Source organism: Mytilus edulis, chromosome 10 (assembly GCF_963676685.1).
Source record: "Mytilus edulis chromosome 10, xbMytEdul2.2, whole genome shotgun sequence".
Lineage (NCBI taxonomy): Eukaryota > Metazoa > Mollusca > Bivalvia > Mytilida > Mytilidae > Mytilus > Mytilus edulis.
The window spans coordinates 32,508,869-32,580,957 of record NC_092353.1 but is presented as its reverse complement, the minus strand read 5'-3'; the positions used below and the strand labels follow the sequence as shown (position 1 = coordinate 32,580,957).

General features: G+C 31.6%; 1 protein-coding gene across 1 annotated transcript; it reads right to left on the bottom strand.

Annotated features, from left to right (window-relative positions):
* Positions 1-19,460: 19,460 nt before the first annotated feature.
* On the bottom strand, positions 19,461-67,790 carry LOC139490937 (pyrokinin-1 receptor-like). The gene is made up of 4 exons (XM_071278085.1): positions 67,220-67,790; positions 28,286-28,828; positions 26,196-26,321; positions 19,461-20,096 (listed from the first exon to the last, which is right to left on the bottom strand). Exons 1-4 carry the CDS (start codon positions 67,470-67,472, stop codon positions 19,843-19,845), a joined length of 1,176 nt encoding a protein of 391 aa, XP_071134186.1. The 5' UTR covers positions 67,473-67,790; the 3' UTR covers positions 19,461-19,842.
* Between the last annotated feature and the right edge of the window lie 4,299 nt (positions 67,791-72,089).

Genomic DNA, 72,089 nt, shown 5'->3' with positions numbered 1-72,089 from the left:
TGTCTTATCTTGTTTTGACCCAATGGTACAGGGGAATAGAAATATGTTGTTTTGGGAACAGATCTGCCCGGATTTTTTCCTTTTGAATTGAAAACATTTTGTCATGACGTGAGTTGGAAATTGATCATTCCTTTAAATAAGCACGAAGCATGGTCTGATCTGGGGATCATATCCATTCTCCTCATTCTGCACGTAGTGGTTACGGTAATGAAAATTGTCCAACCTACATTCTTGTTGAAGCTCATACGAAGAAGATATTGTCAGATGGTTGATGTAGTTCTTAAGAAAACAATGTGCCTTGGATATAATTTCTTAATACATGTTCTCCGTTTGGTGATCGATAAACTACTAGTATGTACAGATAATTACATTCTTGTCCTGCTATGTCTGCAATATAGTGAGTTAGTTTTTTTGGCAGCTGGAATACCACATCTTCTATTTTTTGTTAAGGAAATTTGATTGCATTAAAAAAAAAAATTGAAAATATATCGTTGTGTTGCGATAAAGATGTAGAAAAATGTATCTAAATCTTCTGGAGAAAACCACACCATCGCATCTGGTTAAGAATGTAAAGAGAATTACAGAAACTAAAGAACAGATAAACCATGGAATCAAAGCTGCCTAGAACCGTATAGTTTTTTTTTCGTAAACAAAAATATTGTTAGAATTAAGCGACAGAAATTTTCGGATTTACCTAGTTTTACAAAAAGGACAAATCAATTTGAATCAGCAGATAATTCTTAATTAATATAAATTTCCCTCCTCCTCTGATACAGTAGCGTAAAGAAAACATGCAGACGATAATTACTACATTTCTCCCTACATATTGTAATCATAAAAATATTTCTCCCGTTGCGTCTAATTTAAAATTCTATAATGGAGATTATAAGTCATTGAAAGTTGTAAGGGAAACATGCCAAACAATTTCCGACCACTATATTCACTTGTCTGCACTAATCAATATAATTCAGTTACGTAAATTATGAAATAATTTCACTCCTTGGAGTTTATTTATGGATGACGAAACTGCAGGATGTAATCCATTGGATAATTAATGACACAAAATTGAACAGTTGAGACTAATTGTAGACAAACTTTATGAAAATAAAGAGGTAACGGAACCTGAGTAATCGAAGTAAAAGACAAACAAAGTTAACGAAGTTAAAGGCATTGAAACATGCAGCTGACATTCATGAATTTATTATCTGTTGAAATATGTCAGTTAATGCTTAAACATTTAATGTAATATGGAAAGTCTGTTCTGCTGTTCTTTATGAAGCAGAGCTTAACCACGATAACGGTTCGTATCATCAAACATCTAATAACACAGCATAAGTCTGCATTGAGATCTTAATGATTGGTTTAGATCAGGTTTTCTCAAATGATTGTTTATTATTGTGTCATTCCGGATTCTTTGGGAGCTTACTATGCGGTTTGCTGATTGTTGATGGGCGGACGGGGGGCTATAGTTATGACTTTCTCATCATTTGGTCTCTGGTGGGTAATTTTCTCATTGACAGTTTCACTACATCTCCTTTTTGTATAGAGGTTTACAATTAGTATTGTTTACTTAGTAACAGAGATTATGACCTTTGAATATTACATATATGAATGAAATAAAAAAAAACAAAAAAAACATGTGACCTCAATTAAATTATACAAAGCTCCAGCTGCATAACTCCCGAGGAATGATGGGGTTTTATAACACATACAATAATAGTTCCTTATTTGACGAGTTGTCTTATCAAAACGTCTAGACAAGACAATATTGTTATTTCATTTTAATCTGTTTGTAAAAACAATGACTTGTTCTGGGTTTTTTTTATGCTTGAACTTCATTTTGGCGTATTAGTTTTGTGCCGAATTAAGACTCAACAATTATCTATGACGGCATTTTAAATGGAAATGTTGTTTTGGGCATTATTTACTGAGAACCACAAATTTCAAATGCTAAATGTCATATGGCCTAGCACGAAGTTCCGTTCTACGTGTTGCTTATTTTCCAATCAAATTGCTATAAAAATTATATCTGTAGATAGCAACCCTCTTTTTTAGGATGTATCCAACATCGAACAGACCCATTACAATGTTTATTTGTTGGATCACTACTTAATTTATAATTAACGTGAATACAGAAAATTCGACAAGTGTATACTGTTCGTTGAAATCTTGAAAACAGACTTTAAATTTGTAAACAATGATTCGCATTTACGAACTAAATTATAACAATTATGCAGAATAAATTAAGTCTGATATAACTTCACCAGACAAAAACATTTTGCCCGTTTCAAGTGTTTTAGGTGTAAAAATCGTTTATTAATTATGATTATGTAAGTGAAATCCAAAGATAACAGAAAATACAAAACATTCAACACTAATTAAGCACCAACTTTTACTACGGGCCATATTTGTATCAAGTCAACATTATTAGAAAATATTCTGGCAATCCATTGGAAAATGGGTGTAACGTTACATCTCAATCCTTTAAGTAAGAATGATTGTGTAAAGGTATTTTTTCGGGTATTTTAAAATAAATATTTCAGTTCTGTACCAATTAAGCTTCTACATGCATGTCTATAAATTATAACACCTGCATAACCATTGATGAACCGACCGTGCAAGGGCTGTATACCAGTCAAGGTTGTTAAAAACTTCCATCGTCGTCGCCATTAATGATGAAGATATGTTGTTAAAGTTACGTTTATCGTTCAAGTTGGATTGCTGTTTCATTAATGCATAATCCCATATCTCCTTCTATCCAATTCGTTTAAATTTCTTCCAGTCAGCCTTGGATCAACAAAGCAAAGTTGTTGTTTGTTATTAGACACATAATCTATTCAATAAACATGAAGTAAACATAAAATGCATTAACGTTAATAACATTATATCATGGCTTATGTCTGGGACCCAATATATTGTATTTACTACTTTTCCTCATAAATCTATTCTCTATAACGTAGATAAATTTATCTGTATGAACACATTAAGTACTTGTTTACTAAAAAGTTGTGAAAAAATTTCATATTTATAAACCAAGAACGAAGATATGTTGAAAAACTAAAAACGCAATTTGTAATAAAAACAAAACAAACACAAACTGTTTCATCTAGATGTCACCAGTACCATGCATTTTGCTTCCTATTATATTCTGGCATTAAACTGTTTGTTCTTTTTTTTATCGATATTCAAATTTAGTTCTAGAAAACACATGTATTACATATCTGTTTCTAGAAATGAAGAATATAAGAATCCGGGGTCCATTCTCTATTACTGGCTGATAGTTACTCAACGTCAAATTTTACTGATATGAACATCCACTATGAAAGAAGCTATATATTTAAGGTTACGAAACTACACAACAACTATAGTTTTACTTTTAAAAAAAAATGACTCTTGTGTAACTAATCATTTATTGGCTGATTGAATTTTGTTCAGAGGCAAATATTTAATGAACGCAATTCTAGACATTGAATATGTAATTTAAAGATACTTTTAGTACTTGATATTTCAGACTTTAGTTCAACTTTATCCACTTTCAGTACGTAAGTCTTGAGACAAAGACATACTTAACAGGACGATAATGGATTACAATTACGATGAAGAATAGATGACATTATTTACACTGGCTTAATTAAAACCTTCGGAAATTATAAATCTGTACTATGGTTTGTTATGGTGATATGAAATATAATGTGTCCAACAGACACTATTTCGGTCAAGATATGTTGTTACTATATACAAACTGAGCAGAAAGATGTTAATTTCATATTTAGAATTTTAAAATGATCTGATACATACTAATAAAAGATGTTCCAAACTTTTAGTTTTTTGACTAATTTAAAAAAAGCATAAGCAAAACAACATATAATCAGATTTGAAAGGCAGAAAATTTAAATTTCCTATTAAAAAAATGTATTGGTAAAAGACGGATATTAAACCTTGCAGCATCCTGCCGCAGTTCACATCTAAATTAATTCGTTGTTAGGGTTCTGTAATGTTTACTCTCTACCAATACGATGGGTCGGATTTTATGTTTTGACTGGAAGAGTGTACGTTTATCATCTACTCATACAGCCTAATGATCATCCTCTTACTACTGGGTCTTACTTCCGGGCAGTATTCTTCTATGTGACCATTTTATAAAGTAACATTATTTTATAGTCGATAGTTTGGTTTTCGTCTTTTTAGGTTGTTATTTGAATAGCGTATACATCACCTATTATTCTAATATGTCAGGTGGCACAGTGATTTGAACTTTACCTACTCAGAAAAAAAATTTAATCGACAAAAGTAACGGCGTAAACACAATTTATACCGGATAAATGACAGTCAAATGGGCACAAATTCCACACCACTCAACGTGTTTATATTTAGTTACTTATATCGTGTTACATTTCTTCAAGGAAATCCTCAGTAGGTTAAATCAAATCATCAGGGTCACATAATTTTTTTATTTCGTAATTGTGTGGTTTGTTTCTTTGTTTGTTTTTGTTTGTTTGTATTTTTACACAAAAGAAAAATAAATGAAGAACAAAAATAACTAGGAATGAAATAAGAACCACTTCACTCAATCACGCCTTTTAAGATTTTATTTTTCATGGAACAATCTGCACCAGTAGGTCTGGAGCCTCTTTTGATCGTATTCTTTTATATATGTAAAGTTGATGAAGACACAACTGACTTTGTTTGCATATATGTACCTTGTACCACATTGTCATTGTATGATGTATGAACAATAAAGTTGACTATTGTATGCATGTCTTTGTTTAAATCATTTTTCCTTATAGTCTGCAGGGGCAGGGTACCGGATACGCCCTCCGCTAATCATTTAATCTAAATTTGACAAAAGAAAAAAGTGTAAAAATTGAACTAATTAAAGATGATTTAAGGAAAATGTTTTATATGATGAAGACATAATCTTTAATCAGTTTAATTTAGGTGTGGATCTGGCATATCAGAAACTGGATGGTAGTCATTTGTTAAATTATTTCGTTTATATGTGACGCCCATTTTAAATGAAATAGTACACATTTTGTTTTGGAGCGATCTGAATCACGCCCCCGGGTGCGGGATTTTCCCGCTGTGCTGAAGACCCATTGGTTGCTTTTGACAGTTTTTTGGCCTTTGATCGGGTTGTTGTCTATTTCACACTCACATCCCATTCTCAATTCTATATACCAATGTTTATTCACTGAGTTGTCATGTTTTAGAAAACGAACATCCTTTATTTGACATTGGCCACTGAACATAAACAAAAATTCAAAAGCAATATTTTCCTTTCATTCAGTAAAATCTTATTAAAATATTTTGAACATCAAGTTTTTTTTTAACTGTTTGACGACTCAAAGAAGTTTGTTTGACAACTGTTATAACGAGTTAAGAAGTTTCATTTTTCTTTATTATTTAGTGTACAAACAAATTACAAGATAATGGAATTTGATGCGAATGTCATACAAGAGAGGGGTTTAGCAAGCTATAAAACCAGGTTCAATCCATCATTTTCTACATAAGAAAATGCCTCTACCAAGTCAGGAAAATGACAGTTGTTGTCCTCTCGTTTGATGTGTTTGAGCTTTTGATTTTGCCATTTGATTAGGGAATTTCCTTTTTGAATTTTCCTCGAAGTTCAGAATTTTGTGATTTTACTTTTTATAGTTAATATAAAACAACACAAAAGTGAAAAGTGCTGGTTGATGTCCTGGAAGCAGGCAAATTTTATTTTTAATGTATAATACGTGCCTTCCTGTACTCTAATTTTTTAGGCTTTTTTAAGGTAAATTCTCGCCTTTTCACCTTTTAAATGTCAAAGATACCAATGTTTTCGGTTGCCACTTCTTCTTCGTCCACCATTGAAGGTTATGTCTCAGGAAGATACCTTCCAACAAGGCATACATGTAAATTAACGTTATACAAATTCAATATCGCTGCATTGAAGACCTGTTGGTGACCTTCTGCTGTTGTCTGCTCTATGGCCGGGTTGTTGTCTCTTTGACACATTCCCCATTTCCATTCTCAATTTTAGAAATAGAGGAAAATAAAAAAAATGAAAAATGTACAATTAGTTTGATGTAAAATGCACAGTAAAATATTGATGTTTTGAAATTGGAGGCTAGACAGAGTCTACTGAAGTGCAGTGTATGATGTTTTTGTGTAGATTTGTCAAGATAATTTTTTAGCAGTTGGCAAATCAAAATTATTGTCAACTGTTTTGACGAGTAAATAAGTTTCTTTTTTTTAAGTTATTGGTAAGTGTACAAACAAATTACAGTTAATTTAAAACAAGTTCTGGTTATTGTCCCGGAAGCAGACAAATTTAATTTATTTTGAATTTGTTATTCATGCCTTCCTGCACTTTAATATTAGAAAATTCTCACCTTTTTACCTTTAAATGCCAAAGATACCAATGTTATTCTGAAAGCAATTAAGCAATGACAGTCTATAATTTACAAAGCACAGAGTTCAATTGGTACTCGATGCGGTTGATAAACATCGGAATGTCGCTACAAGCTGAGTATATCTAGGACACAATTTTCTTGTTATTTCTCTTTAAACCAGTCACAACACCAGTTGCAACTTATTATGTCACCGTTTTCTGGTGAGTTACACATGCAGCTAGATATTTTCTTGACATCACTAGTTTTGGTAGTCTTCTAAGTTTGTTTTTTTATCTATGCAAAGATGAGGTAATCCTGCAGTCATTTAACTTATCAGTGCAATAACTTGTATCCAAACTATGTCATGTCTGTACAGCTTCCTGGCAATACATGTAGTTGAAAGACTAGTGTCTTAATTTTCCGAATCAGCTGCATTTGCTTACGCTCGTACTTTATCCCGAAGAAATGAATAATCATTCCCTTACATATACTAATTTTTTGTTTACAAATTAAATTTCTAATAGTCTTTAAGGTTTTTACTACGATACTCTATAGCCAGGATTACTGTTTCAAGTAGATTTATGTTTTCGTTTGCCACTTCTTCATCTACCACCATTGAAGGTTATGCCTCAAGAGGATACCTTCCAACAAGGTTTTATGCATACTATTAGATTAATATTATACAAATTAAAAATAGACTGAGGTAAATGAAAAAATGAAAAATGTACGTTTAGTTTGATGTGAATAGCTGAGTTAAATATTAAGGTTATGAGTTTGGAGAGTCTACTCAAGTGCAATAAAATGTTCTGCGAAGTCTAAAAGGACTCTTAGATTACAAACTATATCAGAAAATTGGGTACAACCCGTGCAACCCGGCATAACATAGATTGTTTATTTATAAGAATGCGTCTAATTTCCTTGAATAAAATTAATATAACTGGTTTTGAACGTACGTTAAGCCTACGTGTATATTTTAATTTTTAGTTTATTTTCGTAAGGTAAACACTATTTCAGATACTTAAAAGTCCACAAAACGGATATATAATTGCTTAACTTTATAGGCTCACGAAACAAAAATTAATTTTGCATATCGAAATTGATGCTTCGTGCAACTGCTCTTTTGATGGTGTTAACCGATATACTCCAATGTTTTAAGTCCAACTACTTTGTCATTGGTAGTCAACATAAAAGTTTCTTCATAGAGTTAATGATCACAATCTTGTCTGTTTGTCTGAAGTGCACTGCACAGGTTTTACATACTTGTAGTTTTCACACGAATGTATAATTTTATTTCTTTTTTATGCTTACTTAATTCATACCTTAAACTTTGATGCGGAAAACATGATATTAATGACAGTATATTGAATAAATTCACCGATCGACCTTTGCAAAAATGATACTCAAACAAAGATATAGATGTCTCAAAAGCAAGATAATTGGTGCTCTTAATTTCTAAAACAAATAATAAAAAGATTCCAATTGATAAAGTAATTGCTACTTTCGTTTTGATAGTTTTGTTTTTGTGTCAGGTGTAATCAATACTTTCTCATCTTTGCCCGCAGTTATGATGTTACACGATAGTTAAGTTTCTTTGATCATGGCACTTGGAAGTTATTATCTGAAGAGAAACAACAGAAGAGTCCTACGATGTTTGTATATGTGTGGTGTGGCAATTGAAAATTAAGTATTTAATGTATTTCTGTATCATTAAAGTATATTTTCATCAAAAGAGTAAAATATTTCAAGCAGATATATATCTTAAAGAACAGGAAGTTCTGTAAGTGCAATCGTTATAATTTTGTAGCATTATGCAACATTTTTGCCAAGTTCAGGGTTTGGCAAAAATGCATTTTTGCCAAGTTCAGGGTATTTTTCTGCGTGTCCTTACAAGGAATATACACCTTGTAAGGACACGCAGAAAAATACCCTGAACTTGGCAAAAATGTTGCGTAATGCTACAAAATTATAGTATTTAGGTTTTATGAGTTGTTTTTTTTGTATTGTAATACATGTATATCCATCAAACGGAAAGTAAGATAAATTTATTAAAATTAATATTTAAATTTTAAACGGTCGTGAATAAAAATACTTGAGTGTTTTCAATTCATAAAGCATGATTTTAAACTCACAACAACCGTAAAAATAATTTACAACAATCACAACAAAATTTAATTACAACCATAATTTTGATTATTTTATACTGTTTTAGTAGGGATTTAGAAGTCTTTGCTTATATTTTGTGTAGTAATACATTCACATAGTGGAATGTTAGAATTTAAAAATAGATTCACTCGATAAATAAAATGTCCATCCGTAAATACTTGACGTTCGTGTTTATTGATATTATATAGCTATCGGTTTGCGTTCTCAAAAATTCCGGATAAAATGTGTCAATGAATCCGGAGTCAAAACATTTAATGAAGGCCGTTTGACATTCGAATTCAACTATTAGATTAAGATATGTGCTGACGCAAATGCGTATTCTTTTCCTGAGTATCAGTGAGATGCTTTCTATTTACTATTTCGTGCGCTAAAATACTACTTGCATGCAATACAATTAAATTCACTCGTGAAAGCTTATTTCGTTTTTGTTATCTAAATTCAGGACACGGCAGAAAGAGCTTTACATGTGACTTTCATCATTACTAACGGTATTCTGACCTCGAGTTGTTTCTCTTTTGTTTCTTTTTTGGGTCACTGTCCTATTATAGACTTTGACCTTTTCGAAAAGCTAAGGATTATCTACCCAAGGAATAGATTCCGTAACTTTGTAATTTTTTAGCCTTTTAACTTTTTTTTATTCGAGCGTCACTGATGCTTTTTTGTAGACTTAACTTGTTTCTGGCGTACATCATTTTAATTCTGTTATCTTTTTATATCTACTTACCTTTTAATATAAATTGGTTATTTTAAAAGTGTGAACTTCTGAATTAAGAAATTCTTCGGCAAAACTAAGTTTCCCTGTCGAATGTTTGAATTGATTTAAGTAAAGTTTTTTTAAGATGTTTTATGAGACCAAAATAAGTCTCTTCATAAGAGGTCCCAATCAATTGCATGCCACAGCTTTCACCACATACAACATCTACCATGTGTAAATACAGCTTCAAATACGAGTTAAGAATATAAAGGTATTCATGTAGGAAACAGAATATAAAGTTATGATAGATAAAATAAATGCATCCAGAATTCAAGATTATAAAGCAAACTGAGTGCAAAAAATTTACATTGCGATAGGTTTGTGCAATTTGCATAAGTCATCCGATTAGTAGAAATTTGGATTCGCCAAAGGGTTATAATCGGGAAAAATATGTACATTATCAAGTAATAAATATGATAGTCGAGCTTTAAAATAACTGTTCAAATCGAAGCTGTAAATATATACTTTCAACTGGCTTCTTCTATTCACAGTCAATTATTTCAATTCAAAAGTAAACACAATTTTAGCAACAATCTTTTGGTGACCTGGCCGTCAGGAGTCTTAGGTTCATGTATTGCTTTTTTTTTTTTTTTTAAAGAAAGCAACTTGTTTATGAATGAACTATACGATGTCATTTTACAGGAAAATGCACGATTGTGAAACCGAAAGTGATCAAAACAAGGAAACATAAACAAACGATGATAAAATGGTTTAATCAGGAATCTGATGTTCAGAAGTTTTCGTTTGTGTTTCTCGTTTTTTCTATAGATTAGATCGTTGGTATTCAAATTTGAAAGGTTTAACACTTATCATTGTTGGGGCTTTTTTTACTTGCTGGTTGGTGTTAGTCAAGACTCCGTGCTGAAGACAGTACTTTGACCTATAATGGTTTACTTTTACAAATTGTGACGTCACTTGGATCATTGGCACTCATACCACATCTTCTTATAAATATGTTAGACTCTTAAGTGCGATGGTACTTTAAAGTGCAATGGTCCCACTAACGTGCGATGGTCCACGCTAATGTGCGACGGTGTCAGTCGCTAAAGTAAGATTATTATTAGTTTTTTTTGTATGTGCGATCAAATGACACACTTCAGTGCGATGGTATATGACACGATAAAGTGCGTTGGTTTTACACTCTAAAGTCCGATGGTATAACGGGAATGGTGTTCAGGCAATGTTTTTTATTTTAATTTGTTTGCTCTGTTTATACTAGTTTTCCGTCTATTGTATTGTTTATAAATCATGCGGTTGTCTCTCTCATTTCAATTATATGACACTAGTCGTTCTTGTTCCTATATTACTTGCTATATGTATATGCGAAGTTAACCAAGGCTCATTGTTGAAGGTCATAAAAATAAAATGATGCCAACATGTTGACAATTACACTTTATCGTCTTATTTGGTTTTTTCTTTTTGTTATTGTTTTGTATATAAATTAGTTTGTTATTTTTCTCGTTTGAATTGTTTCGCACTGGAAGTTTTAATACTCTTTGGTCGTCATAGAATAATATTTTCATGGTGAGCCACACGGTAACCTATAGTTGGATAGAGACTTGTCTCATTGGTAGTCATATTGTGATACTTCACCTCTGTTCGCTAGGTTACTGTCTAATTGACGAGTATTTATCTCTTTCACAGACTTGACAAACCATATGGAAACAAATGTTTTTTAAGTTAATTTGCGAACAAACGCACTTTGGCGTATCGTTGCATCAAACTTTAGCTTGTTCTATAAAATAGCTTCGATCATCGCACTTTGGCGTAGGCGTAGGCCATCGCACTTTAGCGTGATCATCGCGTTTTAGCATCCCCATCGCACTTTAGAGTCCTACATATATAAAAGCCAATTTTAATATATAAGTAAAGTTATCATTTAAATTAATCAAAACTTATCTAAATAAGTTATTGTAAATGGGTGAAGCATGTCACTAGTTCAGTTTGCTCCGTTCTTTTACGTCAATATAATATTGTGTTTATTTACGGGAACGGCAACTATTTGCCTTAACCAAGAACGCTTCGATCCAAACAAATTGCCTTAGTTATTTGTCTCATTAGAAAAGAAATAATTCAAGCCCCATGAATTCTTCCCCAAGTAACCTCACGTACATATTTATACAGTTATGGACTTTAAATTATGTGACAGTCAAGCCAGTAACTAACACTGTTATCAAAATATAGCCCTCATATACCTACATATTCTTATTGTTAGGGTAATATTTGTTTAAATGTATCGAGCTCGAGGCGCTCGTCACATAGGTCGCTGCAATTGAAAAACACTTGATACAAGTTGTAAACTAGACAACTGGTTTTGATTTTGAACATATCGCTCGTTTAACCCGATATCTGTAGAGTATGTTTCCCAACCTGTAAAAAAATTGAGAGATTGGTTCCATATTAGGTATATTTTTATTCAAAGAAGTTAGAGTGTTTGTTTTTACAGCATTGCACTGTGTTCGTTGTTGCATTGTGACTGTGAACGTCCGTGCATACTTGATATCCTAATTAAATAGAGCATTTTATCCCACAAGAAATGTTCCTACACATATATCGTATGTATTGTTTTAAAACTTATAGTGTGTATTGTTTTAAATCATAGCTTCTCTTTTATTAATCGTAAAACCACTACAGTTATAACTGAAATCGATAAACATTAAAAAAGCATCATATTAAAAGCGTTAATCTCGGAAAACTGTAAAATAGTTTTTAATCATACGGGAAACCACTATAGGGAAGCCTAATGCGTGCCGCTTTACAAAATGTACAACTAACAAATGACATATAAAGTATTTGATTTACATTTGAACAAATCACATATAACAGTTTAAGATAATGAACGTACTGACTGACCTGTTATTGTAACTAAGACACATTAAAAAAAAATCGAAAAAACAACTAACTAGTACCAACATTTTTTGGTCGGGATTTGAACTCAAGCTACTGTCATCAAATCGCCTTGCACTATGTTCGGTGCGTTAGACAACTCGATTACCTAGGCTCCACTAAAATCAAGCTTTTGGAAACCGGGTGTTAACTTTCCTCGCCAGTTTTTATCTAGCGTCGTAACACAGTACATACTATAAAAGGCATGAAGATCATTATATTAATAACAGATCAGCTGAGCTATCTATCGTGGAGGATGTTATAAATTTGGTGTAAAGCGCGAACATATTCAATTTTGTGTTTTTGACTCTATCGATCAAGTAATTTCTTTTCAAAACTTAACACAATAAGCTATGGGGAAAATCGGGATTCAGAATAATTTGTTTTGTAATCTGCTTGACCACAATATTTTTGTTCATCAAATATCAGAATATGTTTTTTTAATAAACAAAAAAACACACTTATTATTGTTTGGGGGCATTCTTTTGTGAGTTTATTCACAGTTTTAATTTTTATACTAGACACAACATATTTATCTAATTAAAATATCTTTAACATGAGCTCGAGTTCAATGCACTTTCTTCCTTACATGATTACAACAATGCATCTTAAAATTCAATTTGAATAATTGTGTCTTCAGCGTAATCGCCAGCATCACGCATTTATATCATACAATTTTCATCGAACACAGATGAGTTTAAGAGAGGTGAAAATGAAAAGATATTAAAAAAAACAACGAAGCATTTGATTCTTCACAACCTGATTTTGTCAGAGCTTACACCACTCTACACTTATTTACCATTAATATAACTTGTATGATATTCACAATCATTTTACATCTTGTTTCGTGTATCTGTTTATTACTATGTTTATTTCCTGAAAGGTCATAACATTTCAGCTATGTCAGGAAATCTTTAAATAATTGTTTCTCTAGGGGTTTGAATTGACATTAACTCTGTTTACGTCCATTTTGTTTAAGATATTCAATCTGATATGTTCAGAGGTTTTATTCTTATACAATTATTCTCTTCTTAGTTTATTCCAAAACAGCAATTACGTTTAGGCAAACCGATGATCAAAATATAAATAAGACATAAAATGAATGCCTTGAACGATTTCTTCTCCTTGATTGTTATTGTTTTTGTTAGTAGTCAAGGTTTAATTTTACGTTTGCGTCAATTAGTTTTGCGCGTTTGAGTTATTGTCATTGTGACGATTCCGACATTTTATACATGTATTTAACGAACTTTTATACGTCATGACAATATTTATACTTTTATCCGACAGGCCTAGATAAACATCGGTGTTGGTATTAATACAGCCTCGCTCCATACATCGCTGCACGATTGATATTTCATTACTTTCGTTTATGCTCATTATATTTGATCATGTTTTTGGGTATGGTGAACAAATGTAACAACTATATATCTAAGTTTGTGGAAACTTCAGCAAAAAGTATGACCAATACAGCGATAATTCAGTGTATTTTTGTGCTGTATCAGCCATCAGTGACGATTTCGATATCAGTCGCGGTTGCAAATGTTTTGTTATACCAAAATAGAAAACATCAGTTTTAAATATATCATTACGTATTATGAAAACTTCCGCGTTTCTAAAATGACAAGCAAATGTTTAAGTCTGACTTTGTACGAGGATAAGAATATGTTAATGAAATGATTTCAAACAATTGGGATCGGTCATTGTTAATAACTTTTCTAACTATAATATTTAATAACATTAATTGACTAGGGTGATGGCTTCAAATTTGTTATTTCTTTCGTATCATAAACAGCTTCGAAATATCTATTGTAATTAAATAATTCTGACATCAATATGTCATGCTTATTGAACCCTTCTATTTGTTCATTCGACCCACATGTCTAGATATCAACTAAAATGGCAAATTGAATTCTACAAATACAATATGACCCTCCATATTATATAAATAATTTCCACTAACACAATTTCAAGCCGTCCTTTGTGCCTATTTATATGATTGCAATTTATCATATTGTTGCATCATTCTATGAAGTTAATTGTTTCATGGCTTTAATAAATTATAAAGGGTTATTTAATTTGATCTCTTGCATTGAAGCATTGAAGTAGCTTTCTGCAATATACTTAAAAATATTGACAGCCCTGTTCTTTAACAAATCTCAGCTCAGTCAAGCGGGTATAATTATTTGAAAATTGGTCTGATAACTGCATAGTGATTAATCAGTGTCATAGCTCTTTCATTCGCCGATTCATTTGTTCATTCGCAGTTTGTATCTGCATATCTTGTAATAATTTTCTGTGAATTTTACAATAGAACATGAACATCCTATTTAGCTCGTTACATATTTCTTGTTGTATAGGAATGACTTTTTGTGTTAAACCCTCATAAAAATATTTAACAACAAAAAGAACCATTGACTCGATTCCAATGACACCTTATTGTAGTATTAATGTGACGTAATGTAAATGCATCTTATTCGATTCTTATCCGTATGAAGCAGTGGTCCTACTTTGGCCACAAACAACTAAATAAAGGCAACAGTAGTATACCGCTGTTCAAACTCATAAATCCATGGACAAAAACAAAATCGGGGTAACAAACTAAAACCGAGGGAAACGCATAAATATAAGAGGAGAACAACGACACAACACTACAATGTAACTAACACACACAGAAACGGACCAAGCATCAGACAAAATCCCACGAGAACTAAAGCGTATTGTAACCCATAAATAATACGAAAACAGTTAACGAAAATCAAATATGCGAAACATGTTTGTGAGTGCATAGTACACCCTTACAGCAAAGTTACTTTCTTGATACCATATGGATTGTAACATTAGTTTCGCAATTCGGTTTTTATCAATTCATAACTCTTTTCATCAATATTCAAGTTTTGCAGTCGCATTAACAAAATTGTTCATCAATGAAGATTTGATCTAACCGTCAGTGACGAGTCTGTAGACTTTACGCGCTCCTCGATTACAAAGGTATTTGCCTGGTGTCTATTTTTACATTTTTTTACAGCCGCTGAATCAATGACTCTGTGACTGGACGTTTTGTCCTTAAACCTATCACAAGCCAAATTTTCTGCGATTTGGTGATAAGGTGAGATCCAAATGGACATTTGTCTATAAATTTAATATTAACATATTAGTTATTTAAAACACCAAGATTTGTTTATCCCCAGGTTAGAATTGCCCTATCCTTATTTGACATGATATGTTTATCAGAATGTGGCCTTAGTATTCGTCACTTGAGAATTTTCCCTATATATTGTATATAAAACTAATTTTTAAAAACCATATTTTGGGGTCATTTTTGTTTTGATTGTAAGCAACTTGTTACCAATAGAAGCAGCAGAATTGTCACATGTTTATTTGGTTATATTTCTTTTGTGGATCATTTTCATTTTTTCACAAGATAAACACAAATATTATTTTCTGTTCAGAAATTTGCTATATATTCAGCCAAATTAAATTATAAAAATATATTGTACGTGTTCATATCAAGGGAAAACACAAAAATATTACCAAATAAACAAGCATACTTTAGACAATTCTACGCCTTTTAAGGTCTTGTTGATAAAATCCAACCATAAATGATCTCAAAAGAAAAAATGTGTTTTTATATGAAATATATAGCAATAAAATGCAGGTGACGAATATTGTTGGCCAGGTACTGCGTTTGTTTTTAATTGTCTCCTTTTTTTATCATCCTCTGGAGTGTTTCCTTAGAAGCATAGTTGTTTCTGCATTTTCTATCTTTTAATTCAGATATGCAAATTGTAATACGAGCACTTTACTGTAAGCTCACCTCCTATAAACTATATATGAATAAAAAGCAAACACGTGGTCGTGAAGAGAAGATGAAGCGTCATTAATCCGTAAGTTCATTGTACATCGCAGAAGGAAGTAGGAGGGTATACTAAGTATAATGTTGGCACCACAATATAGTATTTTAAATGTAAAAGGTTAGCTTTCTATTCGAAAGTTAAATACTTTTGGTACATACAAATGCATGGGCTGTAATTGACAATACATTGCATATGTATCAGGTAGTACAATTAGTATCATTAATTCATACATAATTACTGATGTCTTCACAATTTTAACATTTGTGCATATTTCGGTCTATTTTGGGGGTCTAAAATAGAAGTGATCGCACTTGTGTTCAGTCTTCATATTGAAATATTAAATGTATTTCATAATAATACATAACATATACAGGTTGAAACTGAACACGAATACGATTATTTCTAAAAAAAACCATCTTTTTCTGGCATCGCTGAAACTATCATTAACCTGAAGTAATTCTTCCAGGTGATTGAATGGTAAATTCGATGATTTATATTGGCCTTTGACTTGTCACTCTATTAGAGTAGTAAAAGACAGACAGAAGATATCAAAAAGGAATATCTAAATTCAGAAGCAAATAAACTGACAATGGTATGGCAAAGCAAAACGTAGCCTGATGCAATATTGGTAAACCGATGAGTGTTGTTGAAATAAATACATAGCATAACTTTAAAATACAATTTCGTAGTTCTAAGTTCTTCTAACTAACGATTACTTGTTTAATTTTGTGTAGTGTCTCTACGTTATTAATGCACATGCTATTCCTCATGGTTTATGTCAAAACTTTATTTTTAATATAGTAGAGACCATGTATTGTTTATCTAGTATGCGTTATTTTTTATTTGTCACCTTTTGAGCTCACCTGGCCCGACGGGCCAAGTGTGATTTTCTCATCACTTTGCGGCCGTCGTCGTTAATTTTTACATTAATCTTCTCCTCTGAAACTACTAGGCCAAACTTAATTAAACTTGGCCACAATTATCATTGGGGTTTTTAGTTTAAAAAATGTGTCCGGTGACCCGGCCATCCAACCAAGATGGCCGACATGGCTAAAAATAGAACATAGGGGTAAAATGTAGATTTTGGCTTATATCTCTGAAGCCAAAGCATTTTGAGCAAATCTGACATGGGGTAAAATTGTTAACCAGGTCAAGATCTATCTGCTCTGAAATTTTCAGATGAATCGGAGAACCTGTTGTTGGGTCGCTGCTCCTAAATCGGTAATTTTAAGGACATTTTGCCGTATTTGGTTATTATCTTGAATATTATTATAATAGATAGAGATAAACTGTGAACAGCAATAATGTTCAGCAAAGTAAAATCTACAAATAAGTCAACATGATCAAAATGGTCAATTGACCCCTTAAGGAGTTATTGCCCGTTATAGTCAATCTTTAACAATGTTTCGTAAATTTTTATACTCTTTTACAAAAATCTTTTCTGAAACTGCTAGGGCAAATCTAACCAAACTTGTCCACAATAATTATTAGGGTATGTAGTTTATAAAATGAGTCCAGTCCGTTGACCCGCCCAGCCAACCAAGATGGCCGCCACGAATAAAAATAGTACATACGGGTAAAATATAGATTTTGGCTTACAACTCTGAAACCAAAGCATTTAGAGAAAATTTGACATGGTTACAATTGTTTATCAAGTCAAGATCTTTCGCCCTCAAAAATTTAGATGAATCGGACAACCGGTTGTTTGGTTGCTACCCCTTAATTGGTAATTTTAAGGAAATTTTGCCTTTTTGGTTATTATCTTGAATATTATTAAAGATAGAGATAATTGAAACAGCAATAATGTTCAGCAAAGTAAGATGATCTACAAATAAGTCAAATGACCAAAATGGTCAGTTGGCCCCTTCAGGAGTTATTGTCCTTTATAGTCAAATTTACCAATTTTTCTTACATTTTTGTAATCTTTTACAAAAATCTTCTCCTCTGAAACTACTACGACAAAATGTAACCAAACTTAAAAGTATCTTGTTTAAAAAAAATGTGTCCGATGACCCTGCCCGCGAACCAAGATGACAGACATGGCTAAAATAGTACATAGGGTAAACAGCAGTTTTTGATTTATATCTCTGAAACTGAAGCATTATGAGAAAAACTGACTGTTGGTAAAAATGTTCACAGATTAATATATATCTGCCCTGACATTTTCAGACAAATCTGACAACCAGTTGTTGGTTTGCTGCCCCTCAGTTAGTAATTTTATGGAAATTTTGCAGTTTTTTGCTATTATCGTCGATATTATTATAATAGTATTTAATGATATCTTATACTATAAATTATGATTTTTACCTTATTTAACATGATTTCCAAACCTCAGTAAATCCAGGAGAGCGACACAGGCTCTTTAGAGCCTCTAGTTTATTTGTTCTCCGGATTGTTTCCTTAAAAGCATAGTTGTTTCTGCCTTTTCTATCTCTATGATTCATATACTAGTATTCAGATTATAATACAAACATAATATAAACATGTTCAGTAGTTGTCGTTTGTTGATGTGGTTCATAAATTCATAAATGTTTCTCCTTTCTCATATAGATTAGACCGTTAGTGTAACACTAGTCATTTCAGGGACCCTTTATAGCTTGCTGTTAGGTTTGAGCCAAGATCCGTGTTGAAGACCGTACAATGACCTATAACGGTTTTTCGTTTACAAATTGTGACTTGGATGGAAAGTTGTCTCATCGGCACGCATATCACAACTCCTTAAGCTTCCAAATTGTTAGCTCGACTCCTCTTAACTATATATGATTGAGAAATGAACCCGTTGACACCGTTAATGTTAACGGGCATTCGGTCTATTTTAGGTTAGTAGAAGTTTTGCGTTCCCTTAAAGGGGTGTTGTTTCAAAATTCACATGCATTATTATCATGTTTCAATCGTTTAGACAAAACATGTGTTACAGAAGATGACTATTTTTGCAGTTGATAATTGAAAGTTATGCCGAACGTTGAGTGATATCAAGGTTCTTTTTATATTAACCTATAAAACAAGACTGAATACATTTTATGCATCTGAGGCACTTTTCGTTATGAATTTATCTTTATCGGGAACACAAAAAAGTGAATATTATACATTTATACATGGTAAATTCGATGATATATATTGGCCTTGACTTGTCACTCTATTAGGGTAGTAAAAGATAGACAGAAGATATCAAAAAGGAATATTCAAATTCAGAAGCAGATAAACTGACAATGGCATGGCACAACAAAATTGAAACCGACGGTCTACAAAATATAGAACACCAAAAGCAACAAGACCTATGCAAAACAACGAAGTGATGTGATGTTTGATGCCCCGAATGATATGCAGATCTAATTTCTATTTTGTTTGGAGGGTAAAGGGGGATAATACGTAACCTGATGCATTGTGGATAAACCGATGAGTGTTGTTGAAATACATACAGAGCAAAACTTTTAAAATACAATTTCGTAAAGTTCTAACTAACGATGACTTGTTTAATTTCACAATTAAATGAACATTCATGTAAAAACTGGTGTATAATGAGGATATTCTCGTTGATTTGGGCTGCTTAGCATCAGTCTCATTGTAGCAAAGTTTCTATTTTTAGCAATGAACACAATAACAATGTCAAGTCTCCAACAAGGTAGTCATGCATCATTCATTTGGAAAAATACGATTTCTGTAAAGAATTAGTGCACCGAAAAAAAACATCGGTATTCAAAACAATAGAATTAACGTAATAGCTCTATTGCGTTTAGTTTACATCTAAGCTACTGAGCACGTGTCTCCGAAACGAATTTTAACTAAACCGTCTCTTTCTATTACTTAATTCCTATACAGACATGTCAGCTAGGGATGCAACCTTAATAGTGGTGGATTGATGAATTATTCCGTGACGTGATATTCTACCGTAGGCGTAATGTGATGAGAAATCTTTATGTGTACCATTTCCAAAGAGATTCACATCCGAACTGCTTTCTTTCTTACAACATTTACATAATGTTCTTTTAAATGCTTGTCTAAATCTCTTTGACATCAGGTTGTACAATATAGGGTTCACTGTTGCACTCACAAAGTACAAAACTCCTAAAAAAGCAATATGTAGAATTATCAAATCGTGTATTAATTGTAAAGTAATTTGCTATATGTTTGCAGATGCCAATACATTTTTCATTAATTTGTAGATAAATAAACAAATTATTTTAAAAATACAACGCATTAACTAACGATTCGTATTTGAATCCACTTTATCATTTTGAAAATGTTGAATTAGATCTACAAGACTAAGAATTCATTCAGAATTGTGAATATAGACTTCAATGCAGATGCGTTCTTATGTAATTTTTTGTTTTTTTTTTTTGTTTTTTTTTTGTTTTTTTTCCTAGCTGGTTTTTAATATTCACAAATCTCTTGTGAAAAATTTCATCGCTAATCTATTTGACCCAGAAGCAATGCTTTTTTTTTTTTTTTTTTTTTTTTTTTTTTAATATTAAACATATTTTATTAACAATCACCTATTGCATCAACCCTCAGTTGCCCAGGGAAGCAACTAAAAGGGCCCCAATTTTTACAGTCTCATTTGTTAGGGAAAAAGCAAATGAGAAAAAAAACTCCCACTATAAATTATTAACATCAACCTTTATAAATATTATCTATCCTTATACATATGTACATGTACCTGCAATCATTATCGATCTATATATCTATACCTCTCACCATATATAATTATTTTAATAAAGTATGTTTTTTATCTTTATTTATTTCACACAAAGGCTACCTGTATTTATTAAGCAGTATAAATTTTATCGTACATCAAGTCTTTTGTTATGTTAATTTCAATTACATTAAATTTCTGGTCGAGTGATTATTTACCACGTGCGCTTTGTTAAAGGGATGTGTAGTTCATTCATAAAAAAAATGGATTAATGATTTTGATTCCCAGTAAGGATTAATTTCAAAGATATGGTGAGTAAATATTTGTTTATATTATGAACCTGTTGATACAACATGTCATGTTACAATTAGATGATATACATGAATACATACACAACAGAAATTACATGTAGGGAGTTGAGAGCAGTGTACATATTATTATTCAATCAGTATCAAAGAGGTCATTGCACTGACCTGACCACACAATATATATTTATATACAAAAAATGTCACACATAATAGAAAAGGCTTCGATTTTCGTATTCGGTTTAAGATATTTGAGCAAAAATTGCATTTCATGTTTTATCATATTTAAATTCACCGATTTACTTATCCCTTTCTTTTGATATTTTGCGATATTTCTAGGTTTCCAGATTACCCATTCGTGATTAAAAGCACCGTATCTAAAATTTGGGTATAAGATGCATCTGCATTAATGACCCCAAAAATTATACTTGTTTCCGATTTTTGTAATTTTTGGATATTTAATTTTGAACAAAATTCCCTTATTTTCCGTTTTTATGTAATAGAGGGACGAAAGATACCAAAGGGACAGTCAAACTCATAATTTGATTCCTTTACTATTATGCATTTTATTTTAGTATATACATATTTTATTTTCCCTATTTCAAATATTCATTATATAAAAACGATATATGTGTTTCTATTCAAATACAAGAGTCTTTCGCGGTAAATCGATCTAATACTTCGTAGAGCTAGGTAGGTATCATAATTGTTCTAAAGATGTTTCTTTCTTCATCCAGATGTGGTTTAGAAACTACACATTCAATGAGTATTTACAAGATTACCGATAACACATACACTGTTACAGATACAGATTGTTGTATGTAAGTCCAATATATCAGAGATGCGTGAATGCAAGGATAACCTGGTAGTTTTGCTCGATTTAAGTTTAATTAAATGGTATATACTACAAATAGTACATATCTGCACTAACGATGAACATGCATTTATTAAACGTTAATAATCATTGTTATCTAGACTGCATCTCAGACATAATAAAACACCCATTATGTTTTCGACTAGTGAGTTTGAATATCTCTTCGGTATCTTTTGCCTCTCTGATTTACAATTTAGTAATACTAGAACACACCCGTGATATCGCGGGTCCGTGACTGAATTAAAGTATATAACTATGCGCAAGCCTTATCTTAGTATTAGTACTGTCATCTGATAAAGTCATGCCGATTATAAGATACACAATTTTCTCTGCTTTCAAATCTTTCTGTTTGAACCTGTCGAACTGGAACTTATCAATTATTGGTAATATCAAATATTTGGAGAACAAAAGGTCCTGGAATGGAGTATTTTTTAATCAACAGCATTGTCCTATATTAGTTATAAATAAAGTTGAATTCTTTGAGTTGCTGTTTTACGTCATGCCCGCTAACAAATTGAAACTTATTTTTAGTCCAGATTTTTAGTATTCGTATTGTTATCTTAGAAAGTCTTACGGATTAAAATACTACAATAGGTAACAATTTGACAATTTAGTAGTGTCAACCCTGTGATTATGACCCGTTTATATAGCATATTAATCCTGAATACACCGTTTGGTGGTGTGCCTGTCAGATGCGGAACGTACAGATAAGGTAATAGGTAACAGGTGATTATACTATTGGTATCGGTATCGGACTCGACCCGGAACTTCCTAATTATAGGCGATATTAATTACATGGAAAACAAAAGGGCCTGGAGTGGTGTAATTTTTAATCTACACCTTTGTACTATATTAGTTGTATATAAAGTTGAATTCTTTGATTCGTCGTTTTTACGTGATGACGGCTGACAAATTGGACCTCGTAATTTTAGTATCATAGATAGATACCGTTAACGTCTTCTGTAATTGAGCTGAACTTGACGGTAATGGCGTTTTTGAAACAAAAATGTATGAATTACTTTTTATTTAATGTACCACATGAATATTGATGTCCTTGGTATTTTGTAACTTACTTGAAAAGGGGAGTAATGATTAAAGGCAACCAAAATAACATTGGTTATTTACAAAAAGAATAAACAGTTCTACAAACACGTTTTCAACGGTATACAATAACGAAAAAAAAATGAGGTGGACTGTTGGAAGGACATCTAGCATTCAGTAAATAAATCATAAAGGGCATCTATTATACAACGTAGATGTATATACATTTATATATTAAATGATTAAATCCCGCTTAAGATCTTGTATTTAAGAGTTGAATGCTTCTTTCTCTAACTTCATTGGGGAGTAAAAGCGTTGACCGAAGTACATTTTGTATGAAGCGCGGAAGCGCTTTATTCTAAAAATATGCGCACGGTCAACGCTTTTACAACCCTATGAAGTTACAAAAAGAAGCATTCAATACTTATAATTAATTTTTTTAGTTAGGATCATGAAAACACGAATTTTATTAATTTGTTATTTAATTTACTTGTGCACTTTATTGTGGGACCTCGTGCTATCATAAATGAAAAGTTTTATTGAGTAATGCAATTGCCAAAGGAATAACACGTGATGTGTTGTTAGTCAATCAGAACAACGTATTGTAGTGAAACATACATCTAATGTAATTATTACAAGATACACTGTCTTATTCCACGATATTAACAAAACATAGTATCGGTTACCTACATTGAAGTTAAAAGAACTTGGCGAAAACCTGACTTCAAGTCAAACTGAATTTGATTGATACATGTTTAACGATCACCAAATAGTTTGTCAACCATATGCAATGCGATAATTTTTTCAAGTTGTATGAATAACCACCATCTTTTGTACTTGATTGACATACTGAATTGAATTTTACGTAACATAACCAAACTTAATTAGATTTTCTCTAGAAGCATTGATCGGACCTTGCTCAAATTCGTCACTGACTAATGTGACAACGTTCGTTGTTTGTTTCTATTTTTTTTAACTTCCAAATGAAACAGCCTTAGCTTAGAACTATACTTACCTGGAACTAAGTTTTCATAAGACAAAATTAGTAAACGTTTACAATTCTAATGACTGCGAGATCATCGTTTAAACAAAAATCTATTCAACTATGGTTGAAGTGAAAAAAATTATAAATCCAAAGTTTAAATCAAATGTTGAAGAGTTCAATCATCAAACGGGGTGAAATGCAAAGACATGCTCGAACAAGAAATAAGAGCTAAGGATAAAAAAATACATTCCATTCTAATTTCGTACAGTTTTAGCCCTGCAAATTGCTAATAATCTGGTTTTTTTTTTACAGTGAGTTGCTTATAGGTGTTACTGTAAAAGTTTACCTATAGCTCAACCTGTTTTTAAAATTGACAATACAATAGGGACATTTAAATTGACTAGTTGGTATTGTTAGATTTAAATCTACCTTGATGCTACCTGTAAAAAATTTTATTCACCTAACCCAAAGTTTCAGCATGCTTTTTTCCTGAACTTTTTCTTACCTAGGATTATTCTATTAAAAAATTGATAGGGAAGAAAATAGTTTTGGTTTTCATTGTTTTAAATCCCTGATATATATAATTTATCTATTTTTTACCTAAAATTCTAAATCAGTAAAAGATTAAATTAAATATGTATTACTATGTTTAAAAATTAAACTGTTTTTACACACTAAATGCTTCTTTAAAATTCTAACCCTTATATATAGTATTGTCCAGCTGCCAGTGAAACAAGAAATAGCTGTTCAGGTGTTTACAGTTTAAATTTTCAGATGGATATGTTGTTCATTTCTTCACATGTCCCTTCAAGATTCTCATTTTGGATTATTATTTGCAATGTTTGAAATCTTTTGGTGTCATTGTGCATACAATATTGGATTTATTTTATTTAAATTCACTTCTTAGTTTTTTATAGCAATTTTGCTTCTTAAAATGTGATGTGTTTTTGTCAAGATTTTATTGTCATGAAGGACATCAAGGAGGAAATAATTCATTAAAACTGTTTTATGGGGCTTACATATGATGTTGTACATGTAAAATTCGAAAATAAGTTTGGAGTATACCTTGCTGTGTTTTTTCTTTGAAATCTATTATAATATTAGTGGGACTTTTGTGCATAAAATGCTGTGTTTGCTCAAGGAAATTCAAATTTTCATACGATGGGATTTAGTTATGTTAAAGATTACAAAATTTCAAAACTGGAATTCAAGTAGGAGATATAGTGTGAGTTCATCCAACAAGTTTCTGTGGCTTTAAATGTGATTTTAAAAACATTCATTATTAATTTGGGATCTATTACAAACTTAAGATGATTTACCATTTAAATGAAATAAAATGTTGAATTAATGCAGTGGATATAGTCTAATCTAGTGATAAAGTGAAAAATGAAAGTAAAATATTCTAAAATATTCCTAACGTGGGGAAATGTTTTAAGTGAATGTGAAATTGGAAATAGTCATTATAAAATTCTGGGTCAAATATTGTTTGATTTGGAAATTTATAATAGGAAATGAAATAAAATGTTTACTGTGGATATAGAAAAATCAAGTGATATATAGTAAAAATATAAATAAAATATTACAAAATATTTTTAAAGTGAGGATAACTATTTGGAATATAGTAATGGAAATGATAATTTTTTTTTACAAGATTCTGAATTATGTATAGATTCTGCACCTGTTAAATTAGGATGTATATCATGGGAAGTTAATCAGTATTTATACTATGGATTTAGAAAAAAATCTAGTGAAGTAGTGAAAAATGAATAAAATTGGGAATTATTTAAAAACTTTGGAATTCTGGATGAGATGTCAAATATCAGTGTAAAACAATAAATGAAATTGTTTATTCAAATATGATTTTGATGTTTCATAAAGTGAGTGAAATATTACGACTGGATTATTTAGGGTATTAAACACTGCTAGTAGTGGCTATGCAAACATTAAGATGAAATGTAGTGCATTTTAGGCCATGCAATTTTAAATAAACTGCAAGAAAATAACATATATGATATAGTCATTCTTGTTTGGCTTGATAACTCCTAATATTTTGAATGACAGTAAAATAAAAATCTCTCAATAGAATAATCCTAGGGAAGAAAAAGTTCAGGAAAAAAGCATGCTGAAACTTTGGGTTAGGTGAATAAATTTTTTTACAGGTAGCATCAAGGTAGATTTAAATCTAACAATACCAACTGGTCAATTTAAATGTCCCTATTGTATTGTCAATTTTAAAAACAGGTTGAGCTATAGGTAAACTTTTACAGTAACACCTATAAGCAACTCACTGTAATGCTATTATATATCTTGTAAAATGGATGTATACCTGAAATGTAGAACAATGTTGTTTGTGTGTTGTGCAATTCTGGTGTCCACAGCTCTACATACAACGTCATAAGTCTTTGTGAATGAAATGGTGCCCAGCACAAGAAAAACGCTATAACCACTGCAACTAAATGAAAGAGAGAAAACATAATTGATAAGCGTCTTCCTTCTACTTATTATCCATTGATAAAATATATAACATATTATAAATGGTATATAAATAAACGCTTAGACAAGAAAAAAATCCTGTAGGATTTTGTCGCCAAATATATTCGGTAAAGGCACCAAATAAAGCAAATCCCACATCCAAATTGTTTTAATAAATCAAAATGAAAATCAGAGGTATTAATTGTTGTATAAATTGTTATTTAGAATGACAAGTGTTATATCAACTTTGACGTCCAAGAGATTTTAATGCAAGGATCGACATTTATTGGTACGTAATCGACAGAAATTGTATAATCGAAAAATCATTATGCTATAAAAAGCTCTGTATTCAAATGTTATCACTTTTTTCTGTAAAACTAGAAGCTGGATTGAAATAAATGGATCTCTCTACGCCGTTGGCAATGCGTTTTATGAATAATAAATGATTAATTATATAATACTTGGATTTTGTTATTTGCTAAAGTTAATTCCGTATGGAATATACAAAAAAAAAAGGAATCGGAGATAATTTGTTTATTAATAACTACACCAGTCGCAGCCAAAACGTAACAGTCGGAAGTCTGAAATTGATAATGAATGTGATCACGATGAGCTTTTCAATCTATTTTTTCTTCTTCAAAACTGTTAAATGTTGTATGTGTACATTTGCAATAATAAAAATTGACCATAATGAGTCAAACATCATTAGTTTCAAAATATAAGGAATTTTTACTGCTTTTGTTCAGTTTTTCTGTTGTTCTGTTGTTTTCCTCTTATAATTGATGTGTTTCCCTCGGTTTAAGTTTGTATCCCGGATTTGCTTTCTTTTATTTGCTATAACGGCGGTCAAATAATGAACACGTGTGAAGCAATATACGCATTAATCTCCTGAGAACATGAAATTACCTCGCATTTTATGTTTGGTTCGTGTTGCTCAGTCTTTATTTTTTTTAACTGTGTTTTGTGTTCTGTTGGTTTTTCTTATTATCCTCATGACATTGAAAGTTTGATTACTTTTTATGAGTTTGAATATTTCCTTTGGTATCTTTCGCCACTCTTAATATTCTTTTTTTTCACACACTTGCATGTACACACATACTCGTTTGTTTGTTGCAAGTGGGGACTTCTAGAACGTATCACAAGTATTATCAATTAATTGATTTTTACTTGTTTGGCATGATTTTAAATTTGTTAGCAAAAATATTGTTAAAAACTCCCATAGAAGTATAATTTTAAAGAATTGCATTCAAAGTACAATTGGGGACTTCATTTAAGCCAATGGGGACCCGGAAATTTGATATTGGGACGTCTGTGTTTTTTAAATGGGGACCCGGAAGTATGCAACTGCGGGACTGCTAAATAAGAAACACCAGTTTTTATAGTGGGGACTTCTGCCAATGTAAGTGCATTATGTTGTATTGGGGACTTCTGCCAATGTGAATGACTTATGTGTTAAGGGGGAATTAAGCCATGTATTGTAATGAGTCTTTTTTTTTAACTGTGTTTTGTGTTCTGTTGCTTGTCGTTTTGTTTTCTTCTAATTATCCCCATGGCATTGAAAGTTTGATGACTTTTTATCAGCTTGAATATTCCTTTGGTATCTTTCGCCACTATAATACTCTTTTTTTCACACACTTACGTTTACACGTTTGCATCAACTTTTATTCCTTTTATACAGTTCACAGCATATAAGTGTAAGTGATGGAAGATATGACTCAACTTTGTTTTACAACATCTATATCTTAAATATTATGTTGCAACCCTCTTACAAAGTGAAACATCTAAAATTAAGAAAGTTTAATTTTGATTGTTCCCGTCGTCAATTAATTGATGTCTATAAATTATTATTCCTACATGCATTTTCAAACATAAGAAGAAACTTAATATAACGCATATTACAAACGCAATATCAAACATTAGATAAAAGAACAATATTAAACATACCTAACATTTTCAAAACAGATTTTCTAGATTTTACTGGGTCTGCAGCTGTTGATGACTTTGCTATACTTTTATTATCTAGAACCATGTCTGAGCGACAAAGAGTGATTCCGATCAGGAGATACATCACAAGTATGATTGTCATCGGCAACAAAAAGAAAACAAACGCCGACACTTGAAACATATATCTCATTTTATCATGTAATTCATACGGAATGTTACAGACCAACGAATTTTCCAAAAGTTGGCCAGTGTTAGGATCAATCACTGCATAGAAAACCTTTCCATAAAGAGCATATGGTAATGAGCAGCAGAAAGCAACAATCCAAACAGTAATGATGACCTTGATTGACCTCGACAAGTTTGAAAAACTCTGAAATCTCATTGGATGACAGATTGCAGCATATCTCTCCATTGTGAAAGCAGTGATAGTGAGAACGGAGGCATATGCAGTAATTTCCTGGATATATGATTTCAAGACACAAAATTCTTTACCGAACCTCCATGGATAGGCTTCCCAAATGCTGTACAGTTCTGATGGCCATGCTGAAAGAAAAAAAGTTCATTATTATGCTATCTCTTGTAAAATGTGAAAACTAACTAATTAATCAATCATATACTGTAATATATGTTGAATGTTTTTGTCTTGAGTGTTCATATCTTGCAGTTTGTACAGGGAATGTAAAATAATATAACAACGACAATGAGTTAACAAATTTATGCTGCCAGTCAAAATACTGCACTGAAAAATGCACGCTGATTCTAAAAGTAAAAAGGGATCTCTTCAAATTGTTGAAAATTACATAAAAGCCACTTCAAATAAAAAAACAGCCCATTGAAAAAACATGTAAGCATCGTCATTAAAATTTGAAAAAGATAATTTCGACACATGCATCGGTATACTGTGTAATTAAAATGTCATAACGTTAAAAACACATCTAGCTATTAATCATTATTACAGCAATTAAAACGTATCACAAAAACACCGAACTCAAAGCTAGGTAAATGAAAAAAAGGAAGTCCATGGAACACGATTTATTAATAAATCTATTATAACCGACATAAGTATAGAGTTCGTTAAAATAGTTTTGTTGTGTACTAGGTCCGTGTAAAAACTGGGGTTAACGTTTTTACTTTAAACATTCATTTACACATCACTATACCGCATTAAGGGAAGGAAATAAATTGAAAATATGAAATTTTTATGCGATGCCAAGATTATGCATATGTAAAGTGATGGTTTAGAATTTCACTTGTAAATCACAAGAAAGCTTGTATTTTCTTCATTCTTTGATAGATTATTCATAATTACTCTTTCTAATTATTTTCTAAAAATCACTACATCATATTGAACAGTAGTCATTAAATTGTACTTTTTAAGATCAAAACTGACACATAGCGCTCTCTGGTCGATTATAGACATAATCTGGCTTTATGTCAAAATGAAACTTATTAGGAAGAAACATTGACCTAATTAACGTACTTTCAAACAATCCTAGCTTTTTATGTAAACATTTGACTGGTTGACGTAAAAGGAAGAAATCTTATTTTAAATATCAATTTCATATGTACGTGAAAAATGTTCAATTTGTGAACGTTTCTGGCTTATGATGTGGTATATATACAAACTGACATTCAAATGGAAATTAAGGTCGATGTAATACAAAACTTTTACTAGTGAGTTCAATTTCTACATTTTTTATATGTGAAATGTTGCAAAACTCAATGTTGCTAAACTAAATGTCAAAATATTAACTATACGATGACACAATTGATGAGAGTTTTAACAATGTATGTTCAGTTAACGTTTTCAATCTGTAAAATACACAGCAGTCAGGCGTGTGGCAACCAGAAACAGAATTGTATGCTCATGTTGATAATACATTCTCCCATACATTTGACAAAAAAGCTTGTCCATGTTAGTTCTATTTAGAAAAAAATATAGCAAGGTTCAATATTGGAATGATCTACATGATAGGCTTGTTTTAGAATTGCTACCCTTGTTTGTATAGATTCATTGTTTTTCGCCAAACGTCAAGTGCAAAATATTTCATTCATATTTGGACGAACATTGCAGTTCTATAAAACGACATGTACAATTCAAGTCCGGTGGACAATTGCCAAATCGTATATCAAATATCAAGTTATCATTGTATAATAATGTCCCAGGTTAGAAAGATTGTTGACGCGTTTCATCTGTTTAACTCTACCACATCATATAAGTGCCTTTCCAAAGTCAAAAACCTGTATTTAAGTGGTTGACATTGGTTCATGTCTGTCATATTTTGATCATAAAATTGTTTTGTAATACATTATGCTGTTAGTTTATTTGATAGAGTTGTTTACAGTTGTTATCCATTCGGTTTTTTTTATGTGCTTTGTTATTTGGTTTTGCCATGTGATTAGGGACTTTCCAATTTGATTTTCCACTGAGTTCAGTATTTTTGTGATTTTACTTTTTAATATCTTTCATGTTAGAGGAATTTATAGCCGACTATACGGTATGGGTATTTTCATATTTGAATGCCTTACGGTTTCTTTTTATTGCTTACAACCACTTAATTTGAACTTGATAGCAAATTGTCTCAAAGACACTTCGGCAACGATTTCTTATTTATATACTTGTCAAATGCATTTTTAAAAATGAACAATCGCTGTAACAAATTACTTTGCTTTTATTCAAATTATTTTTTAATCGTAACAATTATCAAAAGTTGTAGTGCACGCTAAGATCTTTATGGCGTTATATTCATCAGGGCATGCTCTGTCTAGGAGAACCGTTCCGCATATTTGAAAATTCAGCAATAAACTAACATATTGAATTATTAAAATAATTACAGCAATGAATTATGATTTGGCCTCCCGATTTTAGAATTAAAATTGTATTCTTTAATTATAAATTATGTTAACGTTAAGATTTATCGTATTATTGGCGATGTTCACCGTATTATTGGCGATGTTCACCGTATTATTGGCGATGTTCACCGAAAAAAAGAGTGCGTATCACCTATGCAGCTGATTTGCATATCAGTCTTCTGACCTCACAAAAACAATACGTACGACTACTTGATGGATACATGAACATTACAACAAATGAAAAACCACAACGATAAGTATTTATAAAATGAAACAATAAAACATAATAAAGTCAATTTCGCATGAAATAACGATGTCTCAGTTGGATCTAAATCAATTTAGTAATCCCTGCATGATTAATGACTTATGTATCCTCTCTAATATTTGATGCACGTCTAGTATGGTACAAAAAGGTAGTGCTGCTATCAGTTCATCAGTTATCTTAAGGGGGTAGACCTGGTATATTGGAGACAACTCTTACACATGTATTGAAAGTCATTAGTGCGTTTTAACATAGCAGTAAATTAAACAGTGATCAAGCATTTATGTTGTTTATATTTGGCTGTGAAAATGTTGCAGACAGATCCAGTAACCGGTACATGTTTGACACCACCAAACATTAAACTAAAGAGCATCCTCTTTTAATGATATGAATGAAAAGGTAGAAAATAACCATTCATACATGAACCGTTTAAAAAACACCAATGAACTGAGTCTGAGGAGTTCTGAAGCAACTCTACTGACTAAAGGACCTTGTAGCATCATTTAGAAAAAAGTAATGGAAGTTTTGGGATATTTGATTTGAACATATAAATTAAATAATGAAGTAATATGGTTTAAGTGCTAAGTCATTGATACAGAGTTTGCTTTTTTCAATATAAAAGGTACTATTCTAGAAGATGTGATCTGAACATCAATCCTAGCTTATGCTAATAGATAATCTACATTAACACAAAGATAGTACTTAGATAGTGACAGACTGTCAAAAACGATGAATTATCATAGCGTCTGCTATTGGTGACAGGGGCATTTTGTAGTCTATGGGAGAGAAACCAAAAAAGAGTTGTAATAAAAAATTATCTCAACTCGTCCCGAGGATACTCGTCCCATACTAAATATTACTGTTTTTCCTTATAAAATTAATTAGAATTATTATTGGGACAGTACTTCTTTGGCTATTACACATTAGAATAATGCAAAGACAGTCTGTAGGAGTATTTGTAAGGAAAAATGAATTTTCTCCCAAAATTCCACTTTTTTCGTGTGCCTTGTTAGCCAACTTGTTGAAAAATTTTGTTTGAAAATTTCAAACTGTTAAATTTGATAAAAATTTGGTGATTTTAAAGATTAATAACCAATAAATGTTTAAACATTTTTTTGCAGGAATTAAACGACAAAATTTTATTCTGTCTAAATTTGTTATCTGAGCTGGCCAGACTTTTCGCCGTATCAATTATAAAAAAACCGTGTTTTTTTACATTCAGGCTATTTTTATTATCATGATGTTTCAGATTTACTTTAAAATAAGTTTCTTTTATGCAATTTAACAGTCAGGGGGTATTTCTAATGACAACATATTATTAGTGTTTTCGACCGTTTTCTAGGGTACCCCAAAACTCGTCATATTCAATATACCATACACATACAATGAAACGGTGAATCTCCAGACTTTAGCAGATGATGCATGGACCCCTACCTTTTCAATGATATAAATACATAAGAAAAAATAAACAAGAGGAACATTTTGGTGTTTCCAAGGCCTACCCACTTAATTCACTGTCAGTTATAACTTCTTGAAACTTTAGAAGTAGCACAGTAGTTATAACTATAAAAGGGGGAAGAAAGATACCAGAGGGACAGCCAAACTCATAAATCGAAAATAAACTGACAACGCCATGGCTAATAATGAGAATGACAAACAGACAATCAAATGGTTCACATGACACAACATAGAAAACAGACAATCAAATGGTACACATGACACAACATAGAAAACTTAATTATACGCAACACGAACCCCACCAAAAACTGGGGGTGATCTAAGGTGCTCCGGAAGGTAAGCAGATCCTGCTCCACATGTGAGACCAGTCGTGTTGCTAATGTTATAAAAAATCCGGCAAATAGTCTTATTCAGTAGGTCACATTCATGAAAGGGAAGGGGATTATAGTTACGACGTAAGGAACATATTCGATATCATCTGTGAAACGGTTATTCCATAACGGTCAATCAACTCGTGATGGCGTCCGTAAAATTTACGAAGGGATGATTTCAACTTTTTGAACTGTTGGTTTAATAGCTTTCTTGTGAGCATCAATCCTCTATCAAGAAAATCATGATAGGAAATACAAGCACGTATCAATTGAGAGATGTATACGCCGTATGCAGCTGCTGCTGGAATGTTGCTACTTAGAAATGGCAAGTTCACAATTGGAAAGCTGAAATCATCTCTTTTGTTGTAAAGTTTTGTTTTCAACCGACCCTCTTTGTCAATTTTTAGATGTAATTCAGGATATGAGGCAGAATTAACTGTATCTGTTGTATCCTGTATCTCTAGTACGATTGGATAGATGCATTCAACATAGTCCCCAAATTTTGAATTATTAAGTGAGAGAACATCAACTATATAGCGGAAAGTAAAGTTAAAGGATATTGCTAACTTCTTATCTTTCTTCCTAAGAAGTTCCCGTATACGGTCAGCCTCATAAAAATAAAGAAACAAGTCGACAAGAAGAGGGGCACAATTGGTTCCTATTGGAATGCCGACAGTCTGTTGAAAAACACGTCCCCCCAAACGTAACAAATATGTTTTCAATCAAAAAATCAAATATCTTGATAATGTCAGATTCAGAGAAGTAATTGGAGGGGAATATTTTCCTTTGTGTTAAAAAACTACCTTTCAAATGATTAATGTTACCGTCCCGTCCAGACTTAAGAAGTAAACACATTACTGTCAGTTGTCTTAATTTTCCACATGCTGGTGAATGAAACCACAGAAACCTGTTTTAGTCAAAATGTGTACACAGCTTCTCTTTGAAAATAATATCACAATGCTTCGATTTGTTTTATGTAAACACGGTCTATACAGTAATCTAAACATCTTTACACAAAATCTGCTCTTCTATTACTTTACACTTTGCATGTTAGAGAACATTAGTTGCTGTTCTTCCAGGAAGTATTACGACCAACATGTGAGCCTTTGAATACATTATTATATCAGAAGATTTAGAACGCCGAGATTCAAACTTGCAAAATATTCATGGACATGATCTAAATAACAAATCTCTACCGTTACTTTTTTTATACGTTTTGTGAATTATTCGGTGATCGTATCAAAGCTGTTGTACTTTTATTGCCTAGCCGTAGGCGATACAAATATGACAATTTTCCAAGAGTACATACATTGTATTGCAAGGTTGTTCTTTCGTTGATTTAAACCCAACATGTTATCTTTTTCAAAACATTAATACCAGTTATGTCTCGCTCAAGTATCCATATTTTTTTCAAAATTATTTTACGTAACAAAACAGGAAGTAGCTCGTCGACTTTAGCATATGACATCTTTATGATTTACATTGTGTCTTTGAATGAGGGTAATTATGAAAAACTGTGAAATTGCTAAAATATTCATCCTTTTCCCATTAGGCCGATATTTACTGCTGGAATTTAAAATTTGAATTAAAATGATGCTCAAATAATGTAAATTAAAGTCTTTAACACTGCTTCATAAGACACCGCACTTTGTAGTAAATTACTATTATAGCGACATCCGGACACGGAAAATCAAAGCAAATGTTATTTGTATGAGTTTGCTTGTACTGTACTTTTAGTTAAACGCGGTAATTAAAACGATTGATCACTTCAAAGTACAAGACATGGAAATCTGCTTGTGAAGACTTCAAACGTCTCTGACAAGTAGCGTTTAAACCTGTTTGCTTTAGAGATTATCTGTCCAGCACTGTAACCGTGTTAGAATCCTTTTGAAACTTATCTTCCTCGAAGAATATTTTAATACTGATATAATTAGATCGCAAACACAAAACGGTACTGTCTTTCTGTCCGTCGACTTTGATTTTGGAAAGTACTTTATTCGTATATTCACTACCGGTATTCAAGTTTGTTATTTTAAATATTATAGTATATACATTTTATTTCCGTGCCTGAGGAAGATATGAAGATTTGTGTACCAAAGAAAAATCATATTTCTCGAGGGCATCGCCCGAGGGAAACGATACTTCTCGAAGGTAAACAAATCTTAATATCTACCTAAGCCTAGGGAAATGAATGTTTTATTCCACTGCCTATACTTTTTTTACTTCTGATATTAGTTCAAATAATTGTTTCTTATCCGTTTGTTATTTTATTACTAGACAGAACATACACAATGATAATTAGTAACGATCAAAAGCTAATCATTCATTTATTTCTGTTTGTTTTTAGATCTGAAATAATTTTTAAAAACAAAATTACTATAGGCACTATACTGTCTTTAAAATAAAAGCGATCAAAAAGTTATAAATTAAACATTAAACGTCGCACAAGGCAATCCCGACGTTCAGAGGGGAATATGATACTCCTATCGTTATCATACGTTTTAGTTCCATCATATTAATGTAATCTATTTAGGTTAATAGAGACACACGGACACACTCTTCAGGTCTCTTTTTTTAATGCTGATTTATTTTTTTTACATTGAAAACGTTGGTAAATATGATTTTTTTTTTCATACTGTTAATTTTAAAGTGAAACATATGAACCATATCAAACTACGGCAGGATTTTTTTTGCCACAATTTAGAATTCAGAAACGATATATTTTCGAAAAGTTTATTGAGAAGATTGGAGATGCTTTGCTTACTTGCGTATTTAAGTTGATAATGTTGTCAACTATGGCTGTTTATGAAGACCTACATGTATGAAATATGTGGTATAGGCCATGAACTTTGTGCTGTCCAGTTAAATTAATTAAAGGTATAATAGAGATGTCAATGGATGTATGGATATTTTGTGTAACCTTTCAATACTTGTTTGGCTCAATGATTGAAGCATCAAATATAGTCAGATCTAGAGATAGTAGATCATAAATTGGATTTGGGTTGGTATCTTTGACAAACAGCCGAGTAAATCTATAAAGAAAATTAATTAACCCGTCACCTAGACAAAAACCTTATTTGAACGTGTCTAAAATGTAAATAAACTGTCAAAATCGATCGAAATCAACGATCTGCTGCCTTAAAAGTGGGTGTAATAAACAGAGATCTAAAATAAGTAAATTTGACAAGCAATTGCCATTTATCTAAGATTTTGTCTTCGCAGATTGAGTGAAAGCTGTTGGCGACGACAACATATATAATATGAACTTCTCTTGTATGATTTTTAATTTTAGTTTCTTGTGTATAATTTAAGAAATAATTCTATCCTGTATCCTGCCATGCTCTATGCTCATTTTAACATGGGTAGGCATTATATTTGTTAATATCTTAATACCGAGCGTTAGCGAGGTATTAAATGTTTACAAATATAATGCCTACCCATGTTAAAATGAGCATAGAGCATGGCAGGATAGAATTATTTCGATTCTAATAGGAATATTTGAACTTTTTCACTTCGAAGCGGACCTATAGTAGACGCTCGAAATGTCGCCATTTTGATTTCATGAACCAAAAACGTTATAGAAAATCAGCAGTTTATCAATAAAAAAAAAGAGCAGAAACATTTAAACTTACTTTTAGAATGTTTTTATTTAATTTTCTAGCGAGCAACACCAACAAAAATGTCCATTTTGATCTCTGGCGTTGTTCAAAATTCATCTGACGTTGCAATTTCAATTGTGACGTCAATCACGTGCAGCCCATGTTCTATTTGAATTAGAACATGGCTTTGTACCCAAAGCTTAAGAAGAACGTCATATTAGAATTCGGAGTTTAGTATGACGTCCATTATCACTGTACTAGTATACATATTTTTTAAGGGGCCAGCTGAAGGACGCCTCCGGGTGCGGAAGTTTCTCGCTACATTGAAGACCCATTGGTAGTCTTCGGCTGTTGTCTGCTCTATGGTAGTGTTGTTGTCGCTTTGACACATTCCCCATTTCCTTTTTCAATTTTATTGTATTTTTGTTCATTTAATAAAACATATTGACTGCTTTAGTCATATTTAACACAGCGTTTACTTAAAATAAAAGCTTGTTATTCATATATAACGCGTAGTTCAACCATGAACAAGAAAATCAAAAACACATTTGGTTTCAACTCCCTCAGGCAAAGTTGGCTTTAGATGAATTTGGCTATTTATTTTAGGTATTTTTAACATATAGCTCTTCAACGATTTTCGGTACTTATACATCTTCGGATTTCAAATGTTTGGTTTTGAGCGTTCCTGATGAAGGTAAATCCAGAAAAGCGCTTCGGACGCAATAAATTATTAAACGTGTTGTTTTATATTTTTTGGCTATAACATTGTTAATTCAAGGCTCTATCCAAGACAAGAGACAATGAATTGCACTGACCCTATATGAATTGGAAACCAATTCTGGCTCGACTTTTAATTGCGAACTGTTAGACAAAAATGTTTTGATTTAAAGGAAAACATTGCTTCCATATCATTATTCATGTCAGAAAACACAAAGAGGTAGGACCAATTTGCCGGGAAATTCACAGAAGGGCCAATTTCAAAGAGCGCAGACAGAATAAAATTTACTATAAAAACAAAAAATAAAAATGCTTTTTAAACATTATCTCGATTTACATACATTATGATATGTGTGATCAATAGTTAATTTAACTCTCAAAAAGAATGAAAGTCCAATATGCGGAATTTCGGGTGTTTTTAGGTGGGAAAAACAGGAAATCCCCCCAGAAGGACATTTCAAACCAATAGAAAATAATGTTTTTTATGACTGTTGTAATTTATACTACTTTTCCCCTCAAAAATGAAATTGGTTTAGTGTGTCCTTATAACATAAAAAAACAACCTTTTAAAGAAAAAATTGTAACATCGCTAAATTGTACCGATATAGCTCCTTAATAAGAAACATTGATAAGTATCGCCGTGGCTCCATCAGTAGATCACAGGACTACTAATGAATGATGGTTTTGAAAAAAGGGTTCGAATCTCCCTCAGAACATTTGCATTTTTTGTGTTGTTATATTAAATTTTAATGTTTCTATTAAATTTTTTCGGGTGTTTGCTTAATTCATAGAGTCATTCTGGTTCACTTTGACTATATAATTTACAAGTATATTAGTTTACATGTATTAAAGAAAAAAATAATGGACCGCTTATTGTGTGCATTCCTATGACTGTCCATACTCTTGACTTGCTATCTATTCATGTGTTTACATTTATTACATATATTCAAGGACCAACTGCCGTCAAACTGATGTAGGTGCCTGTACATAACCATAACAAGAGAATTGATTCTATAGCAATGAAGCCCAAATGTTGCGGGTGTAATATACACATAACTTAAAATAAGGCCATTGTATACAAGTTTCAAAACAACACAAACAATTTTTCGAAATCTTTTTTGAACATGGTATTAAATGTAACAAATTTAAAAGTCAACAGCAATTTTGTCGCCAATTCACACACTGTGTAAATACTAGTACTGAAATTTTTAACACCGTCCCTACACCGGTACCTAAGTCATCAGAAAATAAAACACAACAGAACAAATCAATTACACTACAAACCGTGATTGTAGGTAAAACATCGAGAAGCTGTTGCATCTGTATCACAACGAAGGGCCGATTTGTTAAAATGCCAGAAAAGGCAATATAACATGTGTAAGTAACACAGGGTGATCTATGACCAACTGATGTAAGATGGTCTTCGGTTATATACATGTATTATCTTATCTTATCTTATAGACGATAAAACCTTAAAAGTCTAGGACAAATACAAATATACATATATTCAGAATGAAAAACAAGATTTGAATTTGTTCGACATTATTTAGCTCCTTGAAAAGTTACGTGGTATGGTACCTTGCATAAAGGATGTTAATAATAAAATAAAATCAATATTAAAAAATCATTGTCTTGGCCTTTTTTTTTGTAGGAATACTTGTTCAAGGTATGAAAATAGATGATGTGACGTATTTTCATGTACTATAATTAGCATCCATCGGGCTATTTAAAACATGATTTACCTATCTTATCGAATGAAAAAAAATCCCGGCAAATTGGTCCTACCTCTTTCACTTGCTTCCTTAATATGTTGTGGAGGCAAAATCTATATAAACATTAGAAGATTAAATACGGTTGTCAATGAGACAGCTATCGACTAAATATGTAAAGACAAAGATGTGTGTTTATATAAGGTTTGATAGAACCCTGACCATTGCCTTACCGGGTACAGTGGTATGTACAAAACATATGTCGAAGATACAAAGGGAAACCAAGGAAACGAAAACTGACAACATCAATGTAAAACATAAAAGACCACAAAATCCACAAAACAAAACGTAGAAAACTAAAGATTGATCATCACTAACCACACCAAAAACAGAGATGAAATAGATACTTCTGAAAGATATGCGATGTCTGCATTACCTGTGTGGCACATGTTGTATTCTCCTACAATTCGAATCTGGTGATAAGTTTCATTCGGTGATGTTATAATATAGGAAAAGAGAACGGAAATCTGTTTACTACAATTAGAAGATATCAGTGGTCATCTGCGACACTGAACATTCATAACGGCCAACCAATTCGTGTTGGCGTCCACAAGCAGAGTGTAAAAATCAGTTAAGAGGTTTTGACTCATCGGATTGACACGAAAGGGGTTCACACAGTTACTGTAAGATGTTTCGACGTCAATTTATGAATTGAACATGTTTACCACGGTTGATATATCAGTCAGTCCACATCCAACGGATTTAGTTTAAAGATGCTATACAAAGTCTGCGAAATATATAACGTGTGAATGTTGATAAAACGGCGACCTGCTATCAAATAGACACATAACGGTCGCCACGTAGTTTTCACTGATAAGCGATTAAACCGTGTGATAAAACATGGTCATTTGAACATATGCACAAGTTTGATTACGTAAACCTTACATTTAGAATTACGTTTGGCATAACTAATGCACAGCATATGTGTGTCATCATTGCAACACATCCTGCACTATGTTTAGCGCCCTACATCACTCAACCGTCTATATAAACATATGGCTTTCGTTGGTCGAATAATGCCTTTTAACGTCGGCTTACTATAGGGTTATAACAGAGTTCGTGATGTATAATGGCAACATGAGCTATATTTTTGTGTTGAAAAGGAATATAATGCAGGTACCAGGTCGTCACATCAACTTATAGTTGTGTAATACTAGTACACATCTTAACATGTGACAACTTTACAAGTGACAACTTTACAAGTGACAACTTTACAACAGACTTTCAATACATTTAAATCGTTCGCCAGGAATGAAGTCTTACCTTACATTGCGAAGACTACGTTTTGTGTAATTACTTTAATATTCCAATGACGTCTTTTCGTGTATTTTACTTTATCTATTACTGCTTTTAAAAATAATTCGAAACCTAAATTTGGAGACAGAATTTTTAAATGTACATTTGTGGTCTTTTTGACACATTCCCCATTCCCATTCTCAATTTTTTCGTACAAAGGAACAATGCCAGATTTTTTTGTAATCTTATTTAAAAAAGCGGGAAGTTTGGCTAGCCACAAAACCAGGTTCAACCCACCATAATTTTCTTTAAATGTCCTGTATCAAGGTAGGAAAATGACAATTGTCATCTCATAGTTCGTTACTGTGTGTGATGAGTCTTTTGTTGACGAAACGCGCGTCTGGCGTATATACAAAATTTAGTCCTGGTATCTATGATGAGTTTATTTGCATTGTGTTTAGTTTTTGTTGCACTTTAGTGTTTCTTGTGTTTCGATGTTGCCCTTTTTTATTTGATGTGTTTCCCTCAGTTTTAGTTTGTAGCCCGTTTTTTTTTCTCTCAATCAATTAATGAGGTTCGAACAGCGGTATACTACTATTGCCTTTATTTAATACCATTTCTGTAAAATTTTATGTACTTGTAAAAAGTGCATTTTATAAGTGCTCTTTTTTTTATTAATTTCAATGTTAATCTTACTGTTTCATGTATAAAAATGAGATTTTCAGTAATTTTAATTGGCACTGACGAATAAGACCACCTCCTTCATTTAATGTAGACATACAACAACCGTACTGTTCAAACTCCCATCAAGAAAACAAACTCCACTTCAACATTTTACTGATATTTGAGTTTAATGGGGCGAAATTAATTATATATTTAAAGTGGTTTAAGAGTTAATTTACCGGTAATACTATTATTTAAGTATTTAAGAGATACTTTGTTGAAATGGTTGTTGTTTTTAGAAAGTTTAGTGGTTTAAAAAGCATCAATGCAATTGTTTTTTTACAAACTGTTTCTGACTTCCATGCACTCTTTTGTTAAAAGACGACAATTTTGAAATATTGAGAGGAAAACCAGTTCGATAAATGTCATAATTATGTTATTCTCTAACATGCATTTACGAGGGATAACTTCAAATAATTCATATTGAGAATAGTAATTTTGCATGTAAACATACCACTTTTGTCCTGGTATATAACGTATAACTGAAATCCAATTTACAAACGATTTCAGACATCTGTTCATCAAATTGATTCCTTGATAACGTTAAAAACTTAAACAAGAAAAAGACATTTCAACAGAGTGATTGCTAGTCTTTCACTGTTTTTTTTTTCTAAAAAATCCCCAACATCAATGAATTATTATATAGCAATAACTGAAATTTAGGAATAAAGTATTTATAAATAATATTTATTGAAGTATTTAGATGGCGTATTCAAACTGTTTATTGGATTACTAATTTTTTTCTTTTTCTTTTTTTATAACAATTTATGTGCTTGTCCAACTTAAGGAATCTCGTCAGCCTTTTAGTAAATATAGCTTAATACTTTTGTTGTTTACAACAAGGTGTTTATTGGCAAACATTTAATGGCCTTTTTATTTTAATATTCATAACTTTCTTGTGTTTGATGTCTTACTTGTCTTATAGATATACACATGTGATCAAAATCTCCTTTGATGCATGTATGTATGTAGTAAAACTGTGAAGTCTAAACCATATGAGGTACTGCAAAGAAATCATGACAGTAAATTAAAATATAAAATAATGATATGGTAGGGGCTAAAACAAAAAGTAAAATCAAAAGCTTAAGCAAATGGCAAAATCAAAAGCTTTAACACATCAAACGAGATGAAAACGACTTTCTTACTCCTAATAAACGCATCATAGATACCAGGATTAAAATTTTGTACCTGCGCCAGACGCACGTTTCGTCTACAAAAGACTCATTGTGACAATCAAATCAAAGTAAATGAACTAGAAAGTTCAAAAGTATTGAGGACCAAACATTTCTAAAAATTTGGCAAATACAGCTAAGGTAATCTATTTCTAAATTGATGCATGGATTAAACCAAGTATTGTAGTTAGCTAAACCTCTAACTTGTATAACAGTAGCGTAAAGTTCTATTATAATGACAATAGTGTGTGAACAAAATAAAAAGACACGATAGGTAAAAATATAATAAAAATGTCAATGATGCCTTCTCACACTCCCAAATCGGTTGTTATATTGCGGAACAATTTGTTTAAGCTAATTTGTCAGCAGTTTGTTTCCAAAAGTCAAGAAATGACCTATGTATTGTCAAGCTACGATTGACCTCAAATAAAACTGTTTTAATAGTTGGCCTTCAGCTTAAAATGCACAAATCATTTTTCATCTACTAGACTAGAATTGAAATCTGAACACAAATTCGCCAAATAATTTGTGATAATATACTTGACTGTAACTGCTCCTGTTTTCGATTACCAACCAGATCAAACCTAACGTTAAATTATGTATTTGCTGATTTTTCACAAATCACTCGATATTTAGAGAAGGAGAAAATAAATTCTCACTGGGAAATAAGGCCATATATCATCATCAGAGTATACCAAATCAAACAAATAAAACAAGGTGATGCTCAAACTGGTAATTAAAGAAAGTAAATTTAAGGTTTAAAAACAATGATAATGAGGAAATCATTATTACTAGAATTAAAACGCTGTTTTTTAAATAGTGTTGTGTTGCTGGTAAAGAAATGAGACACTGATGACAATAACTGATTGTGAAAAAAAGAATGGAAAGCGAGAATGGCATTTCCATTCCCCTTGTGGTTGCATAAAATGATTAGAAACATGTACATAATATATACATTCGTCCGTCAAACGTTCGTTTCGAATTTACAAAACTCACAAGAGCAGCTCGATTCAGAACAGTTGGAAAACCAAATTAATGGAAACTCATTCGAGATCAAAATTATGCAATTCCTTAAATTCCCTTGATTGAGAAAAGAAGGATAATTTAGCTACTTAATTTCAAATAACAAAATCAAACTTGTGTATGTGGGTTTATTCATTTTAGAGGTATATTTGATCCGTTTCATCATAAGTGAAAACACCGCAGATTTATACACAAATAACCCCAGTTTAATAACCCAGACTAATAAAATCTGTTGAGATCAAAAGTGTCGATACAAGTTTTATACACAATGTAAAATTCATCAATATCATTTTGCTTATGGTAAACGAAAAATGTAATCTTTGTAAATACCGTAAAGCTTTCTGCATTTCTAACTTTTGTAAGATATTCTTAGATAGTGGATTATAAGGATTGTCGTTTTCTGATTCTTGATAATAAAGTGATATACAGGATCAAAAACAAATACACCCTAGACAAATTTACGAATTTTTGACATAGAAGAAGAAAACTGGAGCAAAGTAATCTTGTACGAGTAAATACATTTTGTTCTTTTCCAATAAAATATATAACATTACATCATTGAATAATTAGATAAAAGGTACAAAATTCCGTCAGAACTTAGCAATCAGCTACTGCTGTTTACACAATTAGTTCAATGGAAGTGATATATCACTTAACTAACAACTGCAGAGTACGCCAAATGCAATTTATTTTATTTTCTGGAACATTTAGCATTTATGTGTTATTTTATTTAATAAAGAGTCACTTGTTTGCACTTGGTATCTTAAAGTTCAACCACTAAGAACAAAGAAATATAGGATAAACTAAATTCAAATACTTTTATTTGAATATCTAAACAATCGTAATTGATTACAGAGAGAACAAATCTAAAAATGATCTGCAGACAATTTTCTAAAATTGCAAAGTAAAGTTTCGTAACCATTCATGACAATAAAGGAACAAATCTGCGTGCGGTAAGAGGAGCACATCAAGTTCCAATCAGAATACAAATCAGCTTACGCTAACTTTATCTCCAAAACCATTATGTCGCTCTTTTTGGAGTTTGTGTGATTCCCTCGTTGTTTTTTTAACCTCGACTTGTACCTTCAAAATGGATTTATTTAGATTTGAACATTGATAAACTACTGCTGTCTCTATTTTACCACATAAGCTAAAGAAGTGTCTAATGGTCATTAAAGAAGCGACCGGTAGTGTTGTTGAAATGTTCCTCTTAGTAAGGATTATCTTACTTAACAAGATTTTCCAAATTAGATCTACGTGACTAAGGCCATCTTGATTATTATCATTTTACGTATTTTTCTATTATGATATGGATTCCAGTACTGCTGATATGATTCTAGTGATGTGACAAATGCCAAAAATATCTTTTATAAAACGTGGCAATGATATTTACACAGAGCTATTATAATATAATCTCAAGACAACAAATTTAATGTCGACATTATGTTGATACAGAAATTATCATATTGTGCAAGTTTTGTAAATTATTATGTTATTACGGCGCCAGTGCCTAATTAACTTGATAGCACATTACATCATAAGATTTGAAAATAAAATAATGTTATACGAAGTGTTTTTTATTCTAAATGAACTAGTTGATGAGGATTTTCGAAATATTTCTAACTTAGTTGGCAATCTGATATCCAATAAAGCCTGTACTGTTGGAATATTAATTGGTTTTTTAATTGTGGCCAATAAACCTATCTTACTATGAAGACCTACAGGAACAATGCCGACTTTTTTGAGTCCTCTGTTTACAATTGTGGCTATCCAAAACTAAGGTCACGAGTGTATTTTACCAATTTTATTCAACAAACACGTGCGTTGTGCACTGTTATCAGTGTCTAATGGTTTTAATTAAGACACGCATTATGAAATATAATCTATTTGATGTCGTACATAGCTACAAAAACAATGTTGTCAAAACTTCTATAGTACAAATGTCCGCAGTCTCGTTTTGAGAAAAAGAGTTTTATACAGAATTATAAGGTCATTAAAATATAAAAAGGAGGAACGCACAAAAACCTGGTATAATCAAACGATCGACTATCTCTGAATGGTAATATCTTATTTTTTTTAAAACCTAAAACGTTCAAGCCTTTGCATGCTTGTACATTAGAATTTCTTTCGTTTTTCTAGGAACCTATGAACATTGGAAATCATGAATTTACGGAAACCATGACCTGTTTGTTACGTATTCATTGGATGGTTTGTTTCTTTATTCGATTTATTATTATATTTTCATCTTTCTGCAAATTAACAATATGAAACAATAATCTACTAAAGTGGTTTTCTACATTTCATTTACAGGACATAAAAACTAAACAAACAAAAAATGAAGTTGAGTACCCCCTGTTAACGTTGAGGTAACCATATATGAAAGACGCGTGTTTTCATTTAAATTTCTAGTATGCACTATGTAAGACCTCAAACGGCCTGGATTACTGATAATTGTAAGTTGATAACACTATATTTTCTGCATGCATATACATCTATTCAGTGTGTTTACGGGAATATCTTATTTATTAGATTTCACTGTATAATTTATGTGGAATTAATTTTAAAAATAAAAAAAAAATGCTGAGTAGTCAATGGTGTGGTACTGACATGCTTAACCACATATATTTCTAATATTATACATTGGTCAATTTAGAAATGATAAGAAAACTGAGGTTCAGACTTCCTCTAACATTGTTGACCTTTGATGTATTTGGATTTTCTTTTAATACCCATTTATGGATCATAAAGCTCCTCATGGACTAAGTAAACGTAAACAATATGTTACATACATTTTATGCGTCCGAATCGCTTTTCTGGATTTTTCTGAAATAGAAACGCTCAAAGCCAAGGATTTATAAGAACAAAAACAATTGAAGAGCTATTTGACCAAAATAGGTTTATTATTAAAAAAACATTTTTTGTATAAGGGTAAGGTTGTGTTTTAAAATTCAAAGCGAAGATAAAATTAGAAAAGAATGTGCTATATATTGGATATATGAAACCGTTCATTCACATACAAATAGATCATAGTGTTGACTGTCAAGAATTAATGGTTTAAAAAAAAATGAGTACTCGATTTCGACATATTAGAAATAGACAAACATATTAAAGTGAGTAAACGTCTAAATCCTGAAGGCGCCATAAAGCACACACACTCAAGATTAGGCGCAGTTATTATGAAAACATATCGAGAACGAAATTGGCAGATTATTTAAAGATCGATTTCCTGTTCATGCCAGTCTTTAATATGAGCTGTATTTTGATGTAAATGGACATTAACCAAGAAATATATAATGAAAATTACGTATCCTATTACTTCATATTCGAAAATAAGATTTCATTATTCCGTTGTTATAAAGCTGGTTTTCTAGAGATTTATTGACACGATTTTAATAAAACAAATCAGAAATTTACCATTATTCTTACTTGTGGAAAGAAAATTGTGATGAACCTATTAGACTTATCTGATATTAATTCATGCAAAGGATATGTTTTCTTTATATATGTTAACTAGTCTTTTTCCCATTAAGTGGTCGTTTACCTACGGCAACATGAATTCGGTTTATAAGAAACTTTGTAACCATTTGGAGATATTTTTCTTTCATGGCTGCAAAATGATGATAGCACTTTACAACAAATAAATGCTTTGTAATTGCTCTAATGGACCATAAAGGAATTGAAAATAAGAACGCGAATCTTATTATGTTGTTATAAATCATCTTTTACAATTTGGATATTCCTTTTAGGTCTTGTTTGGTCATATAACTTCTAAAGTGGTTATATATTTTCATATCTTTGGCTTTTGAATGTTTCGGTTTTTGATTAAGATAATAACACAAAGTTGACTGCTGTACTCCTTATTTTTGACATTAATACCTTAAATGTCGGTTTGGTTTTTTTCATACATAGTTTTCAAAATAATGATATTTTATACGGCTGCCATGCAAATGAGAGGTTTATCTAGCTATAAATAGTTATTAAAAGTACCAGGAATATAATTTAGTACGCCAGACGCGCGTTTCGTCTACATAAGACTCATCAGTGTCGCTCAGATCAAAAACGTATATAGTATATAAAACCAGGTTTTATCCACCATTTTCTACATAAGAAAATGTCGACAAAGTCAGGAATATGACAGTTGTTATCCATTCGTTTGATGTGTTTGAGCTTTCAATTTAGCCATTTGATTAGGCACTTTCTGATTTGAATTTTCCTCGGAGTTGAGTATTTTTGTTATTTTACTTTTTAGTTCATGATTTCTTTATAGTTGGTGTATTGATTCAAAGAACTCGATTAAATGCATATCAAATGGTTAGTAGTTTAGCGATGATATTCTTACTATAGCTTTTGGTTTTAGCATAAATGTTGGTTTATGTGCTTTTCAAAGACCGAATTAGATATTAAATCTGAAATACACTGATATGTACCAACAGTACAAAAAAAGAAGAAAAAAGAGACATATTTTGCCAATTATGGTTGTAGTAGGAAATAATTATATAAACTCGTTTTGAAATACGGACATGGGTACCGGTTGTCCTTTAAAGAGTTCAGCATAAATTAGTTTATATTTGTTAATGAACGTTCGTAATACTTAATTCAATAATTGGTATAGTAGGTTGACACATACCATCTGCTTTCTATGGCTGCAAGCTGTGTTTTATATCACAAGGTACCAAAGTTCATATAGTTTCAAGTGTTCTCACCGTTGGTATGCATAGAGAGTACTTGGAATATGAATTTCGGATGTTTGAAAGTACAATATGTTGTTTATAGTAATTTTTATAATTAAAATACTTATAACGTAGTCCACTTTTTTCATCTGAAGATAGCATGATGCTTCATTTGACGTTTAAAACAGGATTTTATGCAATTACTTTTGCTTTTCATTAAAAAAATATACACTTTCGAATAAATTGACATGACAAGATAAATCAAAGATGGGCTATTTTTTCACAGAAAAATACTTGTGCCGAAATGTGAATATGTTCTAAAAAATAGAGTTGATTATTTCTGAAACATAATGGAACATTTCAATTTTGATGGCATACATCGTGAACATAGAGTCCTTTCGTGTAATCATACCATTAATTTTCAAAACTTCCTTAAAGCTTCTTGACGATGTCTGGTAATTTGCATGTTCTAATACACATGATCCAAGGATCCGCGTTGAAAGCCGTATTTTTACCTATAATTGTTTACTTTTGATATATTGTGATTTGAATGGGAGTTGTCTCATTAGCACTCTTATTTATATCTAAAAGTATATTTCATAAACATTACGAGATGTATATTCGTACACAAAGGTTAAAATAAAACAAAACTAACTGATTCAGTCAAATACTACTTCCCCCAATTTCCTGTTCTTGTGATAGCTGTTGACATCAGAATCAGTTTGCTAGTACGTGGATGGACAAAAGAGATAGTCAGAAATCAAAAATCGCACAAGGTCAAATATTAAAACACAAACATATTGGCAAAAAGACAAAGTGGTATTTATACAGTCATGTATTTATGCAAAAATAACCAACAATACCAAATGATGTATGATCATTTTGGATTAGAATGCAATATAAATTGGATAAAAAAACATTACTACTAAGAAAAATTCAAAGCTTTGTGAATATTTAATTTTTAATTATATGTATGAACAAATCAATATTAATGTATATTAAAACTTAAGTGCTGACTTCTTGGCCGGTGATACATTAGCTTTACATTTATTTTCTAGAAATATTCGATCGCAATTAAGATTTTTTTCAAAATAATATTTAATATGATAATTAAAATTACATTTTGAAATATAACTGAAAAGCAAACAAAATCAGACGAAAGAATTTTAAATAAATTGAATATTCTGTACAAATAACGGTTCCCTCATTATACATACTTTAAAACGAATGAAGGTAAAAATAAATAAAAAAATGCTGTTTTAGATACCATGCTATGTTTTGTTGCTCAAATGTCAAGCTTTGGTGTTCTTCAGTCAATGGCATAAGTAAGTAAGTAAGTAAATTGAGTATCACAGTGAGATACATGTATGTAAATCAACATCAACATAAATATATCAATAAAGGCAACAGTAGTATAACGCTGTTCAAACTCATAAATCCATGGACAAAAAACAAAATCGGGGTAACAAACTAAAACTGACTATAAATTTGTTCAAAATATAATTGTATCATACACCGGCCTAATGAACCAATAAGTCACCTTTCACTTATAATTCAATACAAATTTTCCAATATAAGAAATACTAAGAAAAAAATACGAATAATATATTTTTTAGAACCAACATAAAAACAAGTGTCAATCGGAAAAATGATTCTGCATCTCTCCTTTTTTCCCACAGCAACTCTCAAGTAAATATATCAGATAATGAGAACAAAGATTATATTTATTTAATTTTAGATCGAAATTGGAACATGCAACTTTGAATCCAAAGAGAGAAAACTTACCATATTACAACAAAATTATATTACTTACAATCTCATAAAAGTGCAAGCTCAAAGGTTCAACCTTCTGTATTATTTAAAAGATGCATGTATTCTGAGACTAGAAAACCATGACGACCTTGTTGTTTAGAGTATTATTTGATAATATGAGTTTATTTGATGTTGCTTCACCGATTGAATTAAGATATTAGTCTGTTTTAGTCCGATGAATTCCCCTGAGATGAATACATATGAGCCAAAACTAAAAATACCATATACAGTTGGGAGTAATAAACTATTTAAATGATTTAGAACACGTAAGGAAACTTTAAGGCTTTGGTTTGTTTTCCCTAGGAGGCACTGTTTATTAATTTTCAACAGAAAATAGACATGTTCTAATGTATCAAAGACATCTGTCTTTTTTGTATAAAATGGGTTTTACATTATACTTCTGAATCAACTAGATAATGATTCATACCTGCATGTCTTGATTTACACATTAAAATTATTATATAATATATAACGCTAAAGTTATTGAAAATCTTCAAAAGAAAAACTTTATTGAAGTGTAGATGCAACAACGCTTACATGTACAAAAAATAACATTCTAAAATTATATTTCATTATCTGGTCTAATAACTTTTATTAATGATGCAATTATATACTTCCGAGTGTCTGATTGCATTTGTAGTCATGTTAACCCGTGTTATGCGAATACACATTAAATGTAATAGTTTTATTTGACATCTACATGGTTTATATTATTGTTTTAACATTGATTGATATTTCAAAGACTATTGCTATTAAACTATGATACCTTCCAAAAATTGTTTTGTAGTTGAAAGCTTGATAACATTGTTTTGAACAGCGTTAAACATTTGAATATTTTCGAGACGTATGTGATTATACACAGCATCGGTCGTAAATACTTATCAAAGGTACCAGGATTATAATTTAGTATGCCAGACGCGCGTTTCGTCTACATAAGACTCATCCGTGACCTCATATCAAAATGTTTATAAAGCCAAACAAGTACAAAGTTGAAGTTGTAAGTGCTGACAAGACGAAAATTCTATCCCAGTGGGAAAATACCCGATTTATACACAGAATAGTTTACACCTACTTCATATTTTCTCTGTTTAAAAATAAACAAAAACTTCAGCTTTGTTCCTAAAATATTGGCTTTATGCATTTTAAAACACACTAACAAACTTATATATCCTTATAACGTTAGAATGCAAAAATGTTTACACAAATCAACTGCTGTTACAAATTTTACTTTGCTACTTTAACATATTTACTATAATTGTAACTTTCAAATGTAATGGAAATAAGTAGATTTGGTATGAGCCAATGAGACAACTATTTATCAAAGTCACAATGTGGAAAAAGAAACAATTATAAATCGAAGTACGACCTTCAACTCGGAATCTTGGCTCACACAGAACAGCAACCTATATAGCCCCAAAATGACTAGTGTAAAACAATACAAAACAGAAAAACCAACGATCCATAGATATAAGAATATATGGGATGAGTGCCAATGAGACAACTATGCATACAAGTCACGATTTGTAAAACCATTTAGGTCAAAATACGGTCTTAAATACGGAGACTTGGCTCACACCGAACAGCTAGCAAAATGGGCCCCCTAAACAACTAGATTAGGTGTCAAACCATACGAACGGGAAGACCAACGGTTTAATCTACACAAAAAACTAGAGATGGAAACTCTTATGAACCACATCAACAATCGACAACATCTACAACTATTACTTACTTGTTTTCTAACTTTTAAGCACAATTTTTTTTTCTCAGCGAAAACAATATGTTTTATCTTTCATTTGTCTAAATCTTATTTATAATGTTCATGAACTCAAAAATTGTTTCACTAAATCAATTGTTAGTGTCTCCCTAGCTTTTTTGTGTTTTGTTTTCTGCTATATATAGTTGTAAATGCTTTCGGTTTTATAACAGAGATTTTACCTTGATTGTACCTAAAATAAGTTGATTGCAGATACACGTCTTTGACATTAAATCAAATGTTCGCATATTTATAATTGATTAATGTAGTAATAAAGACACTTAAATTGCTTTTGATAGACATGAAATTATGATTAAAATGATGTTTTATGAATCATTCTTTGATATGTATAATGTATTTAAGCACATAACTGATTTTACAGAAAACATTTAAGATGATAATAAATAAAGGCAACAGTAGTATACCGCTGTTCGAAATTCATAAATCGATTGAGATAAAACCAAATCCGGGTTACAAAAACTGAAGGAAACACATCAAATATAAGAGGAGAAGTACGACACAACAGAAACACAACACTAAAAAGTAACACACACAGAAACGAACTATAATATAACAATAGCCATTTTCCTAACTTAGTTTTATGGCAATTTTAAATATAATTAAAATGACAACATTACATGACAGGACTACAATACAAATAAATAGGAACATATAGGACAGAGAAACACACAAAAAATAGCTTTCAAAAGTTCTTTCTATTTTGAGTTGGCTTTGACAAGAAGCGAATTTAAGTTAAGAAGTACGCAAAAAAGTTTATTATACTTGTAAATACTAGATTTCCCTGTAATGGTGAAGTAGATTTAGAGAATTATAACATGACAATCTGATGTGGCCGAAAATCAATAAAAAGTATTAATGATGATACGTTAATAAAGACTCAGGCTCGGTCATTATAGCCTCTATTAAAAGTGATGGTCAATTTGGATGTTCTTGTTCCATCCGTAGATATATCTTCATCATTAAAAAAGTCCCCAGTGACATTCGAATTAGACGTTCAGTGCAACTTCTCTCAATTCCTTCGAGAATAGATCTTACAACAGTTTTAATTGAATGGGTGGAAATTAATGGCATCTTTCGGACAATGACGGCACACTAATCGTAGGTAAACGGATTTAGTATCCTTATGAATAAGTATTACATTTAAAGCAATTTCCTCCTATAAACTCCTCCCTTTCCATTGGTTATAATTATTTTTCCCGAGAGTGCACGTACAGAAAGAGAGGGTGTGTTATCGAATAGCAGTACCCTTATTGATTTGAAAATACGGAAATATGATATTTATAAGTAGACACAATTTACGCCTATGGAAAATAAAAACAACTTATAACAAATGTATATCTGTGAAATGTATAGCCTGGTAAAAATATCTCATTACCTGACCTTTTCAAGTAAGTTTGACCCTGATGCGTTTCGCAGATTTCTAAATATACCCAGAAATACACAAACTTCTGTTGACCTTTACCGAATCAAAATTGTTGATGAAAAACGTGTCAGCTACATTGTAGCTTGAATTTACGTTTGTTACAAAAAAAAACTTATGAACAAGCGCTGAATGATTACAACTTGTGTAATACTGTACTGCATAATGTGGAACTTCACCAACTTGTCTAAACGTTAAATCATGAAATTCTGAACTCCGAGGAAAATTCAAAACTGAAGTCCCTAATCAAATGGCAAAATCAAAAGCTCAAACACCTTAAAAGGTATGAATAACAACTGTCATTTTCCTGACTTGGTATAGGCATTTTCTTATGTAGATAATTATGGATAAAACCTAGTTTTATAGCTAGCTAAACTTCTCACTGGTATAACATTCGCATTAAATTCCATTATATTGACAACGATGTGTGAACTAAACAAACAGACATAATAGGTAAAAATGTCACAAATAGGGGTAAAGCAGTCAAAATTGTGATCTACCTTTAATCACTATAAACACAAACACATATTTAACAAAGAGGCATATAGACAAAGTACGTCATCAAAAATGAAAGACAAGTATACAATTAAAGGCAAAAATTCTTCAATAATTGCCCGATGTGGTCACTTTCCAGAATCTAGACTAAAAAAATCATCCTCTCGTCAAATATGTCTCACTAGAAAGCCCGAACAACTTTGCGTAACAAGGGTATGCAACAGCAACCCAAGAGACATGTTTATAGTTTATTAACCTTTTTTTCCTTCAAATTGATAATTACCCCATTTTTAGGAAAATATGCCTTTATTTTCGAAGTATTGATTATAAATAAAGAAGTTATATTATTGCATTGAGATGCGCGTAAAACAGAAAAACAACGAAATTCAATTTGAAATATAATTTTAACTCAGACTTCGATCATTTTGCATCTTATTTTATCATATATTTTTTTTTATTAAAATCCTCACAGAATCACTAAGTTGTCGATGATATTTATCAAACAATTACTGTATAAAAAATCAAATTAAAAGAAATGGTTTGCAGACTGTTAACACAACAGAGCCAATTCATCAAAACCCCATTTTCAACCGTTAACGTTACAGGTATACAAGCCTTCAGTTTGTGTGTTTCTGTCTGGAATAAAGATATTTTGCTCAATCGGCAATAAATAAATGAACCAACCACAATGAAAGACTCAGATTTGGTATTTCCCATATTAATTTCTTTAGCAAGTTCAACAATCTTGCCAGATGATATAAACAATTATTGAAAAGAAAGGTATCTTTTCAATATGCATTTAACACAATATCTCAAAGTTTAAAACAAGTTTGTAAATTAGATATTTAAAATTTCAAAATTAATGTAAGCCTATAATGTCTTATATCCACTTCATTTAAAATTTGGTGGATAGTTGTCTCATTTCAATCGTACTACATCTCCTTATTTTTATAATGAAGAAGTTTGGTTAATATAACTTCTTTGTTTCATTATGTGCTTAGAGAATTGATGGATACTCGTGTAGTTGTGCACTTTGTAATTCATGTCAAAATAAATGAGTACTTGCGAACCTGTACTTTAACAGAGGATATTGGTCTTATATTAACCTGTTGAATTAGGGCATTTGATTTTCCATTAAAAACTGTCATCCAATACTAAGTTCTTAAAAGAACTTTTAATACGATTGATTTTGACAAACTTTTTTTTATCAAGGAGGTGAATTGCACTTCAGGAAAAGGGTAGCGTTATATATATTATGCCACGTCAAATTGTCAATAGAAAAATAACGAAATGGACTCATACCAGTTAACGTATTTACACAGACAGTAGAAAAATCTGATCTTCCCTAAAGACCAGAATAGTAAGTGTGCCATTGATATAAAATAGGATTCAGACGCAATAATTCCAAGGAAATGCAGATTAGCTAAGTAAGTCGTTTTGAAGGGGATATTTGAGTATTATAATGATGCTTACACTTAATAAGAAAACTACACTGAATATAGTTAAAAACAAACTTTTTGCTACGGCACTTTCGAAATTACATCACTTAAGTCTAAATAGAAAATCCTTAGGTTACACGAGATAAAAACAAGGGATTGATTTTGCTTTTCCTGTAGAAATTTCTTTTCTACATTAGATGGACATAGCTTATAACTATATTAATGATTAAAATAGTTTAAGTGACAAGTACGTTTTGTCATATATGTCGACACGAAAGTTCCATCTTTTTAGGAAAAGTTCATGGGAAGGGTAAGGTTAGTTACTGTGCAAGTGTACAACAACCGAAATGTTAATAGTGTATACAAAAAAGCGTATAAAATTGATGTATAAAAAAAAAGGAATATAATTGTTGAAAATTAATCGTTTATGGTATGCTAAAAGCTTTTTTGTAATTTCCTGAGGAGAAAAAAATCCGCGCTGATCACGAAGACGCATAAGTAATCAATATATAATTAAACTGCAGCACGTTCTAGGATTGACACCCCTTTTCCATGCAACTTTTAAAGCTGTTTTCATTTTTGAAGAACATACTACCTGATTAGAAATGATAAATACAGTCGGGTATTGTAGGATGAGTATTTTGTCTAATATCCGACATAACGGTCAATTATATAAACGATAACCGGGTGCGGATTTTTTCTCTCACTGTATTGAAGACCCATTAATGGCCTGCTGATTGGGTTGTCGTCTCTTTGACACATTCCCCATTTCCATTCTCAATTTTAACTATTTGATATATCATTCAGTGTTAAGTATGACGTTCATTATCACTGAATTAGTATGCAAATTTGTTTAGGGGCCAGCTGAAGGAAGCATCAGGGTGCAGAAGTTTCTCGCTGCTTGAAGACCCATTGGTGACCTTCGGCTGTTGTCTGCTCTATGGTCGGGTTGTTGTCTCTTTGACATATCCCCATTTTCCATTCTCAATTTTAACTATTTAATCTTACATCTGCAGAAAATAATCATTCGAACGTTGAAAAAATTAAATAAAAGAAAATTTAAGAACAAAATGTGAACGACATAAAACAAAACGAGATCTAAGCAGTGCCTTAATAAAGGGAGGCTCAGACAAGCATTAGAAATCTAAAACGAAGTTAAGATTTGTAAAACACACACACAATTGAATGTTATTATCATATGCAAAATGAACTACTAATATTTAGAAGCAACGGCCGCTGGTGTATTATGTTGACATTTGAACTGTCTTAGGTTAGCTTCGGTATCAATGTATTGCCTTTTCTGTATCTTGTCCGAATGTAGATATTAAAAGTTAAGTATATGCAACACAAAAGGTCAATGCTCTTTACTTTCTCATAGGGAGACATACATGTAAACGGCGATATGCACTCTAGCTGCTCCTTCTTGGTAAATGGTAATTAGTAGTAATTTTAAAACATATTTACCCCGAGATATTTTTATAAGATAATTCGGTCTCTCGGCAAATACATTGCGCAGATATTGAAGTATGTCACTAGAAAATCGACAATTCAATTTTAATTGGAGTTCATTTTAAAATTTTCAAAAAACATCTGCAGGGTTTACTGGTAACACTAGAAATTAAACAATCTGATGGCATTCTCATGCAGCGAGAATTCTAATTTAAAATACATGAAACTATTTCTGAAGGAGCTGTTATAGCAAATGGAATTCATACTAACAATTATATTTTAGAAGTGGAAGGCAAAGATAGATGAGAATGACTGTATTCAAAAGGATTTTTTTTATTGTTTTTATTTTACTTAAACTAATGATTTATTAAAGGTTTAAAGGAGAAACATTACGTAAAACCGAATTTAGCAAGTTTAATTTCCTGCTAAGAACATTGTTTGTTAACTGAGATCTTAAGGATGAACTTAGGTGATATAATTAGAAAAAAAAAGCAAGACCAATTTAAAATTGATACTATAAGTCGGAAATGTATTAGTAAAGAAACAAAATGAGTTAAAAATATTGATAGGTCATGGAGCTCCATTTCGAGATATTTGATTTTTAAAAATATGGCAGGAAAAAGCTGACTCGGACTTTTACATTATATTTGCATTGGAATTATTTGGGTCTCAAATCAAAAGAATCTGCTTTAATTTTGGCAAATGATCTTTTATGACCCATTAAGTCTTATATATTAAGACAACTGGGTGGTTTGGGGCAAAATATTTTACGTTGTATAGTATGAAAATAGAACTAATATTTGACAAACCTCACCTATGTACAACCTTAATAATGAGTCTCATCCCTGTGGTCTTTACTACTTATTGGTAAACTAACTAACTGCAAACGATTGATTAATTGTTGTTTGTTTAATGTGAGGCACTACAAAGAGGTAAATTTTAAATGTTATTTGTTGTTTATGTAATATGTTTTACGTTACTTTTAGTTTAGCTCATATTTTTATATTGTACACAATGTTTCTTTCTCTTATGTTAGATGCTGTATTATTTTACAATGTACCAATTTTAAGTCTGAAAATGTTATATGAATATTTTTACTTGTCTGTATATATATTCATTGCATATAGTGTTAGAAGCATTTATGGATATCTCGTCCGCAAGTAACCCCCCCCCCTCCTCCCGGTTCATTGTAAAGGGATAGTTTCTGAATAAATATATATGTATATGTACATATATTAACGTCCGGTTGCAAATATGTCGTGCATACTAGAAAGGAAAATATAATGAACATTTATTACAATAGGTAAGGTTTGCTGTTTGACTCGGCTCGGCGAAACTAGCATTGGTTTTACTTCGTTTTTAATGAATATGTCAATTTCATGAGAAGGATGTAAATAATTATAAAATGAGAGAAAAATCATTGTGAGTAGAGATTTACTGCTAAGTCGCATATAAACTGTATTATAGCACGAAATCCTTAAGTATTCCATCTTGTATAAAAACTTAACCAATCTGTAATGATTAAAAATAAGTGCCGAGAAGTCTCCGGTTGTATTTAGTTTAAACACTAAATTAATTTTCTTGAAGAACTTATACGAAATCGTCAGTTGCTTATAAAGGGTATTATTATAGTTTAAAAGAAGTGTCAATTTAGGAATAACTTATAAATGCATGATAACAGAATTACGTCTGAAACTTATTAAATCTAGCTTCGGTATAATTAACTTTTTTCTCTGCTGTCGGTTTCAAAATCTATTAGGAGGAATAACATCTTAACGTTGACATCTGAAGGGCTTCAAGCCTGTTTGAAGTATATTAGACACGAAGTAATATACATTTTGACATTTAAAGAAAACAATTAAGCGGATTTATTTGAAAAATGAACTATATAAGTATTTGAGTTCTATTACATATACGTTTTTCATAACAAATTTGTTATGAAACTTAATTTGTCAAAAGACAATAAGATTTAAAAACGTTAATTATACATACAAATGACCGCTAAATTGACTTCAATGTGTACTTTAGTACATCAGAAAAACTGTGTAGACCAATACATAATGGTTTCCTTTTCGTGAACAAGTGAATACAATATTTAAACATGCTTTTAGTTACTTCTTATCAAATGAAAACAAAAGAATTCGATGTCCGATTTAAGCGCCAGCATTATTACATCTGTAACAGCAGGGAGACAGATATCATAATTGGTCATAACCTAATATACAAGGTTTTATTAAAGAAGTACGATTCCACGTGCAGGAGTTTTTTTTAAAGTAGTATCCGACACACTGAGGGACTAGAAAAATATGTCGGATTAAGCAGGGTGTCGGAATACTCGTTTTTTTTTCTGCAAGGATAGGCATATTTTGGGACCATGAAAATGTGCCGGTTAAAGCAGGATGTTGGAATACTTAGGTGTCGGATAAGGCAATTTGCACTGTTGATATAAGAAGATGTCGTATGAGTGCCAGTGAGACTCTCTATCGAAGTCACAATTTGTATAAGTAAACCATTATAGCTAGTCAAAGTATGGTTTTTAACTCTGAGCATTGGCTCACACCGAACAGCAAGCTATAAAAGGCCTTAAAAATGAAGTGTAAAACCATTCAAACGGGAAAACCTACGGTTTAATCTATATAAAAAAACAAGGAACGAGAAACACTTATGAACCACCTCAACAAACGACAACTAATGAACATCAGATTTCTGACATATGACAGGTGCAAACAAATGCAGCGAGTTTAAACGCTTAAATAAGTACCAACCTTAACCCATATTTGAAGCAAGTGTTACATCACAACATAGAAAGAAACATTATAAAATATCAATTGAAATGGAGTAACACAATTAAACGACATGTTATACATTTATCATATTTATAGAGATACATTGTCATTCATATCCGTTTCCTTTGCATAATTGTCTGAAGAAGTGCCAAATGTTTTTTTTAATTTATTTTTCTGGTTTGTTATTGGGCACTGGTGTAGAAGGGCATAATATTTTGAGCTTGTATGTGAACATTCTATGTTCGGTATGATAGTTATTTATTTTCATTTTCTTAGCGGTGTATTCTTTTCCTGTGCTGATTTTTACTATACGTTCTTTTAATTATGTTTTGTAAATCAATTGGTCAAGATTTAAAAGGCGAAAGTTCAACTCGCCTGATTTTCATGTTTGTTCGACGGTCGTGAATCTCATCAGTAATAGCGTATGTTATATCTTTGTTGTTGTTTTCTTTTTATATTTATTGAATTTGGTATAAGTGGATGAACTTGCATTATTCAAGTCAAGTTCACTTATAAGTTAAAAAGACTCGGGGAGATGAAGAGGTTTTACCATTTCTTGGACATGTATATGCTGTTGAAGACCATGCTACTCTGCACGTTGCTCTTACGTGCTGTCAAAAGTTACAAAATTTTCGCCAAATGCTCTTCTGTTCCGACGTTGGAAAGTTCCGGGCGGAAAGAACCAACAAGCCGAAAAGTTCCGAAGGAACTTATTAACTAGTTACTTTGTTGTTCCTCTGGTATAAAAGTTCAGCCGGAACAAAATGACTTGTTGAAAAGTTCCTACGGACCATATCAACTAGTTAGAAAGTTCCTTTTTGCCAAATTAGTCAAAACCGGAACTAACAAACTAGCACGAAAGTTCCAACGAAACTAATCAACCAGGCAGAAAGTTCCATTTGGAGAATCGATGCAAAGTAAAAGCGCAACATATTATATTTGAACCTTTGAAAGGGAAACCAAGATACTGATTATAAGGAACTTATCAACTAGCCACAAAGTTCCTCTTTGTCAAATAAGTCTATATCAGAACTAACAAAGAAGTCAAAATTACCAACGGAACTTATCAACTAGTCAGACAGCTACATTCAGAGAATTGACTAAAAAAGGGTAGAACATATTATCATTGAGTTTTTAAGAAATGGAACCAAGAGACTACAAGACACTAGCCACAAATGCCAAACAGACTTATCAAATAGTATCAAACTTATCAAATTGCTACAAAGTTTCTCCCTCATCGCCAAATTAGCCCAAACTGGAAATTGCAAACTAGCTTAAAAGTTCAAACGGAACTTTTCAACTAGTCACACAGAATACCACGACCTGATTTTTATAACTTATGTTTTATAATAATGTTGAATCATAATCTCATTTTTAGATATTAATTTATAACGGAATTTTTCAACTAGTCAGAAATTAAAGTTCCCCACAATTTTGAAAAAAAATAATTGAACAATGTTAGAACTTTAAAAATGAAAGTGAATAAATATTTTTTTATATGATTTTTTTTCATATTATTACAATAAAAAAAAGTTAGAACAAACAAATAGAAGTTTTTAACGACCTTGACTGGCTATACAGCCCTTGGTATAGCCCTTGCACGGTCGGTAAAAAAAAAGTTAGATGCTAAATACTGTTACTTATATATATATATATATATATAAACATGACATGATTAGTATTTTACTAGAATGCAGGTTTCATGGTTCAGCACACGTGAGTACATTCAAGAACCAACAAATGCATATCTAAGCTGAGTGTTTTAGTCAGTAAAATCACAGAAATGGAATTTCAGAGTACGAGAATCTCGTTCTGTACTTGTCGGAGAAAAGATATGACGAAGCTGCAACAGAAAGTGAGAAGAGAAGAATACGGAAACGGTCGAAGATATTTCAAGTTGACAGAAACAAAAGTTTGATGTATATCAACAACCAGGAAGGACAAGCGACTGTGAGAACTGTCATCACCAGAGAAAAAAGAAAGAGTGTAATCAAGCTAATGCACAGAGGACACCTTGACAGGGATGTTCTATAGAACGATGTAACTACATGTAGTTGTTCTGTTCCGCCAGAACTATTCAACTAGCTAAATTGTTCCCGGACATTTCAACTACCTACTTTTTTCCGGAACTTTTCGACTGCACTCAGAATAAAACAACTAGTCGGGAAGTTCTATCGGAACGAAATAACTAGTTGAAAAGTTCCGCCGGAACAAAGTAACTGACGGAACATAGTAGCTGTCACAACTGCACGCCAAGGACTATTTCAAATTAATAGAGGACTACATCTTGAGAGTGTCAACAGTTAAAAAAGTCAATTTACAAATTTGATCACCATTTAGTTGCCAGTTACAACATATACTTAAAACAATTCTGAATAAATTGGTTCGGCACTTCCCAAGTTACAATTGCACGTATACGACTTTACACGACAATTATCATGAACTATAACCCCTAAAAGTAAAATCGTCACAAATGAACTTTTTTCGTTTTTTGAATTCTCGCTACATTGGAGACCCATTGGTGGCCTTGGGCTGTTGTCTGCTCTATGGTCGGGTTGTTGTCGCTTTGACACATTCCCCATTTCCTTTCTCAATTTTATTGACATTAATTTTGTCATAAGTTATAAAAGACTTTTACGCCTTTTTGAAGTGTTTGTGTTTTAAGGAGTCGGGTGTTAAGGTTGATGTAGTCTATGCTGTACTGAGGGGTATTTTGGCGAGTTTTTTTCACGATCGTTATTGACATGTTCCGAAAAATCACCCCTCTTCTTTGAATACAGAAGAAGAATGTAATTTCAAACCAAACTATTAAAAGTAAAGGAATCAGTATACACATTCATTCACAAACTAGTTTAAGATGATGATAGTATTAAACGTGTTTTTTGTTTTGTTTTGCTCAGGAGTGCATTAATGTGTAAACTCGGTCTTTAGTTCACACATAGTCCGTTTAGTTTGTAAGAGAGTTTACTTTAATACATTTCGATCAGAATGATGATCTTCATAATCACTTCATAGAAAACACATTGATTTGTTCGTGATCAACTCAACCAATCGACAATATATGCAATATGTGAACGAAAATGTAGTAATTTATAAACAGAAAATAAATAGCTGAATTAGACACGTGTTCCCGATACATATTTTTAATGCGTAATTTACACGCATGTTTTAGGTGTCAGACCACCAATTAAAAATCCCTATCTGTTCAACCAAATTTTGCAATTTTCACAGCTTTCTAAATATTTTACCTCAAGTTTAACTTCAAGGAAACCAGGTATATCCTGAATTGTACATGTATCACCTTCCTACATGAAAATTTTCAACCAATGTTTAAAGTCTTGTAACAAATTTCTGATTTTGAAAAGACAGGTACTACCAAAATAACTCCCGGTTTTCTGGAAATCTTAAATTAGTGTACTATGTAGCGCATTAATCCTGAATTTTTAATGCAAACTCATAGACAAGTGAATTTTGGCTCAAAATGGTCTAAATATATTTCCCTTTCACCAAAAGTTTCATTTCTGCAAATTTGTTGGTTAGTTTAAGTAAACAATGACATCAAAAGCACTATTTTGTGTCAAAGTAGGACTACTTTTACGTTCTAAATTTGAAGGAGTAATTGGTGGTCTGACACCTTTACACAAAATCAAAGAAGTGAGATGAAGCGCAAATACCTTTCTCCTGCAATTAACGTGTAATTTTATAATTATATCTGTACATTACTTAATTACTGAATCGTCGATTTGTTTTCGTTGGTAATTATACAAATTTCCCTGTCCGAAACATTACACTAAACATAAATCATGGCATGCCGTTTTCTCCATATTATAAAGTGTACATTTCTGAGATGTTTTGAAATCCTCATAATTCCTGTAAAGGCTCTAATATTTGTGGCAGTAAAATAGTATCATTCAAAATATTGGAAGAAAAGAAACACCAAGTGTCTAATTATAACGTATCTAGGATAATTCAACACGTCAGTTCTGCAGTCGGTCGATAAGAATGAAATGCGTGAATTTGAACCGCCACGTGAAATATTAATTTTGAATGTTTGATAGGGAAAACGGACCATATATAATATTACATACGTTTAAAGAGTTATGGCAGGGTTTTTTCAATACACAGACCATGGACCTTAATTTCCCTATACGAAGCATTCGACACTATTTTTATTTAATGGTTCTTTCACATGAAGTACTTGACATTTATTCTATACAAGACATCTAAGGAACGTTTCTATTCTGATCGATCTGTGTGACTGCGTATTCATATATACCACAGAAACAAACAGATGCATCTTTAAAAAAAAAGCTGCTGGGCGAGAGTAGTTCAGTTGGCAATATTCCTTTACACTACATCAACCCATGTGATTTTACAACTAGTTGACTGATGGTTTTTTTCATGGTTTCATCTGCATTTTTTCTACATCAGCATATGATACAGCCTTCGTTTTTCGTAAAACAGTATTTTAGGTAATCTTCAACTATGAACCTTATCTTTGCTGACAGTTATATCGATACAAATTACATACGATTTGCCACTTTATTTGTTTTGGGTGTCGAGTACAGTAACTACTTATCACGTTGTACGAATATGGACACTTGGAGGTTTATCGATGACTGTCTCTGTTTATACCAAAGGAGCAAAATGTATACCAAACGAACAATGAAAATAATAAGTCGACGAAAAACATAAAAAACCATGTAAAAAATAATGAAAACGAGGAGAGATACAACATCCACCAAACACTACATAGATAACTACATACTGAGCAACTCGAAGTGTACATATAACTTTCTATCTAGTTACTTCCTGTTGTTTAATTTGTAAAACTTCTAACAAGACTATAATTAAGATGACATTAAAATTTAGATGAAAGGAAGATTTATATTTAAAACTTCTAACAAGACTATAATTAAGATGACATTAAAATTTAGATGAAAGGAAGATTTATATTTGCAGCATCACTATCAAATGACCATGGATGTTGTTTAGGTGTACATGTTTCATCGCTACATACATGTATGTAATACTGCAACCGATATCACTACCGACTTAATTTTCAGACAAAGTAACAGAACAACACAAACGCTCAAACTTTAAGAGAGGTCAACATGCAGTTGTTACAATTTGTAGACAGATAGGTGTTAAGACACAAAATACCCAAGAATGGCAAGAAAATGAAACATGTATACATAACAAAAACAACCACTAGTTCGGTTGATGACCTTTAACAGGCATACGGTCAAGTGTCGGGGTTACCAATTTTACACAATATCAAAATTAAACATTAAAACTTATGTAAGTAGTCAGAACAGCAAAAAACACTTCACTAATTTTAAAGCGGGTTGATAACAAGAGTCTTCTACGAGACTGATTAACATCTAGCCCTATAGATCCAAATTTTTGTCAGATTTTCGGAATCCTCTGGGTTTATCCATTCGATTGCCTTAAAAAAATATTGCCCATTCACCCTCATTTTTCTTTTGATAAATCTTTTACATGTTTAATGATAAACCATCTGTAATAAAATTGAGAATTGAAATGGGGAATGTGTCAAAGAGACAACAACCCGACCAACGAGCAGACAACAGCAAAAGGTCACCAACAGGTCTTCAATGCAGCGAGAAATTCCCACACCCGGAGGCGTCCAGTAAGTCTTGTAAAATTTTAATTATTTTTTAAAAGTTTTTGAGAACTTAAACTTGTCAATGATAAAGGTATGAAAAGTCAAGAGAGAACATTTTCCCGTCAACATTTCAATTGGTAATATCTCGAAAACAAGCACATTGACCTATATATTTTGTTGATCCTTTGATATTTCTATTTATCCCCTATCAATATAAACTAGTGTTTTAAAAGCTTATTATTTTAAAACTGAGAAGCGAACTCCCTTAACGACGACGGACGTCTTGATGGAAAAAGCCCACATAGGGCAGGTGAGTTGAAAAACACCACATACTAAAGTAAAAATGAGAGCAAAATCAAATCTCTATGGCCAGCATGATGAACGTGCAAGACACTCAGTGTAAGTCAAGGTCATTATCCCCTTATTCGTCGAGGAAACTGCTTACTTAGTTGTTTCTACTAACTTCTCATTTAAAAAAAGATGTGGTATGATTGCCAATCAGACAACACTCCATAAAAGAATAAATGACGGTCATCAGTCTGATTGATTTCTGTTATCTTAGAAATGTTGTCATCCAAACGATTATAACAAATTGTGAAATTTTCAGTGTATTCTGATATGTGAACCCTACCGTATTTTAGAGGTGAAAATTCATCCAGATTTAAAAGGATCTGACAATAATATTAAGTCACTGTTACATCAATGCATAGAGGTAGTTCAGACATCATCGCTAAGAATAGGAAATATCTTAGTCTTGCTAGAAACAAATAGAAGTGATTGTATGTTCATACGTTGAAATACTAGGCGTTATAATAGTACAAAATTACCTCTATAACTAACTCGACTTGCAGCCAAAAACTGATTTGTTTGAAATTCATAAAATTTGAAGTTGTAGCCTTTGTATGCAGCAAATAGGGAAATGGATCTATATAAAACTGAGGAGCTGTGTTGTACTTGCCAATAATACAACTATCCACCCACCCACCAAACTAGAGTTAAAACGAAGTGTTGTAAGCAAGCAATTATAAGCCGCTTTAGGTTAGTAAATGAGAAAAAAACTATCGAATATAAACTTTTTCAATTTTTCGGTCTATGCAAAAATGTTTTTTTTTGCTGTATTTAGACCCCTCTACCAAGATTTTTGTTTTGCATGCACACGTACAAATTTATGCGGTTTTTTTCCCAACGCAATCAGAGGTTTGGACGTTATTTTCAATTAAAACTTGTTGATATAATTATGTATAAATCTATATACTTGTTAATTAATTACTAAGTATCAGTATATGTGTGATGGGATGAATACGATATTACATAAACTCATCATATTAAAAAGATCTAACAGGATGTTAAAAATATTTGAATAAAAGTTTATTACACAATGCATCCGATTGTGTAATAGAAAGTTGCAATGTAAACCGCCATTAAAAACATTTCTGCGATGTAATTATTTTGCTGCACGTACAATTATCGTTTCTATGCAGAAACCTAAGCATATTTTGATGTCAACACATTGTTCTTCCTGACATTAACACTTCCTTGACTGATTTAAACGCAAACCTATTTTTAATACTCATAATGATTTGCTTGTCAGGAACATTCCCATTAAGTGTAATTTCCTGTCTATACAGCACTAAAAAAAAACGTATTGTTTTTGTTAAAATTAAGCACTTTGAAGAAAGTTGTTATCACACAGCGATTTCATGTAAAAGTATGACAATAAATGTCAGATGAAGAACGAACCATTGTTAAGTTTTTATTGGTATATATGTTTATTTTGAACGAAAGATATACATGGTTTGGTTTATCAGCTATACAGTTTGTATAAGGTTTTAGACGTTTCAATCATTTTGGCCTCGAACATCACTGAACAGACATTTATTGTCGATATGCACATCTGTTGAAATAACATTATTATCGTTGCTGGTACTATGAAAGTGAATCAGAACTAGAAGAGATTGGATTGATACAATACTTGTGGCAGTACAATAACCTGAAATTATTTTTCATGCCACAACCTCGCTGTGGGGATTTTTTTTTTTTGGGGGGGGGGGAGGGGGATGCAATTTTTCCAAATGACTATATTCATATTATAAATTTTTATGTTTGGATTAAGTTAAAGAGCCAACACCTCAATTAAAAAAAATCCTAAGACATCAGTTGTGTATTTATAATATCTCAAACTATATCTTCTTAATCTTTAAAGTTATGATTAAAATATAATAAGCGGTAACCATTATATTGATATTTGAATGCTTATACATAAGAAAAAAGTCTCACCTATTATCAGTGTCATTAGATCCGAAACTGCCAAACTAACCAGATAATAATTCGTCGCTGTATGCATATTACGATTCCGTGCAATCACAATGCAGGTGCAAACATTTCCAAACATCCCAGATATAAATATTCCAATATATATAATATTGAGCACCACAAGTTGTTCCGTATTGACATACCTATCACCCAATTTAATAACCAGGTAAGCGGCTGCATCGAAAGTACTGTTTGAAATGTTTAAAGACTTATTCATTTTTGTTGTTTATATTCAAGAAACGATGCGTTCTACTCAACTTTCAATAGAGTTTCGAAGATGCTTACGTTCGCTTCTTAATTACTCTTCCTGTATCAATGTAACTTAACAAATTAAATTAACATTGTGTGTGATAGAGTATCGCAAAACGGTATTTCCTGCTTATTTATAATCAAGTTTCTAATACTACATCTGACATTATCACATCAGTATTCATAACATACACAAAAATAAAAACCGAAGTTGAAAATTTTCTTGACAATTTTGACAAGTTGAAACTATATACGGCCTATACTATTTAAACAATAATTTGGCACTAACCACACCATAAGAGCATTGATTTATATAGTTAAATCTTAACAGTATGTACAGTCATGCCTACGATATTGTCTGATTGATATAAGCTCGAAAATAAATCTGACTAAGGAAAGTGATTGTAGCATACAATGATGAGGTTTGTTAGTAGCTTTTAAACGTTCAATTTATTGCATCCTATGGTAAACATTATCAACATAATTAACATTCATGATTAATGCCTACATATTTAGATGCAATACGCTGAAATACTGTTTTGTTTATTATATCTGATACCTAGTAATTTGAAACAAAAACTTTTTTAGCGAATGAAACGTTAGTGTTTCATTTTATTTATTGCATGCATAAACGGATATGCATATGTTGAATACATAGTACATCATTATTAAAATTATTTCTAGACCACGTTGATTGCTATCACATGTTTACCCATCTTTGAGATAATGTGCTGAAATTAACATTTTAATCGTTTTTACTATCGTAGGTGGGGCATAAAAATAATGATGTATTATTGTAAGATTAACACTTGAATTAGCCATCTTCATGTTATAGTGGTAATCCATTTATGTAAACGTGCAAGTGTTTTAAATGACATGGTTTGGTAAATTATGGTAATGTCAAAATGAAATACACTCAATATTAAACGTAAAAAATAAAAAAAAATTAACATTTTTAAAGGTTCTTATAAATACAGGAAGCATATTCAAATGACACTAAATTATATAATCTCGTAAAACACATATGCCATGTATTTTAATATTATGACAAAAAATAAAGGCAATATATCATAGATGCATCTTATTGTTTTACAATTATAGGTTAATTTGGTAATATGACGTTTTATTTATCATTTACTATTTTATCCCACTATTTTTTATTACAATGTCCTGTACCAAGTCAGGAAAATGGCTATTGCTATCTCATAGTTCGTTTCTGTGTGTGTTGCATTGTAGTGTTTCTGTTGTGTCGTTGTATTCTTATATTTGATTTGTTTCGCTCAGTTTTAGTTTGTAACTGGATTTGTTTTTTCTCAATCGATTTTTAAATTTCGAACAGCGGTATACGTCTGTAGTCTTTATTTACCATATTATCATTGAATTATAAAACATTTATATTCATATTTTCTGACAGACAGCATATTTTTAAGATTTAGCTTTCATATATGCATGAAGGCTCTTAACTTTAAAGACCATTTTCATTAGTATTAAGACTGAGACAAGACTACACCCAAATAGTATACTTTTCTACACTGTGTAGTTTTCGAAGATGTTATGTGTATAACAAACACTCACCTTCGGCTGTTGTCTGCTGTTTGGTCGGGTTGTTGTCTCTTTGACATATTCCCTATTTCCATTCTCAATTTTACTCACCAAATACAGAAGGCTTATATAAGTAGTCTTTGCTAACATATATTTTGTCCAAAAACTAAGTGACTGTGGAATTTAACATTCCTATTATGTCGATTTCAACATGTTTATGAACTCATAGTGATATTACAGATGACCTTTTTGAAAAAGTTTCCAGATATGTAAACCTTGTCATTTATCAAAAAAAGTTAAATAATTTTAAAACGCTCGTAAAAAAAATCCTAATAAAGTAAAAACATGTATCACACGTTATTCTCCTCGTTATAGTAGAGATCGCTATGAATATAGAATTGATCATGTGAACTCATTAACAATTTAATGACAGCAATTTACAACATGCAACCGAAACACATCTCGCAAACCCGCGGAGAACTCTTCAAAGGAGTCCGCGGGTGTCATTCTTTTAAACAAATGACTGAAATGTTTAAGACAATTGTAAATACATACCACCGAGATATATGTGGTATACTAAATCACTGTTCGTATCAAGGTCTTTCTATCAATTACCTCTGTCAGTTCAAAATTCCTTGTTTCTATAAAGCGATTACAACTGTTCAAATTGTAATCCAGTTAATGTCCAACACTATCCCTAATTACATTTTAAACACGATGACTTCAGTCTGTGGTAGATAGAGTGCTACAAATGACTTTTAGGATCATTACACGCAAGAAGATGTGGTAAACACGACATTGATGAACTCGCACATGCAAGTTGTTTTAATTGTGGCAAACTTTTGTGTCTCCGACACACCATGCAGAGTAATCGTTCTGTTTGTTCCAAAAAGTATTTAATTCATTTATTATTCGTCATCGAAGGCAATGTTTTCATTACAACAAAAGTTCAAGGAACTGATATCTTAGATTAACAATTTGTGAACTCCAAATGTTCTTATAATGTATATTTCTAAAAATTTTAATTTAAATAATGGATCATCAGGTATTTAAAACTTTTGTAAGACACAAATGGAAACGGTACAAACATGTTCTTAAATTTATCGGCCATTGACCTCACTGCAAAAGCAATTGGTAGTAATTATTACAGTACCATATCACCTCCAACAAAGACAAACCCGGAGATACACCGCTTCAAGAAAGAGGTATACTAAACATAATGGTAATCAAAAATATTTTTCGCGACGAAATGTAAGTTTTTAAAATTTCAAACGATATACTATTAAAAATATCCATCCCTCAATATATGAATTTAAAAGTAATAAAATCAAAAGAAAATTCAAAACAGAATGTTACTAATGAAATGGCAAATTCCAAAGCTCCAACACATCAAACGAATGCAAAACAGCTGTCATATTCCTGACTTGGTACAATCATTTCTTATGTTAAATCGAGTTGTATAGCTAACTTTTCTACATGTATCACAGTCGCATAAGAAATTATTTATATTGACAATACTAGTAACCGGTTTACCGACGCGTTACGTTTGCGCGGATTCATCCTACATTTTCGTGAACAAAAATCCACGTTTGCGCCAAAAAAAAAACCGCATAACGTTTGCGAGACATTTATCTGTTGTACAGAGAACGAAGAAGGAAATATATCCGAGTTTACCAAAAAACAAAGATGTAATATGACTGAGGTAATCTTTTATTGATGGAACATTCAAGTTTTGTCCTAAAGTCTTTTATCAATTGTATTCTATCCATGGATGCATAAACGAATACTTCGTTCCTTTACTTTTTGCTTTATTACCGTCAAAACATGAGATTACCCACACTAATTTCTGGACAGCAGTCTACAAGATTTGCGCTGACAGAAATCTACTATTCAACCCTACATATGTAAACATTGATTTTGAATTGTTAATGCATATTGTTGTTCGTAGAATGTATCCGAATACAACAATCAAAGGTTGTCGTTTTCAATTTAGACAGGCTTGGTTTGGGAAAATACAAAACTTAGGCATAGCTAATGAGTACAAAGATAAGTCAACTGAGATAGAACAATGGTTAACCCAGATTTTCGGATTGCCATTTCTACTTCCGGCGGAAGAAGTTGATGAGAGTTTTGGACACGATATAATGTTAAATATTCCTGTCAATGAAAATTGCAACAAATTTTCCGACCACTTAAGTCACAATGTAGATCATAAGTATATAACTTTTGAGACAGAATTTTCTTATAATTTGCCAAAATGAAGATTTTACTATGCTTTTTTTCAAAAATATAATAAAAAGTATGGGTCGCCGTGCTATTTTTCAAGCTATGAGTCGTTGAAAATTGCCTAAATTTGGTTTGATTGTTCATGAAAAAAACATATTCGTGTCAAAATAATCTAGGAGATAGAACTTTGAAATAAATTGTGAGAAAAGAGGTATTATATGTTTTAAGAAAATAAAAAGAAAAAAGGGTGTCACCGAAATTTTTTTCTTGCTACAAGTAATAATAATAAAAAAATCCCATGTCTAGTCTAGTATACTTTTTTTACTAAAAGAGTTATCTCTCCTTACATGGTTCATTTGAAAAAAATGATTTAAAAACACAAAGATATTTGTTTAAAAATTTGAATAATACAATAAATCACCAAGTTTTCTTTATGTAAATAAACGGTTTAACCATTTAAAAGATCTTTATTTCACGATTGATTCAGTGGTAGCATTTTCGTCTCGCACAAACAATTGCTTTACATTTGACGTCTGGATGGCTGCATAATTAATTTTGTATACATCTTATACAGTAAAGAAAGTTCGAGCAACAATCGAGTCACCTTGATGTATGTTTGAATTTCTCGTAAATCGTTAACTATGTTCTCGATGTTTTACCTACGAACGGTAAAGAACCTTAACGAAGAAAAAAAAATAAAACAAAGTACAGAAAAAATATCGATGAACAGTACACAATGTCCGAAGTCAACCATTAGTTGGTTATACCCGTGTATATTCAAGTGAGCATCTATACGACAAGCTTGCTTTTTAAATAT

Bases quoted from the DNA above. Each gene is read 5' to 3' on its own strand.
- LOC139490937 (XM_071278085.1), bottom strand. From the start codon at position 67,472: ATGAATAAGTCTTTAAACATTTCAAACAGTACTTTCGATGCAGCCGCT. The intron at 26,322-28,285 runs GTATGTTTAATA...TCTTTCATTTAG, and splicing joins ATCTGTTTTGAAAATGTTAG to TTGCAGTGGTTATAGCGTTT. The intron at 20,097-26,195 runs GTATACATCCAT...TTGCTTTTTTAG, and splicing joins AACATTGTTCTACATTTCAG to GAGTTTTGTACTTTGTGAGT.